The 69871-nt window shown below is 32.8% G+C and overlaps 6 protein-coding genes and 1 pseudogene across 6 annotated transcripts in view; all 7 read right to left on the bottom strand.

Annotated features, from left to right (window-relative positions):
* Positions 1–15151: 15151 nt before the first annotated feature.
* Positions 15152–16552, bottom strand: LOC134718838 (leukocyte elastase inhibitor A-like). Its single transcript, XM_063581627.1, has one exon. The coding sequence runs from the start codon at positions 16471–16473 to the stop codon at positions 15313–15315; it is 1161 nt and encodes a 386-aa protein (XP_063437697.1). The 5' UTR covers positions 16474–16552; the 3' UTR covers positions 15152–15312.
* Positions 16553–21995: 5443 nt separating this feature from the next.
* LOC134719637 (serpin B3-like) lies at positions 21996–23298 on the bottom strand (annotated as a pseudogene).
* An 8325-nt stretch (positions 23299–31623) lies between these two features.
* On the bottom strand, positions 31624–32922 carry LOC134718837 (leukocyte elastase inhibitor-like). The gene has a single exon (XM_063581625.1). The coding sequence runs from the start codon at positions 32844–32846 to the stop codon at positions 31683–31685; it is 1164 nt and encodes a 387-aa protein (XP_063437695.1). The 5' UTR covers positions 32847–32922; the 3' UTR covers positions 31624–31682.
* Positions 32923–36462: 3540 nt separating this feature from the next.
* LOC134718836 (leukocyte elastase inhibitor A-like) lies at positions 36463–38107 on the bottom strand. Its single transcript, XM_063581624.1, has one exon. It carries the CDS (start codon positions 38038–38040, stop codon positions 36757–36759), a length of 1284 nt encoding a protein of 427 aa, XP_063437694.1. The 5' UTR covers positions 38041–38107; the 3' UTR covers positions 36463–36756.
* Positions 38108–46176: 8069 nt separating this feature from the next.
* Positions 46177–47784, bottom strand: LOC134718835 (serpin B6-like). Its single transcript, XM_063581623.1, has one exon. The coding sequence runs from the start codon at positions 47722–47724 to the stop codon at positions 46576–46578; it is 1149 nt and encodes a 382-aa protein (XP_063437693.1). The 5' UTR covers positions 47725–47784; the 3' UTR covers positions 46177–46575.
* A 10098-nt stretch (positions 47785–57882) lies between these two features.
* LOC134718834 (leukocyte elastase inhibitor-like) lies at positions 57883–59704 on the bottom strand. The gene has a single exon (XM_063581622.1). It carries the CDS (start codon positions 59629–59631, stop codon positions 58480–58482), a length of 1152 nt encoding a protein of 383 aa, XP_063437692.1. The 5' UTR covers positions 59632–59704; the 3' UTR covers positions 57883–58479.
* A 9627-nt stretch (positions 59705–69331) lies between these two features.
* LOC134717939 (leukocyte elastase inhibitor-like) overlaps positions 69332–69871 on the bottom strand; it is a 1128-nt gene continuing 588 nt past the window's right edge. The window contains exon 1 of the mRNA XM_063580439.1: positions 69332–69871. This exon is cut by the window's right edge and continues 588 nt beyond it. Within this exon, the coding sequence (XP_063436509.1) occupies positions 69332–69871 (540 nt within the window).

Raw genomic sequence — 69871 nt, 5'->3', positions numbered from 1 at the left:
TAAAGAGGGAGCAGAGTAACTAAAACAAATCTGGAGACATTAATAGAGGTACACTTTATAATTATTAATACATCTGTCATTGTAATTAAATTATTTTGTTCCCATTTTATGGTCTAAAAATTTTGATTTTTTGTACTCAAAAGAAAGATTTTATTGTTTTTTCTTTCAGATAAGATTTTTGTTGAGTGGATACATGAATCATGAAAAAACATTTAAAGCTTTGGTTAGAACATTGTCAATGCTTTCCCTTTTATAATAATTGCTCTTTTGAAATATTCTACGTTGCACATTGTCCGTTTTAAATCCAATTTTCCTCTTACCGGTATTTGATTTATCTTTTAGTGTGTTTCAAACCAGACCGTTCTGATGAGGACCAGAGGCAGAGGAAGGGGTCGTGGTGGGCGTGGCAGAGGCCGCATAGTTAGTGTGGCGCCTGAGACTGAAACAACTAATACACAAGAAACAAATGAGCAAACACAAAATAGTGATACTGAACAGACAGCTAATACCAATAAAGAGAAGCGCAAAAGAAGCAAGCTATTAGAAATACCACAAGAAAAGCAGGATGAGGTGGCAGATTGGTATAGAGAAAACGAACCTCTATACAACAAAGGTACATGTATTTATTTGCTATAATCTAAAATATTAATACGGAGAATAAATGTCAAAAGATGTTAACCCCACCAGTAGACATATAGATAAACTTACAGCATGGTCTTTATATTTAAAAATCAATGTGACCGATTTTTTTCTTCTCTTTCAGCTCATTATCAGTACAAAGATACTGCTCTCAAAAATACACGATGGCAAGCAAAAGCTAATGAGATAGGGGTAGAGGATTGGAAGACTCTCAGGACATGGGTTGAGTCAATGATATCTCAGCTCGGAAGACTGACACGAGAAGGCAATAAATCTGGTTCAGGCAGAAAAGATGATACTCAAAGAGACAAATGGAAAAATTGGCTTCTTGGGTCCACATATTGCCAGAATAGAAACCAGAGGAGGAATAAACGTGTGCAATACAGTTTTCTATTACTTAATATTTCAGTTCACTTTTTTTTACCTTTTATTGTTATTTCCTTTGTTGAATTCCCGTACCTTTTTTCTTTTTCTAAATGATACTTAATGTTCTGATTCTACGAAATTCATTTTACAGCTGTTTCATTTCAAACGTTTGACTTTATCTCGATATATCTTGTACGAATACATAAATAATGTTCCGATTATGTCTGAATATTTCAGCTGAAAGAAATACGTGGTTTGATTATACGTAGAAGAAGGTAATCATGCGTAGTAATACGCATCGATACGTAATAATGCCTAGAATAACGTGATGAAACCTATTAATGCGTACCATGAAACGTAATATACCGTACAAAAACCTAATGCAACGTGGCAGATACGTACTTAAACGTAATAACACCTAGTGATTATAATCAAATACGTTTTAGAACGTATCAGGTACGTTTCTAATACGCATTTCTACGTTCCTTCTACGTTTTACTGCGCTTTTCTACGTTAGTACTACGTTTTCATTTTTAGTCACGTTTGTATTGTGCAGACCAATACAAACGGCACCGATCACGTATCAATCTACGCATAACTACGTATATAGCCGTTTTAAGTACGGATCGATACGATTCACTACGGATATTGCCGTTTCGCTACGTTTTGAAAACGTAGCAAAACGGGATAGCCGAAACGTGACAGTGTGACTGGGGCTTAAGCTTTTTATTGTCTAGCTTATACACGACTGTAGTCAAGTGTTTAAACAGTTAAACGACGGCGGTGACCTACAAGGTACGGGTCATACTGGGTCAAGTCTAAATATGTAAACATATCCACGTGCTATTAGGTAGAACGCATCGTAATGCAATATCTACAATTTTTTCCTCCTTTATACATCGTTTAACCAGATATATTTCTCCTTTTTACATCGTTTAACCAGATTTATTTCTCTTTCAAATACACTTAAACACGGGTTGTATGTACTTCTTCTTATGGTATCCAGTTATCCATCAGATTTTTGATGATTACTAACTGCTGCGTACGTATCTTTTCTAGTGTTTTCTTGTCCTTATTAAAGTTCATTTGTTGATGTTTAAATATTTTTGAACGACTGAACACAGGAGTGAATGAATGCAACAATTATATATACTGAAGACTTGGGCTGTACAATGAGAGTGTACGTATATCATACAGATAATTATTCTAGCAGTAATTATGTTAATTTAGGATGTAATGTCTAATGACAGGAATTCATGAGCTATGCCTCAGGCTTTCTGAAAAATATCAATGACAATGTAAACAGGAACAAAACATTGAAACGAATGATGCTCTCTTCTATGTTATATAGTTATTTAGGTATATGTGTTGCACAAGTTTCAATTAAATTAAGTTATAAAACTTTTTTTCAGGGCACAAACCCACTTTAAAGAGACTTGTCTACTGCCATACCCATCCTATTTTCATGCACCATTTGCAAGCAAGAGACTGAATGGTTTGCAAAATTAAAAATCAGGATGGTGTCCAATTAAAAGAAAAGAACTAAACTGGATGATTATTGTAGGAGAAATCTAGAGGAAAGTTTTGATTTGTGAAATTGGTTTTCCTGAAAAGTCATTCATCCTAGCCTGCAGAAAGGAACTATAACTGTCCACCACCAACTGACGAGCTAATGTTGAGCTTCACATATGGAATTACTCAAATACCATCAATGTCTATGTTTTCAGCACAGATTTCACAATTTATGACACAGCTGTGCTTTTTTTATACCTGTTAAAGAGTTGTATACTAAATTTTATTTTTTTATCAATAAATATATAGTATATTAATTGTGTCATCTAAGAACTTGTATTTTGCCAAAAGATGCATACTAGTGAATGAAAGTGGTGCAGTTCATTTTGCTTTGGTATATAGAATTGAATTACAATTGTTCATGTTATTGGAATGCATATAAAAATACATATGGTACAATGTATATGATATTTAGTGAGTTTATCAAGCAAAAGTGAATAAGAAATAGGTATAAGCAGTTACAGGTACTACTGTACAATCTCAAACAATGAGAAAAACTAATACCGTAAAGAGAATTTCATATTTACAAGTAAGTTTTGTTTTTGCGTTGAATAATTTTCTTCTATTGTTTTAATTGCAAATATGGGAAGTGGTTGAAATGCTAATGAGACAGCTGTTATGGCCACAGAGCCTTAATTGAAAACTTCTTTTTCATTCATACCGGTAGATTTTGCCTGGAGTTAGAAACATATCTGCCAACTTTTCAAAATGCACATGGGGGTTTTACGTGAAAGATGGTTCATATAGTCATACAAAACCTTCTTCAAATGGAAGGAGGACAAGTCGCCCCACTGGCTAATCGCCCAATTTAAAAAAAAAAACACCACAAACTGATTTATCAAATCGCCCCACATGTGAAATTGGTTAAATCATGTTAAATATTACTCCTGCCAACTCGCCCCACATGTGAAATTGGTTAAATCATGTTAAATTAGGGTTCTCGCTAAGGATTTTTGAAGGCGAGTCCAGGGACTCGTCATTTTTGGCCACGGTGAGTCATGGTAACTGTGTTCAGTTTATACAAAATATTTCAATATTGATGTATTTGTGGACTCACCAGTTTTGAAAACGGTGAGTCCAGGACTCATGGACTTGCCTTAGCGAGAACCCTGTTTAATATTACTCCTGCCAACTCGCCCTACTTATAAAGAAACGGTAATTTTTAGATTAATATATATATAAATAATTAAAAATAAAAACTCGCACAACTTTAATGAAAACTAATCTACACAGAATACAAACAAACCGAAAATTAATTTAATTACTATTATTGATATATACTGAAATTATAATTCTAAAAAAAAACTGATTGTTGAAGAATAAATGTAAGTTTTGAAGCTTATTTATTTGCATAACAATTGAAAAGAAACCTGTTAATTGTATCATAAGGCAATATAAGGAATTGAACTTATATTCAATGGGATAACATCTTTTTCCATACGTGGGGCGAGTTGGCATTACTAAATTCATCCTGGTTAATAATATATTTATCTAGATTTCACCGATTTCCATTAGGTGGGACCAGTTGGCAGGAGTAATATTAACAGAATTTAACTTATATACAACGGTATAACATCTTTTTACATAAGTGGGGCGAGTTGGCATTACTAAATTCTTCCTGGTTAATAATATATTTATCTAGATATTATCGTTTTCTATTAGGTGGGGCGAGTTGGAAGGAGTAATATTAACAGGATTTATCACAGTTCACAAGTGGGGCGATTTGGTAATCCAGGTTGGGCCAGTTTTTTTTTTAAAGTGGGGCGAGTTAGTGAAAAAGTGGGGCTATTTGCTAATTGGGCGATTGTCATGGATTCCCTTCAAATATATTCTAATGTGGTTTTTGGCTTCTTCTTGCATTAACACGCTTATAGCCATTGTTGAATTAATTGTTTTCTTTAAATAGTCGACAAAATTGCTCTTACAAAATTTCCATTTCGGAGCCTGGAGCTCGATGGGGGAAATACTCTGCAAATACTGACAGTTGGCAGGTATGGTCATCAAAAAAGTTGACATGTTACTATGTACATTTACCATTATGTTACATTTTACTTGATGTTCTTGCTATACACACAGTACAGAGACTAGTCAATCTTTGTGAACTATTTTTTATGGGAGTCATAGAATATGCGTATACAATCAATAATTAAAAATAGTCTATTTATATTGAAAAGGAAAAGTTCTTTTATGTCTAAAGAAGAGGGACGAAAGACACCAAAGGGACAGTCAAACTCATAAATTTAAAGCAAACTGACAAGGCCATGGCTAAAAATGCATTTCATGGCGAGGCACAAAAAATATACTGTAAACAGTAGACTATAGATATAGGTGAACTAGGTACAAAAGAACTCTAAATCTTAAATTCTACAAACCACCTCTGTTCTATGGAAGATAATGATATAACTGGACTAGAAATACACACAACCTGTAATTAACTGCCTTTACAGCGCTTTCGCGCTTTGATTAGAATAAATGTGTTTAGTTCCGACGCAAAGACCTTATCAGTGATTCAATATTAACGCCAAAATATGCAAATTTTAATGACTTGACAACATATCTTTATTATATCCCTTCTTAATAAGTCTATTCAAAGGTTTTGTAAGTTTCTGAGGTGAATACTGACACCTTTGTGCTTTATAAAGAATATTTCCATAAAAAATTGGATGTGAAATACCTGAACGTATGAGAAGTCTGCATGTTGAGCTATATTTACGAATGATGTCTTTATATCGATGATAAAATTTAGTAAATGTTTTGACTAGTTTGTGATATCGAAAACCCTGGTGTAATAATTTTTCAGTAATACATACATTTCTCTTGTTAAAATTCTAAAACATTGTTACATACACGAGCAAATCGTACAAGTTGAGATATATAAACACCGCAAGATGGTGACAAGGGAACGTCACAATCTAAAAACGGATAATTAACGATAGGAAATGAAAAATCATCCCTTTTATCATAAATTTTAGTATTCAGCTTTCCGTTAGTGATATAGATATCAAGATCGAGGAAAGGGCAGTGGTCATTGTTAGTATTAGCTTTATTTAAAGTAAGTTCAGCAGGACAAATTTCATTAATGTACATAAGTCGTCATTATTGAGAGCCAAAATATCATCCAAATATCTAAAAGTATTATTAAATTTGTTTATCAGATGTTGTTTTGATGGGTCTTTAGATATAAGAAGATGTGGTGTGAGTGCCAATGAGACAACTCTCCATCCTTTGCTTATTTTTGTCATAAATTGTAACTCATAACAATACGAAAAGAGGTCTGCAATAAGTGGTGCACAGTTAGTCCCCATTGGAATTCCGATAATCTGACGATATACGGAATCCCCAAAGCGAACAAAACTGTTATCTAGTAAAAATTCTAGGGCATATATAGTATCAAAGCATGTCCAATTAACATAGTTTTTTTGTTTATTGCTACTAAAAAATGACCTAAAAGAGTTTGAACATATATATTCACATTCTGATTTTTTGAATGCCCATTTAATTAGGTGTGTGAATTGTTTCTTAATGAGAATGTGAGGCAATGTGGTATACAGGGTAGAAAAATCAAAACTTTGAACAGATTCAAAATCACCAATATAAGCATGTAATTTATTAAGTACTTCCAACGAGTTCTTGACACTCCAAATGTAATTAATTCCACTATTTTCGAAGGCCTTATTTGAACAATTTATTATAAGGTTTTTAATTGTACCAAGTGGGCTGGTAAGAAGAATAGACAATTTAGTAGTTGAACAATGGCTTGAAGACGAAATAAATCTATATTTGTAAGGGGTTTTGTGTAGCTTCGGAAGCCAATACATAGTTGGGACTTTCATTGTATTTGGTTCTGCTTGTAAAGCGGTGGCTAAAAGTTTATGTTTGTTACAGATTTCGTTTTCTAAAAATGGAGTCAGTTGGAATGTTGGTGAATTGGTGATTTCCTTTTTCAGAACCTCAATGTAAAATTTACGTCAAACAATAATAATATTATTAGCAGTTTTATCGGCCGGGACAAAAACAAATTCCTTGGCTAGTTCTTTTAGTTTATGTTTGATACGAGAAATAGGTTTATTGTGGTTATTGTTATTAGTAAAATGTTCTTTAAAATGTTGAATACGTATATCAACTATCTTCATTACTGAATTAAAAAAAAGAGTCCAAAGATTTTTTGTCAGCTTTTTCCCGTTTTATCCATTTCATACAGTAAGTATGGAGTGAGTCGTGGATGATATTACGACACTCATTCCAACTAATAATTGACGGGGGACGATATTTAGGTTCTTTACTGAGGAATGATTTTAACTCTCGGTCTTGAACGATGTTAAGATCTCCTGTTATAACATGGGAAATGGGTCCATACATATATTCAGAATTACTGCAATTACATGAAGTAGGTGTATTTTCACTGATATTAACATCTTTACACAATTGACTATAATTAAACACAAATTTCCGGGTAGATTTCTTGTAAATATAACAAATAAGAGGTAGCTCAGTATTGTCAAAATATCCAGGAATTTGTTCTTTAACAGAATGGTCGTTAAATATACCGGCAATATTTACAAAATCAAAGCCTTTATTGACATACTTAATTTTAATAAAATGTTTTTTATGATCTTCAGGGCGATCAATTTTGGGAAATAATTTAGAAAAACAATATGCCATAATAATTTCGACAATTTCATACTTAGGACTGCTATATGAAATTGTGTTGCAATCCTCCAAAATTTTATTTAACTTATTAACCGGTAACGAACAGAGTTTTGTTAACAGATAATGTCTGCCGTTGTTTTTTGAAATAGAAATTAGGTCCGAAATATTGGTATGATTTGCCCGAAATTTTCTTTGATTGCGATTTGTTCTACGACCGTGAGAACGGTTTTACGAACAGTTTTAGAAACTATATCCAGAATGTTTACGGAATTGGTTCTAGATATATTACCAATTTCCATGATATTATCATTTAGACCGAGAGGATAAACTGTCTGTAGTTTTTTAATCCAATTCAATTCAATTATTTTCCGTGATCGTATAAACTTTGAATGCGATTCACCAGGCTGCTTATTTACTACTTCTAAAGGTTGAACTGCTAAATATTTAAAAGGATGGTTGTGCTTCTTAAGGTGTTGGTAAATGATACTTTTGAATTTATTTGGTCTTTTAAAACGATACAGATGTTCTTGAGTGCGTTTAGATAAATATCGTCCAGTTTCTCCTACGTACTGAATACCACACCCCGGTTTGTTTCATGTGAGTAAATAAATAATACTGTTTGTTTTTTCAAGTTATATCAGTTTCAAAATTTAAAGAAAATGTGCGACTATTAAACGTGGACCTTACCGTATTGTTGGTGGAAAGACGGGGACATGTAAGTCATTTTTTGGCATGACACTTATCGATAGAAGGGTAACCACGATTTTTATTGTTGAAAATGTTAGCGATGGTAGTATTTTTAGATAACCGATTTTGAAGATTGAGACGTGTAGATACCCTTTGAACAAGTTTAGTATTTAGTATTTTTCCATTTCTAAACTTCATAACTGTTTTGTTAGTGAATTACATTATAAAGGAGCAAAGATTGGCGTCCAGAATATAAACCAGCATACAATAATTCAAGTTATGTAAAATTGATAAATTTGTTCGGCAGAAAATGTCAAACCCTATCAGTATAAATTACTCGAAAAAGATAGTGTATATCAGGGTAGAACTAATGGCTGACTAAATAGTAGAATGGGGCTGAATATTGAAATACTACTTTCTGATAAATATTCCTAAAGTAATGAACTAGAGCAGTTCTCGCTCGGACACACACTCCATAATCTAGTATATTATAAAAGTATAAACCTGAAGCAACCTTATTTAATTGATCAGTGAACAAGGTTAAGTGTTGATGGTTGGCCATATTTCAGATACTATAAACAAAAGGTCTACTATAGTTTGTATATGAAATAATTGTAGGGTGTACATGTCCAACTGTCAGATTTCATCTGACCTTGACCTTGTTTGCATAGTTCAGTGGTTAAAGTAATGATTTCTGTTTTTATATACTGTTTGAAATAGATCAACTACAGTTGGTGTTTGAAAATATTTTATGATTTGCATGTCAGTTGGGCATGTTTTATTTGACCTTGACCTCATTTTTAGGGTTCATTGCTCAGTGTTCATTTTTGGGGCCTTTTTCTAATACTATAAAAAATACTGGTAAGTCAACTGTATTTGGTGTATGGAATGATTGTAAGGTATACATGTCTGACTGTCAGGGTTTATCTGACCTTGACCTCATTTTCATGGTTCATTGATCAATGTAAGTTTTTCCTGTTAAAGTTTGTTTCTAAGATATGCAAAAATGCAACTACATGTTGATACAATGCAATGATTGTAATGTGCAAATGAATTTGTTTTTCAATCAAATGCACACACAAAAAAATAAATAATCTAAGAACACTCGTATTTACTAAATGATATTCTACCATCTTTTACTATACTATCATCGGTTGTTTTCCATGATAGATTTTATATAACAACGTGATAAAAAGCATAAAAAGCGGTATTGTGCTACATCTGACATAAATCGAAAAGCTGAGAGATTTTTATTCTTTCAATATGACAAATATAACCGCTTTAAGGAAGTTTGCTGCTCAGTTTCAAAATAAATAACTTTTCATAAAACTAGTATACATTGATAGGCTATTTATTGAAGAAGAAAAAAAGTCAAAAAAAATATAGGGGTCAATGTACTTGTTTTCGAGATATTAGCCATTGGAAATTTGGCGGGAAAATGTTCTCTCTTGATTTTTCATAGCTTTATCATAATTGACAAGTTAAAACTCTCAAAAACTATTAAAAAATAAATAAAATTTTAGAAGACTTTTACAAATGGCTTATCATTATACATGTAAAAGATTTATAAAAAGAAAAATGGGGGTCCATGGGCAAATTTTTTTAATGCGGGGTTCACACATTGCCGATTATTGCTCCCGTTTAAGATCAGACAGCAATACGACACGAAAAGTGAAAAAGTCGGATTAGTATCCTAAATTATCTGGAATGTCCTTTCATTGTCTGAACGCATTCGTTTAAGTTCGTAACAGATTCCTACGGATCGGGAAGGGTCCGAATAGTTCGGCAAAGTATCCCGACAGTTAGGTACGTCCCGTAACATTCGGGGCAACTCAGCCGATTTTGTCTAGTCGGATTTCAATCGTGGCTATGTCGTTACAGATTCTGCATGTATCGGATCGAATTCCGAACAATGTCTTGTGTATTCTGGATGGTGTCCTGTGGAACGGGAATTATCCGGAGTAATTTTTCATAGCTGTTTTTTTGCCGATTGAGTCCAGATTGCATCCAGATCTTGTCGATTGCGAACCGGTTTTTTTTGACGAAACCGTTCCGAAACAGTCCCGTTATTAATACGAAATTCGTCAATGATACCCACGTCAGAGTCCCGACAATTACAGAATACAATACGACTGAGACCAGACAAAGCCGTTTGCAATGCGATAGAGTGGACCGTGATAGGACTACATTCAGACAGTACCTGATCATCCCGAAAATGCCGACAGTTTTCGAACGGATAGCTTCCGTCAGCGTCGGTTCACTGTCTGGTGACTGTCTGATCTCAGTCGGATTACATTCGGTAGAGTCGGGACGCAGTCGTGACAGACTCGGTCGAATTTTACCTGGCGAAAAATACAAATCGGATTAGAAGCGGATTCAGAACGGGATTATCGGGACTAATTCGCTTAGAAACGGTTGAATATCGATGCTTCCTGAACACTATCTGATTGTTGTCGTGATCAAATTATTTTTTTTACAAATTTTAATTTAAGTTTGAATTTCCATCCACGATTCACAGGATCTTGATCAGACTTTTGATAAATTTTAATCGGGAATGGTCCTGTCAAGAACGGTAGTAAAAATCGTGAATGTGTGACCCCAGCTTAAGGCATTCAAATGGATAAAACCAGAGGATTTCGAAAATCTGACAAAAAATCCTAAACATGACAAGCAAACATCCTTAAATATTTTTGCATGCGTTTAAATCATCAGATAGGTACAGAGTTGTGTTACAATTTTCCAAATGCATGTAGTTTAAGGTTTGGTTGGATGGCTTACTTTGTTTATATTACTCTTTGCTCAAGCATTTAATGTAAGTTTAACCTTCACAATCAATTGTTAGGTGGTGCTTCAGCTTTTATAATTCTATTGGATGCTTGAGCAAACATTTTTACAAACAAAGTAAGCAAGCTAACCAAACCTGTAAACTACATGCATTAGGAAAATAGCTGTAACAGTTACTAAATGGTTGATTATTGGAGTTAACAGCTGAGACATAATATATGTACTACTTCGATCAACGTATTCAACTTCCAATGTTAGTAACACAATTTATATAAACTGACTTGGCAAAAACAGGATTAAAAACGAAAATAGCAATTGTCTTAACCATTATTATACAATCACAAATGAAGCCAACAGTAGTATACCGGTGTAAGAAAATCCTAACTCGAGTGAGAGGAAACAAATCCGGGTTACAAACTAAAACTGTAGGAAACACATTAACTATAAGTATGAAACAGAAATCCATATACATTTTAAAATGTATATCTAAAAAAGTTTCTAATGCTATTTCTAACTTATCGTGTTTACCTACATAGCAGATCCGGTATGGAATCACGATTTTATTATTACATGTTTACCTGGCCTTGGCCATGTTGACTGTTTGTAGTTTGTTTCCTGATGAAAAACTGGTTACAATTAAAATAAGTTAAATTATCATCAATTACAAATGAAGGTAATTATACACTATATACCGTCATCTTGGATTGTACTACATCAGAACGCCATCAGTCTTTTTGTTTTGCCTAAATCTGCTACTTTTGAGACAGATTTACAGCATATGCATAAAACTTTAAATTTGGTATGAAAAGAAGGAATGTATTGCATTATCCAAAACGTTTAAACAAATACGAAATACATGTGGGTTTTTTCACAATTTTCGTGGAATGCTGAAAACTTGCATATTCGTGGATATTTGATTTCGTGCTTTTGCCAATCTTTGTATTCAAGGTCTATTGAATTATGCTATTCTTTGAACATTTGTATTTGTGGTTCATCTTTTCACATGAAACCCACGAAAATTGGTATCCAACGAATATTAATGAATCCACAGTATACTGTAAATCGAAAAATATTATGGCAGATTTAAACTCATAACCACAAGTTAATTACATGCTACTAGATGAGCAGGGAACACGTATGTTATTGACGAATGTCTGCGAACATGAACTTAAACTTAATTGAGTTGTTTTTCGTTTTCCTCAGATTTGAAAACATGCATATATATGTTGGTCAATGATAAGATGTCCGGCCTAATAGCATACGAACGTTGTACACTACACTTCGTGAAGGCTTCGGTGACCGAGTGGTCTAAGTAGTAACCACTGTAATCACTAGCCAGTCAACACTGATGTTGTGAGTTCGAACCTCGCTCGTGTGTGTGCACTTGACTCAAATCTTAATTGACTAGGATTGTCAGTTTCCCTATCGAAAGTCGGTGGTTTTCTCCGGGCACTCCGGCTTCTTCTGCTGCCAATTAAAAACTGACCGCCACGAAATAGCATAAATGCGGTGCTTACAAGTGGAGTTAAAACACAAAAAAATCAAATCATTCACTACACTACGTTGTACACTACACAACATGTAAGCAATATTCATTGCCGCAAAAAGTTAGTTGTACAGTGGAAAAAAAACCTATAATGTCTGGACAGGGTTACCTCAAGAAATGATAATGTGCAAAACAAACAAAAATACATGACAATTCACAAACAAAAAATACATGACAATTCACAAACAAAAATGATAAACTTATAAGGATGCTCCAATTTAAAGAATAGAGAATAATAGGCGAAACAAGCTCAACAGGATATTAAAAGTAAATCGACAAAATTAGATGTTGATGAGATATTTTCCGTTTTTCCGTTTTCCTCGGAGTTGTTTTTTATCTTGATAAAATTTATTGCACAAATCTTTATCATCTTCTACATCACTTTACAACATATTATTCTTATTTTACTTTATACTTTAAAAGATCAAAACAGATGGGATTAAGATGTCAAAATCTTTTAAGGTGGTATGAGTGTCTTCCTTCATCTTGGATTGTAAAAAACAGTGAACCAAAGGTCCAGATTTTCTATCAAGTTAGCAAAATTTGAACGAACCAATTTATAAGAATATAACTTATAAATATTAATATGTTTGCAAATATTGTTTATTTTTTGCTTGTTTTTTTTTTTAAACTGCCATTTTAAGGGGAGATAACTCTAAAATAGTGCATTTTCTGAAGGATTCTACATGGAATTTACTTATTTTGTATTTTAGCCGGGGAAAAAAACTCACGGTGACCCTATCTCTTCTTTTGAAATTCTCAAAGCATTGTCTGAAAGCTATCTTTTTCTTAAGTATTTAACAATTCTATCATTTTGTTTTGTTTCTAACCACAAAATGGTGTTTTTTCCTGTATAATCCTTACAAAATGTGTCATTTTGTCGAATCCTGTAGCTTGAGAAAATGCACAGTGACCTATCATTTTTATTATATATTTCAACATATATCAATAGATACTACGTTTTGGCAAAGTATGAACAAATTCTATCATTTTTATTTTTAGACAATATGCATGTGCGTTTCAATAATGATTCTGGCAAGTGGTTGTTTTTGTCAATATTTATTGGTGTTTTTTTTTTTATCATTTTGGAAGTTGTTGCGATTGAAGATAATTGTATGATAATATCTTTAGTTATAACTTAAAATAGACTCTCAACGATGTAAAGCGGGAAATCTGTATCAGGTTACAAGTTGTTTATCTTTTAATTTCTTTCTTGTTTACATGGTGCATCGTCTGCCTCTGGGTTGTATTTATACATATCAAAAAAGGAATAACACAAAAAATACTGTACCCCGAGGAAAATTCAAAATGGAAGGTCCCTAATCAAATGGCAAATCCAAATGATAAAATCACATCAAACGAATGGCCAACAGCTGTCATATTCCTGACTTGGTACAGGCATTTTCAAATGTAGAAAATTGTAGATTGAACCTGGTTTTATAGCTCTCAACCTCTCACTTGTATGACAGTCACATCAAAATTCCATTATGTATTACAACGATGCGTGAATAAAATAAATAATTTTAATTTAATAGGTAAAATTGTCAAAATATGGGTACAGCAGGTAATCCTATGTTAGATAACAAATCATTCAAAAAAACGCGAAACAATTTGTTATATAAACCAAACGTTAGATATCACACATCACACACTGTGTTTCTGTGTACTTTTTTTCGTAAAAAAACCCAAATAGGCGTTAGTATCTTTTTTTTTGGCTAAAAAAACTTAATGTTCGAAATCGTATGGTTATTTTGTTTGTGTTTCATTGATACCTTGAATTTTTCATTATTTAATATTATCCTAAAAGCGCTCTACGCCGAAGCTTCGTCATTTTCCATTAAAATCTCTGCCATCAAACAGCCAATCAAATCATACAGATTAATCACAAAACTGGTCATGAGGTTCATGATCTCGAATTGAGAAATTAGCAAGGACCCTTTACTTGTCATTATTCCTGTAAAGATGTGCATAACTTGTTTTGTGTGGTATTATATAGTTTTGGTTTCATGTGTATGTCGTCGCGATAGAGCTGTTGTTCTAGACGTTTCATTTGTGCATGTTTTGTTTGTAACGTCCGTACGATTATGCCATATAGATAAATTGTGAAACCATCCAGTGACAGAATCAGGAGTTTGGGATGGCGTTTTGACCGTACGACCCGTTTCGTATGAAAATCAAATAAGTTTGCGACAAAACAGAATTCACATAGTCAAATAAAATATTTCATTTCCTCCTAATCATCAAATGTTTCATCTCTACATATTTTCCATCTTTTTCAATTCGAATATTCGTCAAATAGTTATTGTATGTTAATATGTGATTAATGTTTTGTTCTTATACTTATATAGTCTTACGATGTGCTAGTATGGTCATCGTTTTGTATAGTAGCGTAACATTAAAATACCAAGTGTTTGGTCGTAGTAGTGACACATATTGATGAAGGGCACTATAACAAGACAACTACAAAACTTTTAAAACACCGAACCGAAAACTTTGAAGGTCATCAGAAGATTATGTAAGAAGTATTTTAGATTTGAACGGGAACAGAAAATATTTTCTTTCATACAACAAATCTACGAATAAAACAAATCAACATTCAGGAAACACCAAATGAAACAAAGTGCAACGCAAAAGAGGTATAAACATAAACTAATGCGTTCAAAGGTGTCACGATCTACAAAACTACCTATAATAGATATGTACTTACAGGACGAAATTAACCACAAAACGCACAAAACTTGAGCATTGAAAAATAGTTATGCAACGAATCCTATTCGTGGTATTCATCTCGATAGATAGCGTTTAACAATTTGAGTATTTAAGACATCTTTTCACATTTTTGTAAACAAACTGTTAACGTATGATGGTCAGTCAATTGATTAATGAAAAATAAGTTTTTACATACAATGATCGAAACAACTCAGATTTTATTAACTAGCTGAGCAGATATGTATGCATGATATAACATGTCCAATTGTATTAAAGTAAAAATAAACAAAATCAGTAAATATTGTTAACTTGTTAACTATTTTTGTAAAAAATAATGGTCAGACATATGTTGCTATACACTATGGTCTTGCATATCTTCCAATGAATAGCGGTGTACCTGTTTCGTCATCCTGAATCAAAAACAGGAATGGATGATCGGCAACAAATTGAAATGGCTGTGGTTTAGGATCTTGTACTGAAGTTATACCAACAGTTATTGTTGTAACAGCTGCCGCTTCCGTTCCCTCTTCGTTCACTTCAATAAAAGCTTTGTGAAGTGCATTAGTCACGCTGACGCGTGTTTGATCGGATTCGAAGATTTCACTAAAGTCCGCTTTTTTGTCGTCAAATATTTCCGTTAAACCTAAAGCTGTACAAATTGGCTTCAAATTGTACTCGCTTGTCATTGTAAATTTGGGTATTCTTATGAGTGTCTTTTGTGTCTTGAGACCTTTTACAAGTGAATCGACATCATCTATGGTAAGCTTACTTTCTAGTTCGGAGAGTCCGTCACCAGAATTTGGCAAAACAAATATCATAGAGATCTGATTTCCCTGATATGGCAGTTGTAAAACCTTGCAGTCAAGTGAAAGGTCCTCGCCAGACTTTGCATCAAACTCACCATGCATCATATTAACTAGCGTTTGCTCATTCGCTTTCACGAAAAAGTTTCTTTGTGTAGTGTCATTCTTGTTGAACTCTTGTTTCCACGTACCTTTAAAGTAAATAGCGTTTACTAATACTACTAAAGTATTTGCACCAACTGCACCTTTTGGAATCATATCTTTTATTATATTGTTTGTATTTTTTGAAATCCAATCATTTATTGTCAATCGTGACTTTTCTGCGTCTGTTTGAAATTCCAAGAGTTCAACATCACTTCCATAATATGTCGACGCCTTCGTACTAAAGGTGTTTAAAAGATTTAGACCTTTCCTGGCGAACAACCTGTTTGCAATAGATATTGATACTCCTTTTGTTGTTCTCGTTAAAAGTTCATCATTAAGACGTTTATATCCCTGGTCGATATCATCTGGTTCTTCATATTCGAAAATAACAGATTTCATCTGGTTTTTAGTCGTTTTCCCGGTTCCAAGCATAAGAAGTAACAATGCTGACGTGATACTGTAGGGCGAAATGAATTCGTTTCCAGTTCTGTCTAGTTTGCTATATAAGGAGTTGGAAAAATTTGCAATCCCTTCTTCGAAGACAACATTCGATCCATTTACCTGAGAAGCCATTTAAGAGCCTGTAACATGAGATATATCAAGTATGATAGTTGCAAATTATTTTAAGATGTATCTTTATATATACCGGTCTAATCGGCCTTGACACATGTTTGTTTGTAAGAATATGCATTTGTATGTTTATATACATATCCTGTAAATCATGAATTAATTAACATACTTCGCAAAACAGTACCACAACCATCATTCACATATTTTTTATGTGTCTCAGTACCGTAGAATTGCATTATGTTTTATTCATCTTGTTGACAGAAGTGTGCATTTGAAAAAAGTCAGCAATTTTATTTTTTTCGATTATATAACTCCCTTTTAACATGTTTAAAGACGATATGCATTTGGTTTATGGAGGAATCAATTCATTTTATACGCTTGTATTACTTGAACCTAGGTTGTCTTGATTTTTTTTAAAGTAGTGCTAAAACCACAGAGTTACTTCTAAATTATTTATTGACAAGTCGCTAACAAGTGTCAATGTTTGATGACGATTAGTAAAAAAAATATTTGTGCAGTTTTGATTTTAATTTTTTATCGAGGAGTTTTGTATCTGATGTTTTTGTGGTTGTTGTTGTTGTTATTGTTGTTGTGTAACTGTTAAGTTAATATATCAAAGACAGATTGAAAAAACGCACAATAAGTTATCGAGAGATCAACATGTGGCCAACAAAAGAACTGGACTATACATACACCTGCTTATCCCATGAGAGCATGCAATCATGTTTGGTATAGATACTAACCTGTTGTTGAAGATCCTATTTTGGCAACATAATGTATTTCATACAAAAGTCAACACGTTAAAGAAGTTATTAGCTAGAGTTCGAATTCAGTTTCAAATAATTGTTAAGATCACATTAACAATAAAACGCAGAGAATGAAGTGAATTATTAAACATGGTCGATATTTTACAATCTTACGGTGTAACATCAGTGGTTATACATTATAATAATAGATAGTGTACAGTAACGTCAAAAATATCAGGAACACATCGTTTTGGATTATACTGACATCAAATATGTAAAATTGAGGAATGGACATCAAATTTCAGTATTCATGATAAAAGTCGAGCAGTTCCGAATATTTTTGAAAATACACTATTCAAATAGGATCGACGGATTGAAAGTTATTATTACGAATGCATAAGAGCCGACTTATCCTTATTTTCCTTTTTTGCAACTTTTTACGAAAGGTTAAAATCGCTTCATGAATACAATCTGTTGTATATTCGGAAATATTTTAAAGGTACTTTGAGATTGACCTGTTTTCCTAAAACGCAAATTCGGTATGAAACCACGATTTTATTATTACAATTTCATCTGGCCTTGACCATTTTGACCCTATGTGGTTTGTGTCTTGATGAAAAACTGCTTACAATTAAAATAAGTTAATCTATCATCTATTACGAAGTATGTGAACATGCACAACAATCAGATATATGTAGGCGTATAGAATAATTTTTATGAAAATAAGGAGATGTGTAAGGTTATGAAATAAACAAATAAACAACATATAAGTAGTACAGGAAAAACTTCCGTTATTAATTCGGTCGTCAAGAATAGGTATAACTTGACCGTGAAATAATTTATAACAGAACACATGTGATAACAAAATGAAACAGTGCACAATTTCTAATTAAAACTATTTGTAAGACATTTACTAATGACAACAATCGGATTTTATGCTCACAGATACACTTCTCCAGTTTAACCATGTATTTAACTCAAAATAAAATTTGGCCGTATAGTAAACTAATACAAGTTTGAAACAGTTTAGAAATTAATTGCCGATTTATACATAGAAGAGGGACGAAATAAACCAAAAGGGTAGTCAAATTCATAGATTGAAAATAAACTGACAACGCCATGGCTAAATCAAAAGACAAACAGACATATAATAGTACAGCAGACAAAAAATAGAAAACTAAGGACTGCGCAACACGAACCCCTCCAAAAATAGTAGTTGTGTTGTAAAATGTCCGATTTATACAAACACAGTAATTTAACATATTTTGCCGACAGTAACTAATGACAAATGTCAAACCCATGATTTGGTACGAAGACAATAGTTTGGGTTAAACATGTTTGTAAATTGAAACTTAAAACAACATAATACAAAGAATTTTTTTCAAACCCAACAGCACATCTTAAAACTGCATTGATTTGTGTTATGTAGGAAATAAAGAACAAAAAAAAAGAGGAAAGCTGTATCTTTCAAATGGTGATGATTAAACTATTGAAGTAATGACTGTAATAATTTTTCTGTCTATGAAGAAATAACATAAACATGTGGTGCACACTGAATAACCCGCGTTCCTGTTGAAAGTGGCTTTAAACACCAATCAACCAATAATAGCTTGAATTTTTCATTTTGCATGTGACGGTGTGTAGACGTTTTGGTACTAGTATATGGTATTATATAGCCGTCAACTTAATATGAAACGGTATTTGTGAGTTAACCTGTTCTTCAATGCAGTACATAGCTACTGATCTTTCAGACTGATCCACTCCAGTAAATTGCTACTTTGATGAAATTTTGGTTGCAACCAATTATAATTTGTTCGGTTTATGCTAATAGTAAATGGTTTAGTAGCTATAGATGTTCTTTAACATCGTTTGTGATTAAGATTATAACACAATTTTGACTACTGTACTTCTATTTTTGAAATGTTTACCTATAATAATGTGATAATGGTTGCCATACTTAAATCCGAATTTTCCACAATAAACTAAAATTAAAAATCATACAAGACTAACAAAGACCAGAGGCTCCTTGGGACAGACGCCAAAATGCGGTGGGGTTAAACATGTTTTTTGCGATCTCAACCCTTCTCTATACATTTAGCCAATGATGAAAAGCAAACACACAACTAGAATTGCCATTGCAAGCAATAGCGGATGTCACCCTCCCCCCATTGCCACTAAGCAGCAGCGATTTGAAAACAATTTAACAGTGAATGCAGATCAACGCATTGCGAAATATCATTCTGTAAATTTTCAGTACATTTTGAGCATTGTCAAAAGTTTCACATTTCTTCTGTTTCCATGGCAACGACAGCCATTTTGAAAATTCCCAAGTTAAAAGTCTCATCTATACATGCCAGTTAACAATAATATTAAGTTTCATAAAGTTTGGAGCATTTTAAAAATATTTGACATTTCTGCAGTTTCCATGGCAAGATTGGCCATTTTGGAAATTCCAACTTTTAAAGTCTCATGCAGACTTAACAGTCAACACATATATTAAGTTTCATAAATTTTGGAGCATTTTGAAATTTTTGAAGTTTTTGACATTTTGGCTGGTTTCTATGGTATCAGATACCATTTCCAAATTTCTAATGGCAGATAACACATTGGTACATGGGGGGAACATACAATCAAAGTTTCAATGGATTTGACCTACCATTCTAAGAAAGTAAATGCCACTTTAAGATTTTTGAAGCATTTTGACCATTTTTGACTTGTTTCCATGGTAACGGCAGACATTTTTGAAATTCCAACGCCAAATTTCACATCTACCAATGTTGCTCAGCGTGACTCATCCAAAACCAGTTTATGCCCGGCACCTACATTGTATCAAAATATATTGATTCTAAGTTAAAGCAACTCCAAATAATTCATTAAAACCAAAAACTGGAATTTTTCGCAATTGTTCCGTTTCCATGGTAACGGCAGCCATTTTTTATGGTCTGAAGACCTACAGCAATCCGAAATTTTGTGTTCCTCATTATAGTTAACTGTCATTAAGATTGGTTCCATTGGCTCTGAGAAAACTGCCGGACAAAATAGGTGGAAGAATAATAATAATAATACAGAAAAAGAAACAGAAACAGAGGAAAAATAATATGTCACCGGACATTGTCAATCGGGTGACATAACAATACTCACAGTAAAACTAAGTATAAGTGAAGTCCGAGTCCGATGTCAGGATAAGTAACAAAAGAAACTAAACGAAATGACAATAATACATGAATTAAAAGGGACCACTATCAATAACTGACATGCCCGCTTCAGACCTCAATTAAACTGAATCAAAGATATATCTTCATCATATAATATCAAGCACAGTCCTTCCCGATAGGGGTTTAGTATTATACCATCATAAAATACACGAGAAGATCATAACCCGTTTCATGCCAACAATTGGTTTTAGATTAAATGTGTTTAATTCTGATGCGAAGACCCTATACGGGAATCAATATTAAAACCAAAATATGCAAGTTTTAATGACCTGACAACAGTATCGTAACTATACCCCTTCTTTTTAAGTTTGTTTAGAGGTTTTGTTAGCTTTTGAGGTTCATACTGACAATTTTGTGCTTTGTAAAGTGTAAAAGATTGGATGTGAAATGCATGAACATATAAGATGTCTACATGTTGAGTTGTATTTACGAATGATGTCCGTGTACCGATGATAAAAATTAAGTAAATGTTTTGACTAGTGTGTAATATCGAAAACAATGTTTTTATCATTTTTCAGTAATACATGAATTAATCTCGTTAAAAACTAGAACGTTGTTACATACACATTGAGATATATAAACACCATAAGATGGTGACAAGGGAACGTCACCATCTAAAAATGGATAATTGACGATAGGAAATGAAAAAAACATCTCTTTTATCATAATATTTTGTATTAAGCTTCCCGTTAATGATATATATATATCATAACGAGGAGAAGGCAGCGGCCATTGTTTGTATTATCTTTGTCTAAAAGAAGGACGAAAGATACAAGAGGGACAGTCAAACTCATAAATCAACAATAAACTGACAACGCCATGGCTAAAAATAAAAAGGACAAACAAACACGCAATAGTACACATAACACAACATAGAAAACTAAAGGGTAAACAACACGAACCCCACCAAAAACTAGGGGTGATCTCATGTGCTCTGGAAGGGTAAGCAGATTCAGCTCCACATGTGGCACCAGTCGTGTTGTGATAACAAATCCGGTAAATAGTTTAATTCGGTAGGTCACATTCATGAAAGGGAAGGGGACTGTAGTTACGACGTAAGGAACATATCCGATATCTTTGTGAAACGGTTATTCCATAACGGTCAACCAACTCGTAATGGCATCCGTAAAATTTACGAAGAGATGATTTCAAATTAACTATTTGGAACTCTTGATATAATAGCTTCCTTGTGAGCAACAACCCTCTATCAAGTAAATCATGATAGAAAATGCAAACACGGGAATATCGTATGAATTAGGAGATACATACACCGTATGCAGGTGCTGCTGCAATGTTGCTTCTTAGAAATGGAAAGTTTACAATTGGAAAACTGAAATCATCTCTGTTGAGGTAAATATATTGTATATACTGTATATATTGTATCCTTTATCTCTAGTTCAATGGGATCGATGCATTCGACATAGTCATCAAATTTTGAATTATTAGTATAAGATCATTAAAAGAAAGTTCAACAGGAAAATGAGCTGACTGCATTTAACCATCGTTAAGAAGCTATTCATGCAAGAAAAAAACCGGTCAATTGTATCGAAGTAAAAAATAAAACTAATCAGTTGATTTTTATTTTTTTTAACAAAATAATAGTCAAACATATGTTTCTTTACACTATGGTCTGGCATATCTTCCAATGAATAGCGGTGTACCTGTTTCTTCATCCTGAATCAAAAACAGGAAAGGATGATCTGCAACAAATTGGATTGACTGTGGTTCTGGAAATCCAAAATGTTCTTTAAAAACCATTACAGAAGAAGCTGCCGGTTTGGTTCCCTCTTCGTTCACTTCAATATGAGCTTTGTGACGTGCATCAGTAACGCTGACACGTGTTTTATCGGATTCAAAGATTTCACTAAAGTCTGCAATTGTGTTGTCAAAGATTTCTGTAATTCCTAAAGCTGTACAAACTGGCTTCAAATTGTACTCGCTTGTCATAGTAAATTTGGGTATTCTTATGAGTGTCTTTTGTGTCTTTAGACCTTTTAAAAGTGAATCGACATTATCTACGGTAAGTTTACTTTCTAGTTCGGAGAGTCCGTCACCAGAATTTGGCAAAACAAATACCATAGAGATCTGGTTTCCCTGATATGGCAATTGGTAAAACCTTGCAGTCAAGTGAAAGGTTCTCACCAGATTTTGCATCAAACTCACCATACATCATATTAACTAGCGTTTGCTCATTCGCTCTCACGAAAAAGTTTCTTTGTGTAGTGTCATTCTTGTTGAACTCTGTTTTCCACGTACCTTTAAAGTAAATAGCGTTTACTAATACTACTAAAGTATTTGCACCAACTACACCTTTTGGAATCATATCTTTTATTATATTGTTTGTATTTTTTTAAATCCAATCATTTATTGTCAATCGTGACTTTTCTGAGTCTGTTTGAAAATCCAAGAGTTCAACATCACTTCCAAAATATGTCGACGCCTTCGTACTAAAAGAGTTCAAAAGTTTAAGACCCTTCCTGGCGAACAACCTGTTTGCAATAGATATTGATACTCCTTTTGTTGTTCTTGTTAAAAGTTCATCATTCAGACGTTGGTATCCCTCATCGATATCATCTGGTTCTTCATATTCGAAAATAACAGATTTCATCTGGTTCTTCGTCGTTTTGCCGGTTCCAAGCATAAGAAGTAACAATGCTGACGTGATACTGTATGGCGAAATGAATTCATTTCCAGTTCTGTCTAGTTTGCTATACAAGGAGTTTGAAAAATTTGCAATCCCTTCTTCAAAGACAACATTCGATCCATTAACATGAGAAGCCTTTTAAGAGCTTATAATATGAAATATTTCAAGTATGATAGTTGCAAATTATTTTAAGATGCATCTTTATATATACCGGTCTAATCGACTTTGACACATGTTTTTTGTAAGAATATGCATTTATATATTTATATACATAGCTGGTAAATCGTGAATTTATTAACATACATTTGTACTTCGCAAAACAATACCACAACTATCATTCACATAATTGTATGTGACTCAGTAATGTAGAATTGCATTATGTTTTATTCATCTTGTTGACAGAAGTGTGCATTTGAAAAAAATTCAGCAGTTTTATTTTTCGATTATTTTATTCTCTTTTAATGACGACATTCATTTGGTTTATCGAGTAATCGATCCATTGTATACGCTTGTATTACTTGTATTTAGGTTGTTGAATTTTTGAAAACAAAGTATTGTAAATAAAGGTATTAAATGTATTGGATAAGTTTGGTGGGCAGACTAAACACAGTTTTTTTGCAAACACTGTAGGAATAGAACAAAGAAGTCTCTTGGGATTTTACTGATTTACTATATATTTTGAATACAGAATAAGTAATCTCAAAATAACCAAGAATAATTGAAAAATAGTTATATAAATGTAAGAATTAAGAATGATCATGTTCCGTTTAAAGGATTGCAGGTCATGCAGAAGCGAAAAGATGTAAAAAATTGATCAAATCAATAATAAAAGTACAACTATGTCTCTGTGATTTATATGATATTAAATATGTCAAAAATAAGAAATTGACATTAAATTTCTGTATTTATGATGAAAAGTCGAGCAGTCTGAAATATTTTTGAAGGTAGACTAGTCCACTAGGTTCCACACATTGAAAGTTATTTTTACAATTGCATAATATCCGACTATACTAATTTTCTATTTTTGAAACTTTTTACGAAAGGTTAAAACCGCTCCAAGAATATAATCTTTTTACATATTTAGAATCACTTAAAGCTAGTTTGAGCTTGACCTGTTTTCCTACAACGCAAATCCGGTATAAAACCACACTATTATTATTCCAACTTCATCTGGCCTTGACCATATTGACCCTATGTGGTTTGTGTCTTAATGAAAAACTGATAACAATTAAAATAAGTTAATTTATCATCTATTACGAAGTATATGAACATGCACAACAATTAGATATATGTACGCGTATAGAATATTGTATACGAAGAAAGGAGATGTGTAATGTTACGAAATAAACAAAATTTAATTTAAACAAAATATGAGTAGTACAGGAAAAACTACAGATACTAGTACGGTGGTCAAGAATAACTAAAACTTGGCCGTATAATAAACTAATTCAGGCATGGGATGATCAAGTTTGGAACAGTTTAAAAATCTCCGATTTAAACAAACATAGTAAGTTAACATATTTTGCCGACAGCTACTAATGACAAATGTCAGACTGATGATTTTGAACGTGAACATGTGGTTTGGTTTAAGATGTTTGTGAATTGAAACTTAAAACAGCACAATACAAAGATTTTTGATCACACATTATCGGACATCTTTGAACTGCTTTGATTTGTTTTATGTCGGAAATAAAGAAACAAAAGAAAGAGGAAAGCAGAATGTTTCAAATGGTGATGATTAAATTATTCAAGGACTGACTGTAATATTTTTTCTGTCTATGCAGAAATAACATAAACATGTGGTGCATACTGAATAACCCGCGTTACTGTTGAAAGTGGCGGTAAACACCAATCATCCAATTACAGCTTATATTTTTCATGTTGCATGTGAAGGTGTGTAGACGTTTTGGTATAGGGTATTATATAGCCACCAACTTAATATAAAAAGGTATTTGTGAATTAATCTGTTCTTAAATGACTGATATTTAGTAGTTGATCTTAACTCTAACTAAAGCATAACAAAGTTCCAGACAATAACAAACCTGGGAGAAAGATCATCAATGTCAATTGTCTGAAAGAACCTGAAATCAAACAAAAGTTTGTCATTCAACTCAGAAACAGATTTCGAGTATAAGAGGAAATTGATCAAACAGAATGCAGTTTCATAGAAAAGAATAGGAAAATTTCAAGGATGTGTATCAAAACACAAGTGAAAAAATAATTTGCTTCCGCAAGAACAGCAACAATCAATGTAGATATCTGTAGATATATTTTGTAAAACAAATATGAATTTCAAACGAATATTCACAATATAAAAAGATAACGGTATATTGATAATCCTTTCAAAACAAATATTTTGGAAAATTTACTTGAATGATGCAATAATGTATATTCCATATAAAGCACTACACATGTTATCTAGCTACTTTGTAAACATAGAAACTAATATGTTAATAAAATTTTGCTTGAGGAAAAAAAAAACAAAAAAAAAACTAACAATAAAAAAAAACAATGGTTAACATCAGACACATGGAAAGCAATCGATGAAAGAGCAAACCTCAAAGAAAAGGTTCTCAGCACTAGGTCATCAAGGTTAAATGAACAAACACAGAAAAAAAATACACAGAAAGATAAGGAGGTAAAGAAAAAGCTAGAAAAGATAAAAGGAACCATCTGGAGGAAAGAGCTGAAGATCAGAAAAGGTTGCCGCAAAAGTTGATTTAATTACAGTATACAATATCACAAAAGAACTATGTTGTCAATCCATACAACCACCTCCAGTTTACAACAAAAATGGAAAAATCATTGCACCTGAAAGGGAAAAGGCGGTACGTTGGATATGACACTTCAAGGCTGTTTTGAATAGACCAGAACCAATAAACGAATTTCTGGGAGCACCACAATTTGAAGATCTACATATTAGCACTGATCCACCATCTAAAGAAAAAATAACAAAGGCAATTAAATCAATGGAATCTGGAAAGACAGCAGACATAGATGGAATTTTAGCTAACTACTGAAAGCTGACATCAAAACAGCAGCAGCCATACTACATGATCTCTTTAAAGACATATGGGAAGAAAATAAAGTACATGAAGACTGGGCAAAAGGTCTTTAAACGAAGCTTACGAAGAGAGGTATAAAATTACTCTAAATCCCAAGTAAAGCGTTGTGCGGGATACTGTTAAACAGGATAGACTCAAAACTGGATGACAGGTTAAGACAGGAACAAGCTGGATTTAGAAAAGGTAAAGGATGTATTGATCAGATCTATGCCTGAAGGAACATCGTTGAACAGTGTATGGAATGGAAGACACCTCTATATATTAACTCAAGAAAGCATTCGACAGTTTACATAGAGAGACTCTTTGGATAATCCTTGTATCATATGGAGTACCACACAAGATTGGTCATATGGTCAATGTTTACAACCCAAGAGGATCTTGACTTTGCTGGTGATATATCACTCCTTTCATCAAAACAAGACAATATGCAGGAAAATACAAAGCGGCTCAGCCATTCTACAAGCCAAATTGGACTTGAAATGAACGCAAAAAAGACTCAAGAAATGCGACTTAACACAATATCAAACTTAAGACTAAAAGCTGAGGGAACAGAAATCATACAGGTAGATAAGACTTATTTAGAAACTGTGATTAGTACAGAAGATCCAACACAAAAAGCTATTAAAAATAGGCTAGTAAAGGCAATATCTTCAGTTCAAAGACTAAGACCCATTTGGAAGTCCAAGCAATACAACAGGAAATCAAAGATAAGGCTTTATAACAGTACTGTTAAATCGGTCCTTCTGTATAGAAGTGAATGCTAGAGAGTAACGAACACAGATATGTGATCGCTCTCAAGTTTCCACCACCATTGTCTGAGGCGAATCTGCAAAATCAACGAACATCTCCTTGAAATAACTAATTATAAGTCCTCATGTATTCTGAAAGAAATTCGGCAAAGACCTTCAGATGGCTTGGTCATTTTCTCAGGATGCATGTATCCAATATCACCAGAATATCTCTTAGATGGACGCCTCAACGAAAGAAACCAATACACAATATTTACAAGCACAAAAATACTTTACAAAAAATGCTCATGTTAGTAAAAGCAAAGTGTTAAATCGGCTGATAAGATACCTGGTAATCTTATAATGTAAAATGACCGGTTATATTTCATAATAGATTTCGTACAGCAATGCCATTAAAAAAATCTGAAACACACGGCTTGAGCTAAAATCGAAAATTGCTAGTTAATCATTAATAGTTACACCATAACGGATTTAGGTATACAATCTGTTTGGTATTCTAAGAATACATATAGTTTTAAACGTAAATTGTGACAGTCTGTGGTTTGTTTCTTGATAAAAAAGAAAAACAACTTAAAATTAAAAACCAATTGTTCAGAGAACAATTGAAGGTCTTTCCACTAGTAAAGATCTATTTTGATATTGATATAGGAAAAATCAGTTAATAATGTTAGTTCCTATGGCTTTATGATGTATTTATATGAATTTAAAGCGAAGGTCAAAATCTAGAACGTTCTATTAACCTATGACCTTGACCTCAATTTCAAGGTCACAAACCAAGGACATCAAATCAAAAGACTATAGGTCTTATTTATAGTTGGTTAATGAGTTATATCACCATACGAGTATTTTTTAATACAAGAGGGGAGAAAACTCCTTTTTTTGTTCAACGTACACTTGCAATCAGAATTCAAGTGTAACGACGTGTCGCAACAAACAATTCAGGTAAATTAATTTGTCGTTATCTTATACAGTTTCTGGAAATAAGAGAGAATAAGCCAAATTCAAAAATTAGAATATGACCTTGACCTTTGACCTTGACCTAATTGTCATTTTTTTGGACCAAGGAGCTCAAATCAAAAGATCCAAGGTCTCTAAGCACTTATGGTTTACAAGATAGAAATGCATATCACTTATATCAAATGCATAAGGGGAAATAACTCTCATATGGAGCGTTCATATCGCTTCGGTCAAAATAGGACAAATCATGCGAAGGATATAACGAGCAATTTTGTAAAATAAATTTGTCGTAATCTTTTACGGTTGCGAAGGAGTTGCGCTCACAAAGAAAACAGTGTTTTGGGAGATAACTCCTACAAAGAAAAGTATTCGGTTACGCAGGGTAACTTTCAAAAGCGCATAAACTGTTCGATATCATATACCAAATATCTAAGCGACATGTTGCGAAACAAATATTTATCGCAAGAACAAAATTAGGCGGAAGGAAAAAAAAAGTGGAAACACCTAATAAATTAAACTAGATTTGCTATTGTAAGCAATACTGAACATTGTCAAAGTAGCAGTAACCATTTCAGTGTACCAAAGTAAAATGACACATCTATTTATACATGCAGGAATCGGCATGTCTTTACTCCCCCTTTGCCCCCTTTTTCTTCCCGTAGAATAAGTTTGAGTTCCATACATAGTTTGGAAATTCTTTTGAATTTAAAATTAAGCCAACGCGCGAGGAAGAACTAGTTGTCACGTGATGCGCAAGTATATTATCGTGGCACATTTATAGTCTATTTAGAGGGGACTTTGATACAGACAACATGTGTTTTTATTGACTGAGCGGCATACAGACTGTTCATTATGTTCCTCAATAGCTCGTGTATCAAACGATGCATGCATTTTGTCTTGTACAATTTAATTACACGTTCATCAATTGTTTTCAGCTAATGTGTATATTTTAGCGGGTGTTTGATTCCCGGATGTATATTTTAATGAAAAAGCAGAAATGCCACTAATATGTACTCATAGTGTGTATCCCTCTATCAGTGGCGATTCTCTCTTCAAAGCACTTTTTTTTAAGAATAGACGCACGTAAAATTAGATATTTGTTTTCTTTTAGCATATTCTAGCAGATGTTTTGCAGTACATATTTGTATTTGATCGTATGCACATACTCTTGATTACAGAATTTTTCCTCAAACTTGCTAGGTGTTTAATATGTGTTTTTGGCTGTTTCCATATGGCAACGGCGGGCATTTAGAAAATTTTAAAGACAGATGACATTTCAATACCACTTAACTGAAATTGAGCTTAAAATTGATAAAAAAATGTTACTTAGACGTTTTCCCAATTGGATCAAAATAAAACTTTTGGCCTAATCTCAAAGGTTACAGCAACAATCTAAATAAATCCAACAGCAATCAATTTTACTTTTATACTATTGATACGTGTTTGGGGTGGTATCTTCAACGGTTGATAATCTTTGAATTAATTACGGATTTCTTTTCCCTATTTTTATGTCTGGACTGTTTCCATGGCAATGGTTGCCATTTTGAACGTTCTTAAGATAAATGGCACAGTTTCTAATCTAATGAGTTATAATTTCTGAAAGTTTCGTTCAATTTGGACATTTTTCGGTTTTTCACATTTTTGCCGTTTCCATGTTAACGGCGGCCATCTTGAAATTCAAAACCCTAAGTGCACATCTGCACATGGGGATTGTCATTTTGCAACAGTTTTATCAATATTTGTCAAATCTTCTCCGAGAACAAAGCTAGACAAAACATGTTGAAGAAAATTCGTAATAATTACAATATGTCCCCCTTTTCCAAAGCGATGACATAATTATTATCCTGCATGATCTAAGTGAACTTAGTGAACTTGGATCAATCTTCAAGCAATTCCACTCAATCAATACGGGATTAAACCACTTGTAAATGGAACAATAATCCTCATTATCTAGCTACACTTTATGCACATCTGATGCTGCCGAAATTGGTACCATTAAGGTTATTATCTATTTTATGGACATGTATCATTATCATGACAATTAACCTACTTAAAAATTACAGAACTTACCCATTTAGCTATTTCAAGAAATAAATGATTTCTATAATTTTTATTATTTTTTACAGAAGTTCTTTTTGTTCGTGAAATAAGTAGGTACTTTATATTAAAAGAAAAAAATGAAAGAAAAAAGTAGATGACATACAACAACTAATTCAAATCTCCACATATGCATGTGCTAGACTTGAATATGACTCTGGCAAGTTATTGTTCTTTATCAATTTCTAAGGAATTTGGTTTTTTAAGAATTTAATTTCGAACGCAGATAGATTTTGATGACAACTTTATGTATATGTTAAAATAGACTCTAAGTTTGACATATATTTCATCCGCTATGACATTTCGGGCAAAATGGTGGTATACGCCATAGTGAGAAAACATCGATGTGAAGACACGTTAATTAAAAGGGGCAACTGTTTTTGAAAATTCAATTATATAAGGCGGTGAAAAGTAGTTTGAATTGTCCCGACTAAAGGAAATTTGAATCTTATTTTAAGTTATACAAAGCAAGTAGACTGTTTACGTAAAATTAATAATTTAGGATAAAATCCCATTTAAATTGTGTTTAAAATTCACACATTATACCGATCATAGTTAAAAATAATTCTAAAACGGGCCAAAAATATACTTGAGATCATTACAGGCATTTCCAAGTGCTGTGTTTATATTATTCTCTAATTTAGTATAAATAATGATTACAGCATTAACATTAAGTTTTTTTTAGTAAATCTAGTGTTCACATTGTAAGGATATATATCTGAACATGTTAATCAAGCAAGATATTCTTGCCCATAATGACCCAAAAAGTGTCTCATCCCATGTCCGTTTCTATTTATATGTTGTATATGTGTGTCTGTCTTAAAACTATATTAACAACTTTTATGTGTTGATCAAAGTTTCCATGTATCTCCTAATATTGTTGATTATGCTGTTTAATTGTTTAATCTTACTCTGCATTAATATATGGTTTCTCCTTTAGCATAGATATCAAGATCGGGGAAAAGACAGTGGTCCTTGATAGTATTAGCTTTATTTAAAGCTAGTTCAACAGGATATTTTATTTAGTTTACATACTGAAGTCGTCATTATTGAGAGCCAATATATCATCCAAATATCTAAAAGTATTGTTTTTTGTAAAAACCTTGTTTGATGTCGTAGGCTCTAATCGATGTTATAAAACTTTTAAAACAGTCCCAGAAAAAACCAAAACATAACTTTTGATGGTCACAAGAAATATTGTGTAAAGAGTACTTTAGTTGTGGGAACAGAACATTTTTTCTTTCACACTACTTATCTACCACATAGATAAACTGAACAGACACAAAAAAAAGAAACAAAGAAAACAAACTAAAATTCGAGGTAAAGCAAGTATAAATACACAATGTATAGTTCTTATATAAGATTTTAACGGTGACACATGCTACAAACTTACTGGTAACATTTGTTTATTTACAGGTAAAACCTTTGCAAAAATCCCACTAGTGCTAAAAATAATAAAATGAGATAGTTCTGCATCAAGACAGTCACCTGTATACAATATGAGTATTCGGACATATCTTCAAATATCACATAACGAATATTGATGAAAAAAAATATGTTTTTTATAACGATCGGAACAACTGAATTTTTTCTAAGGAGCTGCCTGCATTTTACCATCTTTAAGCAGCTATTTATGCATGATATAAAACGGTCAATTGTATCAAAGTAAAAAAATAAAACTACTCAGTTGATTTCTATATTTTTTTTACAAAAATAATAGTCAAACATGTTTCTTTACGCTATGGTCTTGTATATCTTCCAATGAATAGCGGTGTACCAGTTTCGTCATCTTGAATCAAAAACAGGAAAGGATGATCGGCAACAAATTGAAATGGCTGTGGTTTAGGACCTTGAAATGAAGTTGATTCTACCATACCAATTGTAGTAACAGCTGCCGCCTCGGTTCCCTCTTCGTTCACTTCTATATAAGCTTTGTGACGTGCATCAGACACGACAACGCGCGTTTGATTTGATTCGAAGATTTCACTAAAGTCCGCTTTTTTGCCGTCAAATATTTCCGTTAAACCTAAAGCTGTACAAACTGGCCTCAAATCGTACTCTCTTGTCATTTTAAATTTGGGAATTCTTATGAGTGTCTTTTGTGTCTTCATACCTTTTATAAGTGAATCGACATTTTCTATGGTAAGTTTACTTTCTAGTTCGGCGAGTCCGTCACCAGAATTTGGCAAAACAAATACCATTGATATCTGGTTTCCTTGGTATGGCAATTGTAAAACCTTGCAGTCAAGCGAAAGGTCTTCGCCAGACTTTGCATTAAACTCACCATACATCATATTAACTAGTTTTTGCTCATTAGCTTTTACGAAAAAGTTTCTTTGTGTAGTATCATTCTTGTTGAACTCTTTTCCCCACGTACCTTTAAAGTAAATTGCGTTTACTAATACTAATAAAGTATCTGCATTAACAACACCTTTTGGAATCATATCTTTTATTATATTGTTTGTATTTTTTGAAATCCAATCATTTATTGTCAATCGTGACTTTTCTGCGTCTGATTTAAAATCCAAGAGTTCAACATCACTTCCATAATATGTAGACGCCTTTGTACTAAAAGTGTTCAAAAGATTTAGACCCTTCCTAGCGAACAGCCTGTTTGCAATAGATATTGATACTCCTTTTGTTGTTCTGGTTAAGAGTTCGTCATTTAGAAGTTTGTATCCCTGGTCAATATCATCTGGTTCTTCATATTCGAAAATAACAGATTTCATCTGGTTCTTCGTCGTTTTGCCGGTTCCAAGCATAAGAAGTAACAATGCTGACGTGATACTGTATGGCGAAATGAATTCATTTCCAGTTCTTTCTAGTTTGCTATATAATGAGTTGGAAAAATTTGCAATTCCTTCTTCGAAGACAACATTCGATCCATTAAGATGAGAAGACATTTAAGAGCCTATGCCATGAAATATATCAAGTATGATAGTTGCACATTATTTTAAGATTCATCTTTATATATACCGATCTAATCGGCCTTGACACATGTTTGTTTGTAAGAATATGCATTTATATATTTATGTACATATCTTGTAAATCATGAATTAATGAACATACTTCACAACACAGCACCACAACCATCATTTACATAATATGTGACTCAGTGGCGTAGAATTGCATTATGTTTTATTTATCTTATTAACAGATGCAAATGCAGTAATTTTTTATTTTTTTAATCTAATTCTCTTATTTATCTAGAAATCAATCCATTTAATACGCTTGTATTACTTGCAGCTAGGTGTTTTGAACTTGCAGTGCAAATAATGGTATACAAATATATTGAATAAGTTTGGTGGGCTGTGTTTTTAAAAACACTGTAAGAATAGAACAACGTAGTCTTTTTTTGATTTACTGATTTACTATATATTTTGAATACAGAATAAGTCATCGCAAAATAACCTAGAATAATTGAAGAATAGTTATATAAATGTAAAACTGAAGAAATACAATTGCAGTTGATCATGTTCCGTTTCATGCAAAAATTGATCAAATGAATAATAAAAGTACAATCAGGTCTCTGTGATCTACATTTATTATCTTGTATGCAGACAATGCAAAAAGCACAGAATTACTTCTTAATTGTTTATTGACAAGTAGCTAACAAGTGTCACTGTTTAATGACGATTTGTAAAAAAAACATATTTGTGCAGTTTTGATTTTCATTTTTTTTCAAGGAGTTTTTTATCTGATGTTTTTGTTGTTGTTGTTGTAAACCATAAAACGCAGGCAAAAAAAACAAAGAATGAAGTGAATTATTAAACATAGTCGATGTTTTACAATCTTTAGGTGTAATATCAGTGGTTTTACATTATATTAATAGATGTTGTACAGTTAAGTCAAAAATATCAGGAACACGCCGTTTTTGATTATATTGATATTAAATATGTAAAAATTAAGGAATGGACATTACATTTTTGTATTTATGAAGAAGAATCGAGCCGTTCGAAATATTTTTGAAGACAAACTATTCCACTAGGATCGACGGATTGAAAGTTATTATTACAAATGCATAATAGTCTACTTATCCTTATTTTTGAAACTTTTTACAAAAGGTTAAAACGCTTCATTAATATAATCTATTGTATATTTAGAAATAATTTAAAGGTAGTTTGAGCTTGACATGTTTCTCTTCAATGCAAATCCGGTATGAAACCACGATTTTATTATTACAACTTCATCTGGCCTTGCCCATGTTGACCCTATGTGGTTTGAGTCTTGATGAAAAACTGCTAACAAATAAAATGAGTTAATCTATCATTTATTACGAAGTATGAGAACATGCACAACAATCAGATATATGTAGGCGTATAGAATAATTTTTATGAAAATAAGGAGATGTGTAACGTTATGAAATTAACAAATAAACAACATATGAGTAGTACAGGAAAAACTACCGTTATTTATTCGGTCGTCAAGAATAGGTAAAACTTGACCGTAAAATAATTTATAACAAGGCACATGTGATTACATAATGAAACAGTGAAAAATTTCTTAATTTTCACGAAAGCAGTAATTAAAACTATTTGTAAGACATTTACTAATGACAACAATCGGATTTTATGCTCACAGATACTCTTCTCCAGTTTAAACATGTCATTAACTAAGAATAAAATTCGGCCGTTTAGTAAACTAATACAGGCATTGAATGATCAAGTTTGAAACAGTTTAGAAATCAAATGCCGAGTTATACATAGAAGAGGAACGAAATATGCCAGAGGGACAGTCAAACTCATAGATTGAAAATAAACTGACAACGCCATCGCTAAAAATAAAAAAGACAAACAGACAAATAATAGTACAGAAGACACACAATAGAAAACTAAGGACTACGCAACACGAACCCCTCCAAAAATAGTAGTTGTGTTGTAAAATGTCCGATTAATACAAACACAGTAATTTAACATATTTTGCCGACAGTAACTAATGACAAATGTCAGACTCATGATTTGGAACGTGAACATGTGGTTGGGTTAAACATGTTTGTGAATTGAAACTTAAAACAGCACAATACAAAGATTGTTTTTCACACCCAACAACACATCTTAAAACTGCTTTGATATCTTTTATGTAGGAAATAAAGAACCAACAGAAAGAGGGAAGCTGTATCTTTCAAATGGTGAGGATTAAATAATTGAAATTATTTAAAATTATTTTCTGTCTATGAAGAAATAACATAAAAATGTGGCTCACACTGAATAAATAAAGGCAACAGTAGTATACCGCTGTTCAAAACTCATAAATCCATGGACAAAAAACAAAATCGGGGTAACAAACTAAAACCGAGGGAAACGCATTAAATATAAGAGGAGAACAACGACACAACACCGAAACGCAACACACACAGAAACGGACGAAGCATCAGACAAAACACCACGAGAATAACAAATATAACATGAAAACCAAATACATGAATTTGGGATAGACAAGTACCGTGCCACGTCTTATCTCAATATCTCAAAAATAAGAGAAAACACAAACGACTCAACGTTAAAATACAACACACACAGAAACGAACAATAATATAACAATGGCCATCTTCCTGACTTGGTACAGGACACTTTTAAAGGGGAATAACCTGCGTACAGGACACTTTTAAAGGGGATTAACCTGCGTAACTGTTGAAAGTGGCTTTAAACATCAATCAACCAATTACGGCTTGAATTTTTCATTTTTCATGTGAAGGTGTGTAGACGTTTTTGGTATATGGTATTATATAGCCACCATCTTAATGTGAATTAACCTGATCTTAAATGACTGGTAAATAGTAATTGATCTTTCAGACTGATCCACTGCAGAAAATCGCTACTTTAATGAAAATTTGGTTGCAATCAATTACAATTTGTTCGGTCTATGTTAAAATGGTTCAGTACCTATATTTGATCTCTAACTGGATCATTTGTGATTAAGATTATAACACAATTGTGACTACTGTACTTCTATTTTTTCAATTTCTACCTATTATGTATGTTTGTTTTGTTCATACATCGTTGCGTGGTCAATTTAATGGAATTGTATGTGACTCCCATACAAGTGAGAGATTCAGCTAGCTGTAAAACCAGGTTTAATCCACCATTTTCTACACAAGAAAATCCCTGTACCATGTTTGGAATATGATAGCGTATGATAGGAACTTTCTGTTTTGAATTTTTCTTGGAACTTTGTATTTTTGTTGTTTTACTCTTTAGAACATACTGAACTGACGGTAAACTACCTTAGTGTAGTACTGAATTTACTGCTATCGACTGGTTTGAGAATTGACCGCAGGTCTGAAAAAGACCAAATAGTATTTTTGTCAAACTTTATAAATAAGATCAGAATGACATTCCACTTATTGATGCGCATTTTTCAAGAAACATACCATAGAACCTCGGCTTTTGAATGCAATAATACGGGGAAACCAACAATTATCATTAGAAACAAACAAGACAAGACCGAAAAAAGTAAAAAGCAAGTATACCATATTTTGTTTTTATAAAACGTTTTGAAAAGTGAAACATACTATAAAAACTAACTTAAAAGAGATGTTTATTTACAAATATAATATAACAATGAATTCCTTATGCTTTGAATCTAAAACTGCATAGCTTTTCAAGAAACTTAATGGTTTCAAAACTGATAGGTATGAACACCTCTGTATACACAAAGTAAGTATCAAAACAAAAATGTATACAACTTCTTTACAAACTTTGAAGTCAATTCATTCATCACAATATGATTTTTCAATTATGATCATTTTACACTTTTTGCAATAACAAAATAGATGCATTTCACTGTTTCTGCAACAATTATGGTACTGTTACACTATGGCCTGGCATATCTTCCAATAAACAGCGGTGCCCCTGTTTCGTCATCCTGAATGACAAACAGGAAAGGATGATCTGCCACAAATTCAAATGGCTGAGGATCAGGGATCCTCGCCGAAGTTAATGCAATAGTTAATGTAGTAGCGGCTGCAGCCTCGCTTCCCTCTTCGTTTACTTCAATAAAAGCTTTGTGACGTGCTTCAGTCACGCGCACGCGAGTATCATCAGATTTGAACATTTCACTAAAGTCTGCAATTTTGTCGTCAAAGATTTCTGTAATTCCTAAAGCTGAACAAACTGGCATCAAATCGTACTCGCTTGTCATTGTAAATTTGGGAATTCGTATTATTGTTTCTTGTGTCTTTAAACTGCTTAAGAGTGTTTTGAAAGTATTAGCGGTAAGCTTACTTTCTAGTTCGGACAGTCCATCACCAGAATTTGGCAAAACAAATATCATAGAGATCTGATTTCCCTGATATGGCAGTTGTAAAACCTTGCAGTCAAGTGAAAGGTCCTCACCAGATTTTGCATCAAACTTACCATACATCATATTAACCAGCTTCTGCTCATTCGCTCTCACGAAAAAGTTTCTTTGTGCAGTGTCATTCGCGTTAAATTCTTTTTCCCATTTGCCTTTAAAGTAAATAGCGTTTGTTAATACTAATAAAGTATTAGCATTAAGAACACCCTTTTGAATCATATTTTGTATTCGATTATTTGTATTATTAGAAATCCAATTATTTATTGTCAATCGTGAATTTTCCGCTTCTTTTACAAAATCCAAGGGTTCAACATCACTTCCATAATATGTAGACGCTTTTGTAGAAAAAGTGTTTAATAGGTTAAGGCTCTTACTGCTGTATAACCTGTTTGCCATAGCTAATGTAACTCCTGGTGTTGTTCTAGTAAAGAGTTTCTCATTAAGAAGTTGGTATCCTTGATCAATATCATCTGGTTCTTCATATTCGAAAATGACCGACTTCATCTGTTTGTTAGTCGTTTTGCCGGTTCCAAGCATAAGGAGTAACAATGCTGACGTAATACTGTATGGTGAAAGGAATTCATTTCCAGTTCTGTCTAGTTTGCTGTACAAAGAGTTGGAAAAATTTGCAATTCCTTCTTCGAAGACTATATTCGATCTATTAACCGGAGAAGAAAAATTTGTAAAACCTTCTTCGTAGACTATATCCGAACTATTAACTAGAGATGAAAAATTCGCAATCCCTTCTTCGAAAATTATATTCGATCCATTAACCTGAGAAGCCATGGAAGAGGTATTCATGATGAAGTAAATATAATAGGAGTATTTTTTTTTCAATGATGCATCTTTATATATACCATGTATACTTGACTTGTCAGCCTTGACAAATGTTTGTTTGTAAGACTATTTATAAGCTTTAATGTCACGCATTAATCAACTTCATTTGACTAACAGTATGTCTACCACCAGTGACACGTCTGACTTATACCCTGGTATTCTCATTACGATTTTCTCCTCTTGTTGACAGTTGTATGCACTTTAATAAGACCTCATTAATTTTATTCTTTTAAATTATTTTATTCGGTTAATCCTAGTAAAGCCAACATTTTTTGTTACCTTTTTATGACGGCACTTGTTTTATCGAGAATTTAGTCCCATTTCTATATTTATATCAAGGTAATTGACATAAAAGAGTAATATCGACTAACAAGTGCATGTGATAAACTTGACGAGTAAATCAGCCCAATTAGAAACTAAAATTAAATATGGAAATGGGTAATCTGTCATAGATACATCAACCCGACCATAGAGCAGACCATAGCCGAGGGCCACCAATGGGTCTTCAATGCAGTGAGAAACTTCCGCACCTCGAGGCATCCTTCAACTGGCCCCTAACAAATGTGTATACTAGTTCAGGGATAATGGACGCTTACAGAATTGAAGGACTTTTAGTTTTAAGAATGAGTCATTACAAAACAACCAAAACTTATATGAGAAAATTTTATAAATGTATGAATTTCAGATACACTCACAGTTAGGTTGTACTTTGTAAAGATGGCTGTTTCTTAAACCATGTCTCTTTTTGAGTGATATAGAATATACATAAATTAACTTTGTTTCTTACTGGTTCCCAGTTATGATTTCTATGTTTGATCTGATATAGATATAACTTGGGAATGTTATATGTAAATATACACATGGAAATTATTTAAATTGAAATCTGTGGTAATCCTACAGTCGAGGTAGGGGTATATATAGTTAAGAAAGTTAGTGTTAGTTTAAACTCTTAGAAGTTCGGGGCATATCAACATTGAAAATTATGCCGCACAACCCTATTTTTTTACCTTTGAAAAAATAGTAGTGCATATGAACTTACCATTCTAGGATATGATTGTTTTTCAATTTTTCAACTTCATAGTAAAAAAGACACAGTTTTAGCCGTAAAAGAAGTTCTTTTTCGAAATTGCATTGTCAATATTTAAACAAATGCAAGCTATAACTGTCATATTGAAATGTATCAAAGCAGTTCAAAATCAGCAACATTTGCACATTTTGAGACCCGATGACAATTCATATGTTAATATGTGCTTTTAATAATGAAAAAAATGGGATTATTGCATGACTTAAATTGTTTGAAAAATAGCATCTTTTTGTTTTTGTTCGAATCCATGCTCTAGGCATTTTAATGGAAGGAAACTCTTGGTGAGATGTTTAAAATTAATTTAAATTGAACGTTTTTTTAAGAATAGAAAGAAAACAAGTTCGCTTGCACCATTTAAATTTTATTTTTCGTAAAACATATTTTTAAACTTATCTTCTAATATTTTATTTCAAATTTCAATCTCATAAAAAAGTAAATCATCTTAGCTGAACGTGTTTCTGTCATGAATTATATGACCAAATTTGGTAAATTTTGCACGACCTGTAGCTTGACAAATGATCTGATGAGCCATAATTGGTATTTTCGGAAAGTTCATAGCACAGTCTATATAATGTAGCAAAGTGTAAGAAGACTTTGCAGAAGAAATATTTAGAAAGATGATCAATCTAAGGAAATACACCCTAAAGGCTTTCTTTGATCAAATTAAGGAAAGCAGTGGCAAAAATCAATTATGACTTAAGGATGTACTTAGGTGAGGTTTTCGTGTCAAACGTTCGGACTCCTTGGTGTTTTCCATACAATACAATGAAAAATATTTTGCCCCATAACACCCATTTATTTCTTCATACAAGACTTGATAGATAATGAAAGGTCATTTACCAAAATTTATGAAGATTCTTGATTTTCTTTCTCCTGTTTTGAGACCTAATAATCCATTAATGCAAATATAAGATAAAAGTCTGAGTCAGCCTTTTCCCTCCATATTTTAAATCTCAAATTTAACGAAAAGGAGGTCCATGACCTATCAATATTTTTAGCTTATTTTCATTCTTAATTGATGCTCCATCAGCTTATAGTATCAATTTTAACTTCTTAATTCATTAATTTTTACCTTACCTCACCTAAGTACATCTTTATTAGCTCTTAACTTAATATTGTACTTAAAAGCAAGTCACCGTGATGTACATGTATTACCTTATAAGAGGGCAAACACACATAAAACATACCATTAAATTATTCCATTAATAAGAACCATATATAAGTAATTATTCCAGTCAGATAACGATTTTCAAAATTAAAAATAGATATGAGAAATAACAATCCACTAATGCCTGATGTTATAAGAAAAGGGTGAAAACTCTAGCCATTTTAAACAATTCTGAGAATAACACAAAGCGTGAGATACCAAAGACGGAGATAGAAATGTACCTTATGATTATTTGTAAAGATTGCAGCATATCAATATAATTATACTATTCGGACTAAAGAATTGAATTTTCAATATTATTATTAGTACTCATTTTAAATATACATATCTTTTGATGAAAGGTAAAATAGAAAACCGATAAACAAATACAAACTGTTTTGTATATTTAGAATAGTTATTAATGTTACTTTGTTTTGACGTGTTTTCCTGCAACGCAAATAAATTATACACGACTTTATTATTACAAAATCACATGACCTTGACAAAGATAACTACATGTGGTTTGTTTCTTGATGAAAAATAGGTTACAATTAAACACAAGTTAATGTATCATCTATTACGAATGAAGTGAGCATGCGCAACAATAAAACATGTGTATACTGGAATGTATGTAGGAGTATAGAATAATTGGTTTGACAATAAGAAGATGTTGAGAGTTTTCAAAATGGAAATATTTTAGCCAAACGACGCATAATCAGGATACGACTAACTACAGGTCTCCAAACGGTCTTAACAAATGACTGGAAAAAAGTAAAATCACAAAAATACTGAACTTCAAAATCAATTCGGAAAGTCCATAATCTGAACTGAAATGAGTCCGTTTTTGTTAGCTATAAAAGGTCGGGAGATCACAACATGTGAGGATACAGTGATTGAAATAAAATGGCAGACAACAACAATAACCAAAACAAAGGAACTACATGGTCGTAGTTGACGACGGGCACATTTTGTAATGTTTATTATGTACCCAAACTTAATCTCAAACTTAATTTGATTGTTTGCTGTATTCCTAAGATTTGAAAACAAACGTATATTTGTCAATGATCAAAAGAGACACGAAAGGAACCAAAAGGGACATTCAAACTTATAATTCGAAAACAAATTGATAAAGCCATGACAGACAACACCCCAAAAACAACCAGAACAAAATCGACAGTACACAAGAAAAAACATACAATTGTTGAAGACTGTACGGTGACCTATAGTTGTTAATGTCTGTGTCATTTTGGTCTCTTGTGGACAGTTTTCTCATTGGGAATCATACCACATCTTCTTTTTTTATATAGACCAATAACACGAATCTCTCAAATAAAAATATAAAGTATGTATCAATATGGTATGGCAAGAACCATAAGGAAAAGGTTAACAAAACGTGAAGATCTTCCATAATCTGAACCTACGTCAGTCATACTCAAGACGAGAAGATGTTAAGGAGGTAGGCATATATTAAGAAAAATAAGTCTTTAAATCATCAGTACTTTTATGTCAACCATTTTCATTAAAATATTCTAAGCTTCTAGGTTACATAGATTATTTCCAATCTGTCTCAGGTAAATGCTTTGAATACATTGATGAAACTTGACTTTTACAAACGCATCACTGAATCAAAGAGTTATCTCCCTGAACCAAGATCTACCTTATTGAATGTTAAAATGAAATAATTATACACCCTGTTTTTTACATCATGCTTACTGAATTTTATACAGACTTTTATTCCCACATGAAAGACTTGCCACACAACTCTGTGACTATAATTCGTCCATCTTTGATCTTGCTTCGTAATGAGGCCTGTGACGTTGAGAAACACTATATACACAAAGTATTATGCTTATCGAAACAAGTTAAAAGTAGACATAAGAAATGACAATAATGATAATGAAAAAAAACAACAAAATCAAGTGCATGTAGGAAGGTATTGATATTTTCTTAAATGCATTTATTTGTTTATTGTATTTTATGGCATATTTTAAGGGTGAGATTTCATTGCAAGAATGAGAGCGTTCACTAGTGTATAAGCGTCCTTACTAGGGAGCCATGAGTAAAAATGATTGATTTAACTAGCATATCTGTGCCCAAAACACATACACTGCGTAAACCTGTTTTCAGAAATAACGATTAAAATCTACTTTATACACGTCATGTTTGTTTTATTTTATTAAGATATAAAAAGGTAAAACGAACATGACGTATGTAAAGTACATTTCAGTCGTTTATAAACGGGTGCGAAAATGTCTCGCTGCATTGAAGACCTGTTGGTGACCTTCTGCTGTTGTCTGTTTCATGGTTGGGTCATTGACTCTTTGACACATTTCCCATTTCCATTCTCGACTTTTTCCAATCCAGAGTCTTCATGGTGTCACCATGATTAGGTCGATTGTGATAGAAGATTTGTATCGCAGATGACGGCAGCTATGTTATTCTCGTATTACTCAAAACCCTCTTGTCCTCTTTTGTCAAATAATGAAATGGGGAAAAAGTCTGTGTTTACATCCCCATGCTCAGTTGAAAGATCGACTTCACCATCTCATAAAACAGAGCTTTTTCTATAAAAATGGGAATCGTAGATACAAATTTCTTGTTTTGGGATACAATAATTCATATTTTGTAAAGAATCACATTGAATCTTCCAGAAAATATACTGAAGATGATATTATTAAAATGCTGGACTTTTTGATCGACAATATATTTGTTGAGTTTGGAGGATTTATATTTCAACAGACAGTTGGTATTCCAATGGGTACTAATTGTGCACCCTGCTGGCTGATTTGTTTTTGTATTCGTATGAAGCAGAATTTATTCAGAACCTTCTAAAAGACAAAAAGAAAAAGCACCTTGCGAAATTCTTTAATTTTACTTTCCGATATATTGATGATGTTTTATCATTGAACAACCCATACTTCAGCCAATACTTACATCTCATATATCCTAGTGAACTTGAAATTAAGGATACTACTGATACTAGAAGGACTGCTTCATACCTTGATCTTTTCCTAAATATTGACGTAGATGGACGACTTCACACGAAAATCTATGATAAACGGGACGATTTCAACTTCCCAATTATCAATTTCCCATTTCTGAGCAGTAACATACCCTCTGCCCCTTCGTATGGTGTTTACATATCACAATTGATACGTTATTCACGTGCTTGTTCATACTATACGGACTTCATATACAGGAGTGTGCTCCTTACGCAGAAACTGCTCCAACAAAGTTATGAGGAGGACAGATTAAAATTGACACTCCGTAAATTTTATGGACACCATCACGAATTGGTGGATCCATATGATGTCTCTTTAACCAAACTAGCTAAGGACATTTTTACCACATGGTGGATCCATATGATGTCTCTTTAACCAAACTAGCTAAGGACATTTTTACCACATGGTAGATTGTGGTTTGTCATTATGTCGTCTTTATCTTTTAATTACCAAACGTGACTTATTCCCGAGTGTGACTGTTTTGCTGAATGTGAATTCGTATTACTATAAGACGTGTTTCTGTACTTGTTTATCCCAAATTCATGTATTTAGTTTATATGTTTAATGTTATATTTGTAATTCTCATCTTCTCATTTTGTCAAATGTGTTGACGTCTTTTTATTATATTTAGGTGTTACGGATAGAAAAATTAATCATCGCCTTTAAGAATTATATTTAATTTTGTACGATTAATTACGTTTGAAGTTGGATTCATAACAAACTGGATATATATATATATATTACAGTTAATTGCTATTAATAAGTATTGCAATATGCATTTTGTTTTAATGAATTATCAGTATTTAGTTCTAATATAATTTTAAAGCAATCCTAATTCTAGCTCACTTTTAAATTATAGTTTTTCATGTGTGACTTCATGCTGTTTCTAAATTTCATAAATTCAAATGTGACATAACGTTTGCCTTTTCGCCATCGTATGTGACGTCATTTTTTTTAATTGCGTTGACGCCTGGACTGATTCTAGTGTGTCTATGCTGTATTGAACTTGACATCATGTATTCGGGTTTAGTTTTCTGTAATAAGTTAATACTTCAGTTTCATTATGAATATATCTTTCACATTCATTTGTTAAAATTTACTGTTTGCAATAGCATGAATCGTTCTATATAATAGTGTTCTAATATCCCGGGCATGAAAACAATGCCGTATTTGGCAAAACCTTTTCAACGTTTGATCTTCAGTGCTGTACAACTTTGTACTTTTTCACTTTCGATCTTGTATATCTGGGCGTTATGTATTCGGGTTTAGTTTTCTGTAATTAGTTAATACTTCAGTTTCATTATGTATATCTCTTTCATATTCATTTGATAAAATTTACTGTTTGCAATAGCATGAATTGTTCTATATAATAAGAATGTTCTTATCCCGGGCATACAAACAATGCCGTATTTGGCAAAACCTTTTCAACTTTTGATCTTCAGTGCTGTACAACTTTGTACTTTTTCACTTTCGATCTTTTATATCTGGGCGTCACTGGTGAGTCTTGTGTGAACAAGACGCGTTTTTGGCGTATTGAATTTTAAACCTGATGCTTTTTGTTATCTATTAATCATGCTTTTCTTTGTCTAATATGTTCTCCTTTTTATTTGTATTATAGTCCTGTAATATTATGTTGTCATTTCAATGTTATATTTAACTTTGCCATTAAAGTGCGAGGTTTGGCATGCCATAAAACCAGGTTCAACCCACCACTTTTATTCCCCTTTAAAAGTGTCCTGTACCAAGTCAGGAAGATGGTCATTGTTATAATATTGTTCGTTTCTGTGTGTGTTGCATTTTAACGTTGAGTCGTTTATGTTTTCTCTTATTTTTGAGGTATTGAGATAAGACGTGGCACGGTACTTGTCTATCCCAAATTCATGTATTTGGTTTTGATGTTATATTTGTTATTATCGTGGTGTTTTGTCTGTTGCTTGGTCCGTTTCTGTGTGTGTTGCGTTTCGGTGTTGTGTCGTTGTTCTCCTCTTATATTTAATGAGTTTCCCTCGGTTTTAGTTTGTTACCCCGATTTTGTTTTTTGTCCATGGATTTATGAGTTTTGAACAGCGGTATACTACTGTTGCCTTTATTTACATGCATTAAATAACATTAAAAGACTGATTAGTTTGAATCTATCTGTGGTCATGTTGGTATTCTTCATCTCTCTTTTGATATTATTTACAATTTGTGAAGACTTGAGGCTTGTTGTACGGTGTCAAAGAGTTTTCATTTTTGTACACTGTGTGGTTTCAGAAATAGTTTTTTACTACAACAAATAAATTAAAAATTTGAAAATATAATAAGATTGAAAAATGCAAAAAAATACCAAGAATGAAAATGCCAAACAAAATACCAGAATATAAGTCAGTAAAGATGAATGCATGAGTCAAACTAAAAGATCTACCGCTTGTGGATTGAATGCAGATTGATTATGAAAACCACAAAATGATCAGATGCTCAGTTGTTATGTAGGAAATAAACATATCCTCTTTCTTTTCCTGATAAAGGTTAATGATAAAAAGAGACTTCTCAACAACTTACAGTGTTAGGTCCTAAACGAAGTGTAAATGAACTATGAACAATATGGTATTAATCTCTGTTCAGATGCTTTTACATGAACTATCGTTGATATGGTTATATTTATAAATTAAATGTTTACAAAATTGAGAATTTTTTGAAATACTAAGACTTTTCTACCTCAGGCATGGATTACCTTAGCTGTATTTGGCAAAATTTTTAGGAATTTTATTCCTCAATGCTCTTCAACTTCGTACTTTATTTGGCCTTTTTAACTTTTTTGGATTCGAGCGTCACTGATGAGTCTTTTGTAGACGAAACGCGTCTGGTGTATATACAAAATTCAGTCCTGGTATCTATGATGAGTTTATTATTGATAATAGGCAGATATAGAGAATGTTTTTATCATAGGGAAATGATTATCTTTTCATGTCAAGAAATTCTCTGATTCACCTTAATTAAGCAAGTACTGTTTATTCATCTATCTTCTTGGGTATCACTTTTCGTTGATTGAGAAAAATGCAATTATTTGGTTTCGTGGATTTGTCAAAGTCTGAATACATTCGTTTATAACATTTGTAATTCGATGTCCATTGGTATTCGTGGTTTCCAGTTTACCACAAAATCCATGAAAATTTGTATCCAACGAATAATAATAAATCCACATTATCGTCAGTATGATTGACATTAAAAATTATATATATTCGTTGAATACTGTAATATGTTCATATGATGAAATAAATTATATACTATGGTCTTGTGTATCTTCCAATAAACAGCGGCGTTCCTGTCTCGTCGTCTTGAATAATAAACAAAAAAGGATGATCTGCAACAAACTGGAATGGTGTTGGATCAGGAAGACTTGATCTATGTTGTATAGCGGCTATAGTGGCTGCTGCCGCCTCGCTTCCTTCTTCGTTTACCTCAATATAGGCTTTGTGACGCATATCACTCACGTGTGCATGAGATGGCGACATTTCACTAAAATCTGCTATCGTTGGATCAAATATTTCCGTAACTCCTAATATTGACATAATAGGTTTTAAATCGTACTCACGTTGCATTGTAAATTTTGGAATTCGAATAATTGTTCTTTGTGTCTTTAGTTCACTTAAAAGTATAGTTAAGTCCTCCATTGAAAGTATATCTTCCAGTTCATTGAGTCCGGCACCAGCATTTGGTAAAACAAATATCATAGACATCTTGTTTCCTTTGTACGGAAGTTGTAAAACCTTGCAATCGAGATCAAGGTCTTCGCCAGACTTTGCATCAAACTCGCCATACATCATATGCACCAGTGTTTGTTCGTTTGGGCCGATAAAAAAGTTTCTTTGTTTTGTGGTATTCTTCTTAAATTCCGTTTTCCATGTTCCTTTGAAGTAGATAGCGTTAGCAAGAACAAGTAATGTATCTCTATTAAGAACATTTTTCGGAATCATATTTTGAATTTTGTTGTTTGTATTTGCAGATATCCAGTTATTTATTGACAATCGTGAATTTTCCGTATTTTTAGCAAAATCCAAGCGGTCAACTTCACTACCATAGATTGTCGAGGCCTTTGAAGAGAAAGTGGTTAAAAGGTTTAAACCCTGCCTAGCGTATAACTTATTAGCAATAGAAAATGTAACACCCGGTGTTGTTCTCGTCGCAAGTTTGTCATTCAGAAGTTTGTACCCTTGGTGGACATCATTTGGTTCTTCATATTCAAAAATGGCAGTCTCCATTTCATATTTTGTCGTGGTTCCGGTTCCTAGAATGAGCAATAATAAAGCTGACGTGATACTGTATGGTGAAATGAATTCATTTCCTGTTCTCTCTAGTGCACTGTACAGGGAAATTGAAAAATTTGCAATCCCTTCTTCGAATACAACATTTGATACTGCAGGCTGAATATTCATTGAAAAAAAATATAAGGAAAACAATATTCAGTAAAGTAAATATGCTAGAAGTAAAAATGAATGCTATGTATCATTTTATATACTAGGAGCTGTCATTTTTGACACGTGTTTGCTGACAAGAATATTAACGTATAAATTATAAATCAGCGTAAGTAATGTTGTTTGGAAAATAATTTATCTGCCATTTACAGTGAAACCTGTTAAAATCGAACCTCTTCGATTCGGGACTTTTTGTTCGGTTTTGGCCGATGATAGGTTTCGGCCGGTGTTCGGTTTTATCAGGTTCACGACGCATACAATTTGATATGACAGTGATAAAGGACATCTTTGGTTTATACAGGTTTTCGGTTTATGCAGGATTCGGTTTAGCCGGGTTTCACTGTATAAAGATTATAACTTAGGTGGTAAGATACTGATCTGTTGTTGACAAGTGCTTGCACCTAAAAAAAACTCATCAATTTTAATTTTTCAACTTGTACTCAGATAATGCTGGTTTAAACCGGAATATCCAATATACTATTATAGAATGTGTTTCGCTGTATTGAAGATATTGTCCAATAATGTACTGACTTGGGACTTTCCAATTTGAATTTTCCACGGAGTTTAGTATTTTTGTGATTTTACTATCTACGTGTGTATAAAAAGCAGTATCAGTGAACTGGCTTTTGATTAATTCAAAGAATAGTTAACACTGGATAGAATCATCTAAAGTATATATATATATATATATAAGTACGTCTGAGTCAGTGACAACCCTATAACAGATGTATCCATCGGATCGCCATCAATGATGGTGATACATGGCTGTGTACATAATGTATATACAACTCGTCTAAACATCAACCCAACATTGTTGGGTTGATGTTTAGACGAGTTGTATATATATATATATATATATATCCATGCCTTATAAATCATGTACTGTAATATGACGCTAGATTAAAACTGGCGTGGAAAGGTAACACCCGGCCACCGTAGGCTTCATTTTTATGAATCCCAGGTGGTTATGTGGTCTAGCGCGGTTACAGCCCAGGCGTTTTGGTGTCACGATATCTCAGTAGCATGGGTTCGAATGCCGGCGAGGGAAGAACCAAAAATTTGACAAATCAAATTTACAAATCTAACATTGTTGGGTTGATGTTTAGACGAGTTGTATATATATATATCACATGGCCAATATTGGCACTTCGTGGCCATACTCCTTTTAAGAATAAACAAGTTAAAAAAAAGTACATATAAGTATATCAACTGGAAAATGTTTGGCCCATAGTGTAAAAGAAACATGTATGACTGTTTGCGTCCATAGACTAAGTACACAACATCAATGATTTATATATTTTTTTAATGTTGATTGTTTTGCTTATGAGCCTTGTCTTGTTGGTTTTGTTCAGTTTTTCGTTTTGTTTTGTTTGATTGTGTTTGTTTGTTTGTTTGTTTGTTTGTTTGTTTCTCTCTACCAATAGACTTCTAAGGCTCAATTATTATGATACATTGAATTTTACTTTACTTGCACAAAAAACTTGGACAAGACATTTGATCGAACTTGTTTTCTTGTGGAAATTTACAATGAAACGCAAAATTAAGAAAACCCATTAATACAGCATTTTGTAATTTCACCTTCAATTTACTCCAATGTATGTCTGTGGCTCATTTATAATTTGAAGTGTGTAACAACAATAAAAATACATTAAAATGTTTTCTGACAAAACCCATAAGTAATTAATTAATAAGCACATTAACCAACCATATATGTAGTTATATAGGCGTAGAATATATAAAAGTAAATAGCATTTTTCACATTATATTAATTTGAAAAAAAATAAAACTCTCAGTCACTGACAAGAAGGTATATCCTTGCAGCTGATTAAGTTTGTGTAAAAAAGTACAAGTCGATGAAGTGGCAGATAGATGTACGTCTATTACAAATAATTCATGTATATTGAGGACAACAATAGGTAAGTATGACATATATATCAATCTTGAATTGACTAGGTCGACAACTGTATTATTACTCGAACCAAAACCTGGATAGCTTAATTATAAGACGTGTAACTTTGAGAACTATTTATAGTTCGTATTTACGACTACAGAAGAACCAGAGGTGGTCTAGCAACAAAACTAATTACAGCATGGAAGGCAACGTGATGTGAACCCTTTCACAATTCGCCGTTTCAGAATATAATGGTCCTGAGTAATATTTTCAAAAGTATACACAAAAACGTCGCGATTGGTTAAAAATGTCATAAACAATGGAAAGTCAACCAATGACGTGACGTCTTTTTCATTTTGGGGTACGAACAATGATATTACCCATGATTCTTTACTGAAAAGGCGAATACTAACAAGACAGAGAAAAAGAGCCAAAAACGAGACGATCGGGTTATTATAATTTTGATTAAAATCAGTAAGCATAAGTAGGAGATAAGACACACAATGGAAAATTGGACAGGGAGTGACATTTCCTTCCTCACAAACCCCTTTTTTTCAAACAAGTGCATATAGGTGACTAAGACTTTATTCATCTTACAAATAGTGATTGAGAAACAACAGCTTTACTTTGTTAGTGAAGAGGGTAAAATTTAAAAAAAAAAAGAACAAAAAAGGAACTAATGAAATGGCAAAGTTAAAATTTCAACACCTCAAACGAATGGACAGCAACTGTCATAAAACTTACTTTGTACATGCATTTTCTTATTTTATAAAAAAAAAAAAAACAGCGGCAAATATTCAAACTATAAACGCTGTTGGGATAAAAACGACCAGCACAAAACACAACTCTGAAAATTAAATAAAATTGAGAATGGAAATGGGGAATGTATCAAAGAGACAACAAACCGACCATAGAAAAAACAACAGCGGAAGGTCACCAGTAGGTCTTCAATGTAACGAGAAATGCCCGCACCCGGAGGTGTCCTTCAGCTGGCCCCTAAACAAATATTTACTAGTTCAGTGATAATGAACGCCATATTAATTTCCAAATTGTACACAAGAAACTAAAATTAAAATAATACAAGACTAACAAAGACCAGAGGCTCTTGACTTGGGACAAGCGAAAAAATGCAGCGGGGTTAAGGACTGGTCATCACGAACCTTACTAAAAACTGTAACTTATGTGTTCTCCATGAGTTTACTCCTATCAGTATGTTGAACGTTTGTATAATATGTTTGCAAACATGTGATGTAGACAATCGTTAAAGAGAAATGAATCGTTGAAATGAGCGTTATAAGGTATTGTTGATATCTATTTTGCTGAAGTATGCTGTGACATTAAATAAAGTTGAAGAAATGAAACGAATATTCATATTCCATTCGTTTACATAATTGTTACATTCTTTTAAATTCTTACTTGTACTTTACAGTTTGAGGAGCTTTAAAATAGTTATCAAAGGTACCAGGACTATGATTTAATACGTCAGACGCGCGTTTCCTCTACATAACATGCATCAGTGACGCTCATATCAAAACAGTTAAAAAGCCAAACAAGTACAAAGTTGAAGAGCATTGAGGACTCAAAATTCCAAATAAGTTGTGCTAAATACTGCTAAGGTAATCTACTCCTGGGATAAGAAAATCCTTAGTTTTTTTCGAAAAATTCAAAGTTTTGTAGATTTATTATAACCGGTTCTTTCTAAATGGAACCGGTACATCACATGATATACAAGTTATGTTAATTATTAATATAATCTCCCTAAATATAACTGCAAAAACACGTTTAAGACAAATGTAAGGTCAAGATACATTGTACATTGACATTAATAACAATAAATAAAAATAACGTTGTTTTACAAGGTAACATTCTGTGTCGTTTATCAAAGTGACGTGTACTGCGTAATTAATAGTGTACATATATTGTTGTTTTCTATTAATTTACTGTATATAACATTTTGAAATGATAAAAAAACCACACACGAAAGTTATGTATCTGTTTGGTCGTACTTTGACTGACACACTTGTTATTCACGCATTTGATATGTTTGAAACTTTGATTTTACAATTCGCTTAGTTCATTCCCGTTCAGTATTTTCCTCGAAGTTCGGTATTTTTGTTATTTGACTTATTGCATTTATTTAGTAGTATTTGGTATATTTTTGTTGTTGTTGATTTAGACGTTTAATGATATTCGTGTTTGAATTGGCTGTTTAAATACTTTTTTTCGAGCACCATTGATTATCATTGATGACAGTTACGTAAAAGAATCGTACAAATATGTACACATTATAAATTTGGTATTCTGTTTATATGTTTTACCATATATTAAAGAAGAAAAAAATCAGACAACTAATTCTGTTATACACGCCGTTATAGGAAGAGATTAAGAGTGCATTTCTTTCTAACATAAACGATGCAAACGGTTAAGCGCGCACATGTTTTGATCCTTTCTTTCAAACATACGTTTGCAAAGTTTACACAAACTTTGACAAACTATGCAATCGCTAAAGATACGTCTACAGTTTGTCGCTCGTCGTTTGTTAGTACACACGCTACATTTGCTTCTAACTTTATAGATATAGGAAGATGTGGTGTGAGTGCCAATGAGACAACTCTCGATCCAAATAACAATTTAAAAAGTAAACCATTATAGGTTTAAGTACGGCCTTCAACACGGAGCCTTGGCTCACACCGAACAACAAGCTATAAAGGGCCCCAAAATTACTAGTGTAAAACCATTCAAACGGAAAACCAACGGTCTAATATATATAAACAAAACGAGAAACGAGAAACACGTATATATTACATAAACAAACGACAACTACTGTACACCAGATTCCTGACTTAGGACAGGTGCAAACATTTGCAGCGGGATTAAACGTTTTAATGGATCCAAACCTTCTCCCTTTTTCTGAAACAATAGCATAACATCACAACATAGAAAAACATACGATAACATATCAATTGGCAGACTTAACTCAATCAAAAAAGGTATGATTAAACTTGATTGAACGATATGTTTGTTCTACGTTTGTAAAAAATCTGTTTCATACCAACAACATGTGCATGCATAATTGAAAGTTCAAACAGGGTCAGTAAAGACTTATTAAACGTTGTATTTGTTTCTAATTTCGTAGCGTTTAGAAAACAACAATAAACGCCACACAACGTTTACAAAATTTTGGTTAGAAAGAAATGCAGCCTTATTAACTGTCGTTTGCTTTATAATCAGTTATTTAAGATATTCCTTTCTTTAGAGTGAGAAGCATTTAAACATTATTGAAGTTAGCCAGGTTCTGTAGCGGTGTAGATACGATGACGGATGAAAAATGAAGTACGCACGCGTGAAATGCTTGACATATTCTGAAAAAGGGCAGATATTGAAAGCGGGAACAAAAGAGGGACGAAAGATACCAAAGGGACAGTCAAACTCGTAAATCTAAAACAAACTGACAACGCCATGGCTAAAAATGAAAAAGACAAACAGAAAAACAATAGTACACATGACACAACATAGAAAACTGAAGAATAAACAACACGAACCCCACCAAAAACTAGGGGAGATATCTCACTTTAATGAAAATTTACAAAAGAAATACATCAAATTTTGTTCGTACCTTTCGGCTGCTATTCATAAATATTTACTCCATTTAAAACACAATACGAAAACAATGACCATTGAAATAATATGAGCAGGCGAGTGCCGCTACAAGGTCGCACTCGCACCCGCAATGTGGAAAGGGATTTATATAAGTTGCAAAACTTGTTTCCCAATCCACTATAAATAAAAATGTAAAAAAAGAAAATATCTATTACATGAGAAATTTCTTAAAACTTTATTATTAATTAAACCAAATGATATGCATCATAATCACTCTAGCATTTTCTCTTAAATGACATAAAATTATTAAAAGTGGTATAAATCAGTTCCGTAATGGTGTACTGCTATATATGGGCCTTTTATAGCTCACTAATCGGTATGGACTTTGCTCATTCTTGAAGGCCGTACGATGATCTATAGTTGATAATTTCTGTGTCATTTTGGTCTCTTGTTGAGAGTTGTCTCATATGCAATCATACCACATCTTCTTTTTTATACATACGTTTAAACTTGATTTTATTGTCTGAATAACTCTAAACGAAGTTATGTTTGCATTTTTCATGTATGATAAATTTTAAATTCAAACTAAATCTGTGTGCAGAAATTACAAAATACAGATATGATCCCGCAAACATGTGTAACCCCGCCACATTATTTATGTATGTGCCTGTCCCAAGTCAGGAGCCTGTAATTCACTGGTTGTCGTTTGTTTATGTGTTAAATATTTGTTTATCGTTAATTTTTTTTTTTACATAAATATGGCCGTTAGTTCTCTCGTTTGAATTGATTTACATCGTCTAATCGGGGCCTTTTATAGCTGACTATGCGGTATGGGCTTTCCTCATTATTGTAGGCCGTACAATGACCTATATTTGTTAATGTCTGTGTCATTTTGGTCTTTTGTGGATAGCTGTCTCATTGGCAATCATACCATATCTTCTTTTTTATATTGCTTATGTTGTAAACATTGTATAGACACATCGTTTCGCAAAACAAATTTTGCATATTGCAAATTAACAAAGCAAATAAACACGTTATTATAATTTATATTTCAATATTGAATTTCATTCTGCAATATATGCATAAGAAAACGAATATGAATTGAGAACTGATATACTCAAAGTAAATTTACCGGGATTTGATGTCTTAACCTCAGCCGAGAAAAGTCAGTATATTTTTTTTCATCTCATTTAACATGTTTAAATCAATAGCTGTTGATGTATCCTAGCCTCATCATAAAACAACCAATCAGAATCCATATGTGATAATAATTATATCAAGATGGCGTGTTTACAAACTGAAACTAATAGATTGAAATAAACAATTAATTACCCAATAGGCGACAATGGTAGCCTTTTCCGAGATACAGACTAGAAAGTTGATTTTTTTTAACGAAACCTTGCTAGAATCAAAGAAAGGTTATTAGGACAGTATTTTTTGGTCCTCTTGGTTGCCTTTCGTAGCGTATTTTGTACTTATCTCCCATGGCTATCAATTTTGCCCTTAAAAATAAGTGTCTTATCCTATCGTTGAATAGTCATCGCAGTGCCTTTAGGGCTACGGAATAATTTTAATTTTGCCTTTGGTATAAAGCAGAATGCACGATGTTTCTAAAAATATAAAAATAACGGGCGCATATATCGACCAATCAGGATTAGCCATACTCTTAATTCTAAATACCATGTTATGCTCATAAAATCTAATGGTGTATTGTAAACTTATAGCTTTGTTCATTCTATGATACAATATTAACCAATAAAGAACGAAGAAACATGAAATGAATTATAATAAGTCAAATAATAATAAAGACTAAACAAAATAGAAAACGTCTGTACCAATCAGGAATATGACAGTTGTTATTCATTCGTTTGATGTGTTTGAGATTAAGATTTTGCCATTTGATTACGGACCTGCCGTTTTGAATTTTCTTAAAAGATCAGTATTTTTGTGATTTTAATTTTTACATTTCAGAACTGAGGTTCTTAGAAATAAAAAAAATTGTTATATTTGGTTTTTGATAGAAGCACAAATACCCAGCATATTGACACCAAAGGAAAATACGATTGTCATCGTCGTAAATTTCTAAAGTTACAGTGATTGAAAAGAACCACATCTTCCGTTTAGGACTTAAAAGTTTTAAACCGATGCTTCGTGTAAAACGTGTGACGCTGCTTGAAATTAAATGAAATCTCACAGCATTACCACATTTACGAACCGTTGAATCAAGATTTACGGCTTTCCACCTTTACATGACAATACATATTTCTTCTACAATTACTACACCCATAGACTACCCAACTATAAGTACATAATACTAATAAAAAATCAAACTAAAGTTCAAATTGAATACCCACACGACAGTGCCATGAGCTGATTTTAATTGCACATTATGATACATAATATCATGTCGACAAAATATAGTCAAGTAATACATAATTACTACTGAAATCAAAACATTTCATAGAACATCAAATAAAATCACATAAGCAAGATAAAAAAAATCAACTGAGAAACACGTCTAGTCGAGTCGGCCCTGTCGTGCTGAATGGCTATATCTCATGAAGCGCGGGAAAACAACTAACGGTCTATGGGAGACAACTAGAAGAAATTAATTTCAATCTAATTCAGTTCCTTCAAACGGTTGAAATTACATGTATCATATTTAATTTTATTTTTCTGCCATGAATATATTGCATAATATTTGTAACTATAAATATTCAGTTCGCAATATAATTACCCTCCAAGATCACCGAAATCAACCCCTACGTTTTATGAGAATTATATTACATAGTCTTTAGTTTTCTTTTTCTTGTTTTGTAAACTTCTTTTTAGTGTTTTGTAATTTTTTTTAGTGTTTTGTAAACTTCTTTTTAGTGTTTTGTAAACTTCTTTTAAGTGTTTTGTAAACTTCTTTTAAGTGTTTTGTAATTTTTTTTTTAGTGTTTTGTAAACTTCTTTTTCGTTTTTTGTAAACTTTTTTTTCGTATTTTGTAAACTTCTTTTTCGTATTTGGTAAACTGCTTCGTGTTTTGCCATGTCACTGTCAGTGTATTTCGAATAATCAGTTGTCGCCCTTGACTGTACACTTGATACCTTATCTTGAATACAAACAACTATAAATCAAATAAAAATGCTTGAATGTCTGACAAACGCGATTATCGATTAATTTTTTAAGATCCTAAAATCATAATTTGAAACAAATTCTCTATTGTGTATAACTAAGAATTGGTGTTTTGAAGAATATGTGGTTTAGACCTACATAGAACAGAAAGTTAACTATAAAGACATTCTGAATGTGCCTGTCCCAAGTCATAATATAATATAATATAATATAATATAATATAATATAATATATAATATAATATAATATAATATAATATAATATAATATAATATAATATAATATAATATAATATAATATATAATATAATATAATATAATATAATATAATATAATATAATATAATATAATATAATATAATATTCTTGTCAAATGTGACATTCATAACTTAGATTTTATATTCCCTAGGCGAAGGCGAAGGGATATAAACCTTTAGCCGGGATTGTACATTATCGGTCGTCCCACTGTCTATATCACTCTGTTCAGCTCTTAATATTATTGCATATCATGTCTTTGTGACGTTAATTACGTAGACCCGGCCTTAATAACTTTGACCCGGACATATCAGCGACGTCATAATGTTTGAACCGACGTTAACAACTTTGACCCGAACTTATCAAGTCATATTTTGTGTGCTGGTGAAACAAAGAAAACACTTCAGAAACACGCAAATATAGCCCGATAAATCGATTATCAGATTATCTGCATATTGATATTGAAAAATATCAGCTGCTTGACATTATATGAAGACTTTTTGATCTCGTTCGCTACGCTCACTCGACAAAAAGCTTCATATTATGTCTCGAAGCTGATATTTTACGATATCAACATGCAGATAACCTGATAATCGGTACTTATATTCCCCTGCCTTAAGGTTTTACCAGAACCAGATATTTGTAAGAAACATTCCGCATACGCAAAGGATTTGTTTTAAATTTTGCTGTGAAAATAGTTCTATCGTGTTTGCAATAATTTGAAATAACACTTTAAGACATAAATTAAGTATTTAAGTATTTAAATTATAAACGTATCATTAAAGTATACACGTCTTTTCTTTCCCTTTGTGATCCTCTTACTTTCTTGAAGGGTTTTACAGCTGACGGCTACGCCACTTAGTAACGTTCGTTATGGTGATGTTGTTGAGGTTACATTTGGGAAAACATCGTCGTTTATACCCAAAATATATGTTAACATTGAACAGTTTTTGTTCTTCTATTAGCGGGGTTCAAACCCCCGAGATTGTCGCATCATGGCTCCACTGTCAACACTTTGTCTTGCGTCCCAGACCACTCGACGAACACGGATTTATTAGATATGGCTTTTGTTATTTGAATGATGTCTTGCCTCGTCGGCTTCATCTAGGGTTGTTAACACTGCATGATGTCTTGCCTCGTCGGCTTCATCTAGGGTTGTTAACACTGCATGATGTCTTGCCTCGTCGGCTTCATCTAGGGTTGTTAACACTGCATGATGTATTGCCTCGTCGGTTTCATCTAGGGTTGTTAACACTGCATGATGTCTTGCCTCGTCGGCTTCATCTAGGGTTGTTAACACTGCATGATGTCTTGCCTCGTCGGCTTCATCTAGGGTTGTTAACACTGCATGATGTCTTGCAACAAGTCAATAAAATTGTTTGTGTTTTAATAACGTACGAAAATGTTTGCTTGTCACACACCTCGTCAATGAATTGTTATTGTTATTATGACGACATTTCCTATTAATTTAACACGCTTGGTTTGTCATTTTCATCTGTTTTTCATATGGTCATTTATAATAAAGTTGAAAACATGAAGTTTATAAAAGGAAGATTAATCGTTTTACTTCAAACTGCTTCAATCGGTAATCATGGAGTGACTCAGCTACTGTACGGAATCTGCCGAGTTGTGACGAATTCAAATTGCTTATCTCGATTGATCTTTTGAAAAAGTAAGAACAAAAACAATACTTGTAAATTCTATCATATTTTAAATATAAAAAACATTTTATAAAAAGAGTATAGTTAAAAAATACAAAAAAGAAAACGAAATGTACAAACAAAACAAATCTGCAAATTAATTAACTCGTCTAAAACAACGAAACGCATCGAATATATATATCATACGACTTTTATATCAAGGGGTTAACAACACGTCCTAAAAATATAATTGTTCCAGTTAAATTATCACGGATCGCAAAAACAAATGGATGATTCGCTATAAATTGGAAAGAGCGTGATTTCTTTCCACCTCGTGTTGGTACCCGAACAGCTGTGCTTCCGGAAGCCTCGGTTCCATCTTCATTTACCTCTATAAATGCTTTGTGCACAGCAGTGCTGACATAAAGTGATCGCTTAACGTTTGCCATGTTTTTGAAATTTGCTAACCGCTGATTGAATATGTCGGTCATACCACGTGCTTTAAGTATTGGAATCAAATCGTATCCAGTTTCTATTTTAAACTTTGGAATTTTGATAACAGTCTCTTGTGTTCTTAGTCCATCCATAATGTTTTTGAAAGTATTCATAGACAGTTTCGATTCCAGTTGATTCAGTCCATTCACATTATTTGGAAGAAGAAATACCATAGACAACCTCTTACCGCTATAATTTAGCTGAAGAATTTTACAGTTCAATGCAGTATTGTATCCAGATTTCACGTTATAAATGGCATTCATCATGTTAACTTGTTTCCGGTTCCGCTGGTTGACACTAAACGGTTCCCTTCTAGTTCTTTTCTGGTCGAACTTAGCGTCCCATGATCCTTTAAAATAAATAGCATTAACTAAAACTAAAGCTGTTCTGGCGTCTATCATTTTTCTTTCGATCACACTTTTTATTTTGTTATTGGTTTTTCCTGCAATCCAATCATTTATACTTTTCCGAGATTTTTCGCGTTGACTTGAAAAGTCCATTAGTTGCACCGCACTGCCATAATAACGTTTAACCTTATCTGTGTAAGTAGAAAATGCATTACTTCCATATAATCTGTTCGCTACTAAAAGCGATGCGCCTTTTTTTGCATTCGTAGTCAGCTTCAGTTCGAGTCGTTTGTAATTGAAATGCACGTTCGTAGGCAAAGTATTCAAGTTCATAGATGACATCATTTGATTTTTCGTCTTCCCATCGGTCCCCAGCATGAGCATGAGCAGTGCTGTGGTAATACTGTAAGGTGATAGTACCTCATTTCCGTCTTTTGGTACGTTATCATACAACGAAAATGCAAAATTTCCGATCGCTTGTTCAAACGCGACGTTTGATACAAGTCCCCGAGCTAAAGCCATTAAAAAGGAATTTATAACAGTATTAAAGATCACTCTGTCTACATGTTCCTATAAATACCGTATGAAATGATACGAGTAAAGTCATGTGGCCTGACCTCGTTAACATAAACAGTTTCAGGTATTCCCCGTTTTGTTTTATATGAATAAAAGGTTATTTACCCAAAAATACAGACGTTTTCTGTATTTTTTCTTAATAACTTATGTTCAATAAAATACCGGATGCACAAAAAGTGTTTTTGTTTCATCATCTTATATAATTTTTTCTTACTAAATTAATAAATATCAGAACTTAAAAGCAAGATAATAGTATTCTGCAATTTGATAATTACATAATTATACAGTTTATAAGGAGTTAACCCTGCGATTTTTTTTATAAATTATTCCACCGGGTACTCACAATTTTTGTCAACATATATTTTTTATTTATGAGTTGAGAATATATAAAAAAGAAGATGTGGTATGATTGCCAATGAGACAACTATCCACAAAAGACCAAAATGACACAAACATTAACAACTATAGGTCACCGTACGGCCTTCAACAATGAGCAAAGCCCATACCGCATATTTAGCTATAAAAGGCCCCTATAAGACTATAATTATGATACGACTGACCTACATTTCTGCATCTTGACAGATATGAATTGGTTATTTGTCTTCAAGATTTATCTTATTTGTATGCAAGATTTAACACAATATTTACAAGAAATTGATAATGGAAACAGAGGAAGGATAACAATTCGACCAAAGAGCAGAAAAAACAGCCCATGGTCGTCAGCGAGAAAGTACAGCAGCCGGAAACAGGTTTCAGGAGACCTCTAAACAAAAATGTATACTAGTTTAGCGGAAATGATCGTCCCACTTACCAGCGAAACTGTCAAACATATAAATGAACCAAAATTAAAACATCAAAACTTAACTATACAAAACTAACAAAAGCTAGAAGTTCGTGACTTGGTACAGGTACACTATGCAGCGGGGATTAAACATATTTTGTGAGATATCAGCCCTCCCCCTATAGCTCTAGTCCATGATGTATACACAAATTCATTGCAATGCGCACTGTAAAACTCAGTTTAAAAGAATAGTTTGGCCGATGTTAGAAAAGATAACAGAAGACGGTGCACAGAATGACAAATTTAAACAAAATTTAACAAAAAAACTACTAACAGTTAATAACCTACCAGCTCCAGACCTTTTAAATACAATGTTTGAAAGATGTTGTCTTCATCAAGTAAATCTATATTTGTTAAGTGTGATGTGCAGCTTTTGAAGCCAGTACATAGAACTTTAATGTTATTCAATGCTGCATGTAAAGAGATAGCTAAAAGTGTATATGTGTTACAGATGTCATTTCCAAAAAAGAATGGATTGTCGGTGGCTGGATTTGCGATTTCTTTTTGCAGTACATTAATACGAAATCTACGACAAAAAGAATGATATTATTGGCACCTTTTTCAGCCGAAAAAATAATTCATAATCGAATTATTTTACCTTATATATAAAATATATAACAAAAGAGTAACGAAAGATACCAGAGGGACAGTAAAATTCATAGATTGAAAATAAACTGACAATGCCATGGCTAAGAATAAAAAGACAACCAGACAAATAATAGTACAGAAGACACAACATAGAAAACTAACGACCAAGCAACACGAATCCTACCAAAAACTGGGCGTGATCTCAGGTGCTCCGAAAGGGTAAGCAGATACTACTCCAAATGTGGCACCCGTCGAGTTGCTCATGTTATTACGAATCCGGCAAATAGTCTGTATGCGGTGTGCTTGCTAATGAGACATCTATTTAAAAGAGACTAAAACGAATGAGAAATAAACAACTGTAAGTCACCGTACTATCTTCAACAATGATCAAACCCATACCGCGTAGTCAGCTTTAAATGACCCCGATAATTTTTTATAAAACAATTGAAACAAGAAAACTAACTGCCCAATTTATATACAAAAAATGAACGAAAAACAAATATTAACACAGCAAAAAAAAAAACGAAAGCCACTGAATTCCCTGGAGTGGACCACTTCGCATATACAAGCTATGAAATTTTCATAATACCGATTTTAGACTCAGGGTTCTATAATTTTTCGACAGATAACCTACTTAATTAGGACATCCTGATACTCGGTCAATTACAAGAAGTAAAATGTATAATCAGTGCAATTTGAGGGGAAATTTGACTGTTTTCCGCTGATGAATAGAAAGCATATAACAGTAAACTTTCAAAATTGTACCGATTAAAATCTTGAATTTCCTTACTTGCCCTTGCTTGATTGAGAACGCAGGAACCAGGATCTCCACAGAGAAGGTAATTTGTCAATAAATTATAAATTCCGGAGTCAAAAGTCGGTGACATGAAAAAGGTCTATTAAACACATATTTTCGGGAAGATTGTTTGTAACTTAACATGACAAATAAGAGGAATTAGATCTTCAGATACCAGAATATGAACGTCTTGTGCCACGAATGCCAATGAGACTAAAATGAAAAGGAAATAAACAATTATAGGTCACTTCATGACCTTCAACAATGAACAAAGCCAATACCGCATAGCCAGCTATAAAAGAACCCAAAATAACACGTAAAAGCAAGAAACACTTACCTTGTAATCGACAGACCCGTTCTCGCTTGTTTAAGCTTCATGGGATTCCCTAGTTTTGCATGTCGATTTGAGTTGTCTTCTTGATATAGTAATGTGTTTTGTAAATAGATACACAAAAAAAGTTGCTTTAATCGACCAGTCCGGCCTATTGATGAACCATCATAAACAAATTTATTTGTATATATGAATTATTCAATATAGAAAAAAAATAAGTCTTTTATGAACGTTTGTTTTTTTTGTATGTGTTAAAAGTAAGATCTAAAAAAAACTGAACTCCGAGGAAAATTCAAAACGGGAAGTCCCTAATAAAATTACTTTGTGATTGTGTAATGATGTCTTGTACATGTGGATGTTTGAAAATATATTTGTTTAGTAGTTTCTTGCCCTTTTTGACTTGAACAAAGCAACAAAATAAAACACAAGTAGCATTCGATGTTTTCGGACGACCTACAGAAAGAAGGTTAAAATGTAAATGTACAAATACCGCGAAACTTCATAATAATATACTGAAACTGAAATACTACATGTAATTTATAACATTTAAAGGTGATGAATAATCATTATCTATAAAAGTTTTGTATGCGCAAAACAGTAATAAGGTGAACTAACTGCATGTATCTCTATTCTGTATTATGTACAAATTATGATAAAAGACTTTTCGTTTTTCTATTTCCTCCAAGTCCTTTTTTTTTGTTTTTTTACTTTTTATTAACACTTTCTTGAATCTTTTGATTAACTCATTGATCAAATAACTGTTTTTCTGCTTAATTTTAACATTCATGCACATTTTTGTCTCATTTTTTATCCCTTGTCTCCTTTCTCCTGTCCCATCTCTACTTTCTCCGGCCCCCTCTCTCTCTCTGTCTCCTTTACCCTGTCCGCCACCTCAATAATAGCTCAAACTAAAAAAAAATGGCGGTGACTTTCCGTAGTTAATATCATCTACTACAAATTACAAGATGACTGCCAAACATGTCCGTCATTCAAAGATGGTCTATGCCGGCGTTACACATTGGCGTACAGAGAAAATTGATAAAGTCCGTACAAGTTAAGTGCACGCAAAAGGAACGCTAGAAATCGTTAGAAGCGCGTTGCATAAGTTTTAAGTACGTTGAAATGCAAAGGTATACGATTGGTGAACGCTTGAACTCCATGACATTTTTATTCAGCATAGAAATTTTCGTTGAGCTCTGGCGTTTTTCAAGCGTATACCTGTTTATAGTTATATGCACGTAAAACATACCTTACAAGTGCGTTGGAAAACACTACATATAGGTTTTAGAAAGGTTTAGGGTACGTTGTATACACCAAATGATCATTCAACTAGGACTTAGACTTTTACTTGGATGTATCCGGGGCGTGTTTTTAACATACGCCTGATGTAGTTGCAGCGCTCCGTAAACGTATAAAACGCACCCGTGGCGTATCAAAAACGTATTCTGACATTCAACAAAACTTGCTCAGACATATGTCTGTAAATTTAAAAAAGATATAAGAAGATGTGGCGTGAGAGCCAATGAGACATCTCTTCCTCCATGTCACAATTTGTAAAAGTAAACCATATGTTTCCAGAAGTAGTACAAACAAAAAAATTAAGAATGGAAATGGGGAATATGTCAAAGAGACAACAACCCGACCAAAGAGCAGAAGACCACCTATGGGCAGCGAGAAAATCCCACACCCGAAGGTAGGCCATAGCTTACCACTATAAAAATATATGTCAGTGAAACACCCCATAATAACATGTCCTAGACACGCCAAAAGCAAAGATAACCGTCCCGATTACGACCGGGATGCGTCTCAAATATGTTCAAAAGGATGTTTTTCATTCATCTACATTAGACATACGTTACTTGAACGCCCAAAAAAGGCGTATTTACGCTTCTCGTACGCCCTAAACACACTTAAGGAGGCTAATTTAAGGTAATAAATAATTTATTTATTACCTTAAGTAGTTGTTACTATATCATATGGTACAAAAATCATTCCAAAAATATTTCATTTGGCATTTGATCATATCATATGTTTTGTAATTAATTTACATTCTTCGAATTCACTCTGATTCAGTTACATGTAACACGTCAGAGTTTGTCTTCTTCGGAATAGCATGTTCTTAATTTTGATTACAAGCTATTATAGTTGATGATCTAAATTTGTTTATTATTACTGAAAACATGAAGCATTATCACGCCGGTATTATGTATAAGATTTCAAAATATTTAATGCTTGTATTTTAATTGAAATATGTTCTTTTTATATGATCCTAAATGTATGAATATTATCAAGCAACTTAGAATGTTTCTTGAAAGGTAGGATTAACAATTAAAGATGGATAACTCCTTCTGGATAATTTAGAGGAATATATACAAGTAAAACATTTTCTCAAATGATCACAAATAAATAATTTTGAGGCCAAAATATTTCATTTGGCATTTGATCATATCATATGTTTTGTAATTAATTTACATTCTTCGAATTCACTCTGATTCAGTTACATGTAACACGTCAGAGTTTGTCTTCTTCGGAATAGCATGTTCTTAATTTAGATTACTAGCTATTATAGTTGATGATCTAAATTTGTTTATTATTACTGAAAACATGAAGCATTATCACTGAATGAAATAAGTTTTAATCCGATTGAAATCAACTTCCTTACAAATTGGGTTTTGTCGAACTAGATCAGTGACGCAGACAGCATGGATCATATCTTGACTATATTATTACTTGTTCATTGTTGAAGGCCGTACGGTGACCTATAGTTGTTAGTTTGTGTGTCATTTGGTCTCTTGTGGAGAGTTGTCTCATACCACATCTTCTTTTTTTATATTCCAACTTATGTCTATTAAAGACAACCTTTGAGACAACACTTTTCGAATGTTTATCTTTGGTTTTTGTGAACTTTGTAACGAAAAAATGAACCTGTACAAAACAAGAAACTGTGTGTTACATGTACATGTTTGTTTTTCGTTCATTTTTGCTCTTGGATTAGGCCGTTAGTTTTCTCGTTTTACATTGTCATTTCGGGGCCTTTTATAGCTAACTATGCTTATGGGCTTTGCTCATTGATGAATGACGTATGGTGACCTATAGTTGTTAATTTCTGTTTCATTTTGTTCTCTTATGAAGAGTTGTCTCATTGGCAATCATACCACATTTTCTTTTGATATATTTACAACAACAGAAAAAAATAATCAGTTCCTCAATTAAGTTTACTGTAACTATTCAAATGAAATATTTGAACCCAGCAACGAATCAACAGAAAATAGTACTGTCAATGAAGAAATTGTCACAAAATTAGAAAAAAACTTTAAACAAAGTTACAGTACAGAGCAAAGTTACAAAAAACATAGAATATAAAACTTAAGATAGAAATATCGACCGATAAAAGATAATACAAAATTTAGCGGGAATCTACAAAGAAAAGATATGCCAAAAAAATATACAAGTCGTAGAAATAAATATCAAATTCTTTGAAAAAGGCTTGAACATTTAGTTAAAAAAACAGTTAAAACCATACGCAGAATGGAGACGAAAATACAGGTTACATGTACATGTCTATGTTTGTAATAGTGGCCACTGGACGAAAAGACAGGTTAAGTGTGTATGTCTATATTCTACTATGTTTGTAATAGTGGCCACTGGACGAAAAGACAGGTTACATCTGTATGTCGATATTATACTATGTTTGTAATATTTGCCACTGTTCGTTAAACATTAAGTCACTTTTCAGACCTGCATTATCACACTTCAAACTCGATTGTACCTGGTTAATGTTATTTTAGACTCGCACTTCATGAGTTTCGCGACCAAACAGAGATTGAACAAATTATACAAATACATCCTACGGCATGACATAATTAAGAAGAACAGAAAAATGATACTCATAATAGAAAATACTGTAATTGTATTTGTAGAAAACAGAAGTGAGGAATAAAAGTAAAAAGCAATTTTAGACTACATGTAAACTCAAACAATAAATGATAAAAGTATGATTCTTTCTACATTCTAAGTCAATTAACTCATTCATCCAAATCACCTGATATTAGTTTTGGAAGTCACTTTGTTTGACCATGGTTGTTTGTCTTAAGTCTGTTGTTTAACCAAGGTATTGTGTTGTTCATTGCTATTTTAACACAAATGTTGAGAACTGTTCTTTATACTCCATTTAATAAAGTGAGTTCAATAGTATTGCCTCTCAATGGATAAAAGTATTAAGATATTTGTGCTGACTGCTTTAACTCTGCCAAATTTTGAAATAAAAATATGGAAATGTGGTATAGTTGCAAATATGAGAACTAACAATCTAGCGGTTAGAATCATCGACAACAACTTAGCTAAATGGTTCTTACTTGAAATAGACAAAACAGAATGTGGCGGGGGATAACATGTAAATGAGTGCATAAGCCTCCTCTCAAACAGCAACAGTGGTGTACAGGCACAGCAATAGAACGAACGATAAAAATCAGTTGAAAAAGGCTTCTCGTTTAATTGTTTTACATCTATTCAAGACAACAACAAAAACACCAAATAATAAATGAAGAATGTGTCTATGGTCCACAGATACCCCCGATTGTAAATATGCATGAGCCAACTTCCATATACAGGATGATGTAACATTCACATAGTTAAGATTTTTTTGTGATTATTAGCATTGTGTAAAAGTTCCATAACATTTGGCTGAGGCAAACAAACGTAATAGAACAATTTAGTTATTGTTCCATCTATAAAGGGGCATAACTAATGCATGGTAAATGTGACGCCTCCCAATTTCGAACTTGATATTTTTAGTAGTGTGTATAAGTTTATAATATTCGGTTGAGCCAAACTAAAGTAAGAGAACGGAAACCAATATATGGGACGTAAACGACGGACGGACCGGACAGACGGGATAGACTAGGGTAACACTGTATGCCACTTCCATTACGACGGCGGCAAAAAAACCCAAAGACAGTGCGATACAAAATAAAAATATATGCTTTAACAATATCATGAACCGCGACAAAATGTGATAGTGTTAAGTATATTAAATGCATAGCCACGTCAACTTGTATGAAACGATGCAATGTTAAGTGTACACTGATAAAACAACCAAGAAAGCCAACAAGTTAGAATTAATAAAATTAAAGGGGAAAAGAGAGAACAGAAAATTGTATTGCATAAATGAGCATTGATATATTGTATGTAATACATACATGTCTGCATATAAATGGAAATCAGTCACGTCAATAGCGCAAATCAAAATTAATTTTCTAGCTTTTTCAATGTGACGTGTCACACCGGACGTGTTATATTATTGTTTACAAAAAAATCCTGGATACATATCATTATTGTAACATTTTTTTCACGATGGAATGTCCTTTATTTGTCACGATGGAGCTTCCTTTATTTTTTATGATGTGGTGTGCTTTTTTTTTTTACTATGTATCGTCTCGAATTTGTTATGGTGTAGTGTCCTTTATTTGTCATGATGGAGCGTGCTTTATTTGTCATGGTGGACTGTCCTTTATTTGTTACGATGGAACGTCCTTTATTTGTCATGATGGAGCGTGCTTTATTTGTCATGGTGGAGCGTGCTTTATTTGTCATGGTGGACTGTCCTTTATTTGTTACGATGGAACGTCCTTTATTTGTCATTTTGGAGCGTGCTTTATTTGTCATGGTGTAGTGTCCTTTATTTGTCATGATGTAGTGTCCTTTATTTGTCATGATGGAGCGTGCTTTATTTGTCATGGTGGAGCGTGCTTTATTTGTCATGGTGGACTGTCCTTTATTTGTTACGATGGAACGTCCTTTATTTGTCATGATGGAGCGTGCTTTATTTTTCATGGTGGAGCGTGCTTTATTTGTCATGGTGGAACGTCCTTTATTTGTCATTTTGGAGCGTGCTTTATTTGTCATGGTGTAGTGTCCTTTATTTGTCATGATGTAGTGTCGTTTATTTATCCCGATGAAAAGAAAATGTCTTTACAAGGTCAGGAATATCACAGTTACTGTCCATTCTTTTGATTTTGCCATTTGCATAGGGACTTTCCGTTCATAACTGTTCTCCAAGTTCGGTATTTTTTTTATATATTTTTTTTACTTTTCATGTACTAATGTATTTGTTAATGTTGGGAGATTAGCAAAAACAATTTTATCTTTTATAGCGGACTATACGGTATGTTTTTTTTTTTTTTGGCATATTGGTAAAAACTGTACAGTGAACAACAGTTGCTAACTTCTACGTCATTTGGTCTCTAGTGGTGAGTTTTCTCTTATTGGAAATCATACCACATCTTCGGATTTTTTTATGTGTGTAATCATGTTAATGTAATTTATTACTAAATCTATTTTATTGATGATTTTTTTTTGAATTTTATTAGAATAAGATTCATTGTACCAAAGGAACACGCAAACTCACAAGTCGAAATTATACTTACATCGATGTGTCAAAATAAAAGAAAAAACAAACAAACACAAGATAAATATTATGATAGAGACCACAACACGGAAAATCTCATCATTAAAGGCCGTACAGTGACCTATAGTTGTTAACTTCTGTGTCATTTGGTCTCTTGTGGAGAGTTGACTCATTGGCAATCATACCTGAAATTTAGTTGGTACTGTTCAAAACGTTATTTACAGTACGAGGAATTAAAATTTCTCGCAATACCTATATAATCAATATTTGTACTAGCATTGAAAAAAAATACCATGAGATCGAAACTCAAAGCTTACTTAAAAAGCCAGACTCACTTCTTTAAAGAACTTTAGGGATGAACCCAGCTTTTTTCGGCAGTGTAAACTAAATTAAGGGATTGGTCCAGATTATGTGAAATAAAAATTAAATCAGTGACAAAGAGATGAAGACCGTTAATCATATGCAGGAGTTGGCTAATGAGTCCCAAACTTAAAACGTGCTATAACTTTGTTAAAATAATGCACTATTAATTGTAGTAAATGTACATAATAAAAGTAATCCAATTTTATGTGAAATTAATTTCTATAATTTATACTTGATAGTACATTTTATTGACAATCTTCTTGTTAAAATATCAGTCTGACTGTTTATTTTCAGATCTGATGTTCTTTAATATGTATTCATTTAGGGGTTTGCGTACCGTCCAACAAACAGAATAGTTCCCGAATTGTTATCCCATATGACAAACATAAATGGATGGTCAGCTACAAACTGAAATGGTCCGCCAGCTGACCCTCCCATCACTCCTAACGTTGTAGCAGCAGCAGCTTCTGTTCCCTGTTCTGTAACTTCTATAAATGACTTATGACGGGCGTCATTTACATAAACTGGTTTTAAGGCTGTCATCTTTGAGAAATTTGCCGTCTGCAAGTCAAATATTTCAGTAATTCCTAATGCTGAGAGTACCGGTTTTAAATCATACTTAGCTTCAAATTTGAATTTTGGAATTCTGATTATTGTATCCCGTCGCCACATCCCGGAAAACAGACTTTTAAATTTTGTCATAGTAATTTTACTTTCAAGTTGAGGAAGTCCATTTGCATCATTCGGTAATACAAATATCATTGATAAATTATTCCCTGTATATTGAAGTTGCAGAATCTTGCAATTCAACTCAGTGTTTTCACCGGCCACCACATTACGTTGGTCATACATCATATCTAC

This window comes from Mytilus trossulus, chromosome 5, assembly GCF_036588685.1.
Source record: "Mytilus trossulus isolate FHL-02 chromosome 5, PNRI_Mtr1.1.1.hap1, whole genome shotgun sequence".
Classification (NCBI taxonomy): Eukaryota; Metazoa; Mollusca; class Bivalvia; order Mytilida; family Mytilidae; genus Mytilus; species Mytilus trossulus.
This window is presented reverse-complemented; position numbering and strand designations above follow the sequence as displayed.

Excerpts from the sequence above, each read along its gene's own strand:
- LOC134718838 (XM_063581627.1), bottom strand. The coding sequence starts at position 16,473 with ATGGCTTCTCAGGTAAATGGATCGAATGTTGTCTTCGAAGAAGGGATT.
- LOC134718837 (XM_063581625.1), bottom strand. The coding sequence starts at position 32,846 with ATGTCTTCTCATCTTAATGGATCGAATGTTGTCTTCGAAGAAGGAATT.
- LOC134718836 (XM_063581624.1), bottom strand. The coding sequence starts at position 38,040 with ATGAATACCTCTTCCATGGCTTCTCAGGTTAATGGATCGAATATAATT.
- LOC134718835 (XM_063581623.1), bottom strand. The coding sequence starts at position 47,724 with ATGAATATTCAGCCTGCAGTATCAAATGTTGTATTCGAAGAAGGGATT.
- LOC134718834 (XM_063581622.1), bottom strand. The coding sequence starts at position 59,631 with ATGGCTTTAGCTCGGGGACTTGTATCAAACGTCGCGTTTGAACAAGCG.